This window comes from Perna viridis, chromosome 8 (genome assembly GCF_037379345.1).
Source record: "Perna viridis isolate PV_CMFRI_1.1 ecotype Kerala chromosome 8, ASM3737934v1, whole genome shotgun sequence".
In the NCBI taxonomy this organism is placed as follows: domain Eukaryota; kingdom Metazoa; phylum Mollusca; class Bivalvia; order Mytilida; family Mytilidae; genus Perna; species Perna viridis.
The window spans coordinates 11,139,761-11,192,983 of NC_142452.1; the positions used below are offsets into that span (position 1 = coordinate 11,139,761).

General features: G+C 32.2%; 1 protein-coding gene across 25 annotated transcripts; it reads right to left on the reverse strand.

Moving 5' to 3' along the window:
- Positions 1 to 256: 256 nt before the first annotated feature.
- On the reverse strand, positions 257 to 50,831 carry LOC148609314 (nck-associated protein 1-like). 25 transcript variants are annotated; one of them, XM_088541468.1, is made up of 38 exons: positions 50,617 to 50,827; positions 42,694 to 42,804; positions 41,545 to 41,631; positions 41,016 to 41,072; positions 40,616 to 40,758; positions 39,976 to 40,066; positions 38,788 to 38,925; positions 33,815 to 33,863; positions 32,813 to 32,966; positions 32,427 to 32,489; positions 32,046 to 32,142; positions 29,706 to 29,830; positions 28,485 to 28,525; positions 26,777 to 26,868; positions 26,166 to 26,247; positions 25,747 to 25,805; positions 25,100 to 25,245; positions 24,526 to 24,658; positions 23,805 to 23,924; positions 23,024 to 23,163; positions 21,980 to 22,111; positions 21,190 to 21,305; positions 20,793 to 20,898; positions 20,202 to 20,442; positions 19,597 to 19,690; positions 17,690 to 17,707; positions 15,315 to 15,335; positions 13,642 to 13,662; positions 11,888 to 11,970; positions 10,271 to 10,351; positions 9,463 to 9,483; positions 8,720 to 8,740; positions 6,073 to 6,157; positions 5,249 to 5,269; positions 2,299 to 2,409; positions 1,838 to 1,950; positions 1,407 to 1,496; positions 257 to 1,064 (listed from the first exon to the last, which is right to left on the reverse strand). In XM_088541468.1, the coding sequence occupies exons 1-38, from the start codon at positions 50,719 to 50,721 to the stop codon at positions 951 to 953; spliced, it is 3,522 nt and encodes a 1,173-aa protein (XP_088397594.1). In that variant the 5' UTR covers positions 50,722 to 50,827; the 3' UTR covers positions 257 to 950. The 25 variants fall into 25 exon arrangements, with proteins under 25 accessions (XP_088397594.1, XP_088397595.1, XP_088397596.1 ...); XM_088541469.1 differs by lacking the exon at positions 13,642 to 13,662 and adding an exon at positions 14,680 to 14,691; XM_088541470.1 differs by lacking the exon at positions 17,690 to 17,707.
- Positions 50,832 to 53,223: the final 2,392 nt, after the last annotated feature.

The window sequence follows — 53,223 nt, forward strand, 5'->3', positions numbered from 1 at the left end:
TCTCCATTTCTTTAAGATCTGGAATTTCTTCTGTTGGAAGCGTTCAAAATTATAAAAACTTTCTTTTTTCTATAACATGTACATGGTATTACTAAACTCATTGCAGTGTATAATAGAATTTGAAATACATAGTTTTTATCCCATAAACAATCACTTCTATGATTTTGAAAGGGTGTTATGGGTCAAACTTGTAAATTTACATCACCATATGACAAAACTTACAACCAGCATTTACAGAGCCATTTATAAGTCAAAGTCTAATTCTACATATCACTATATTTCATTTTCAAGTATAAAATATTCACAATAATGTACTGTATAGTTTACAATAAAAAATGATCTATTTAATTAAATACATGTTTTGTTCCAATAATGAACACATTGCACTCTCGTGTTTGTCACACTGAACATAAATATAATACAAGGGACATATATGCAAGCAATAAATTACTGAACTTAATAAATTTTACATATAGATAAAGCTCTTTTTTTAATTACACAGAGATTCAAACAATAAAAAATCTTTGATTACTTTACTGACTGCTAGTAATACTTAAAAATATGAACTACAGTTATATCTAAAATAGATTAATAAACACTGATTTAATTTGTGAAGAAAACTTGCATATCACGTAGAAAATATTTTCATGCAAGATCCAAAAGGAGTAAATACAATCTTTTTTTGGAACAAAGAGAATAATGTAAGATATCAAATGGTCAGTATCTATGGAAGTCTATTTATAACATGTATCATAGAAGATAATAATAAAATTTTATTTCTTCATGTAAAGAACTCTGAGTAAGTACAGAATAACGGCTGTTGTTTAGACAGGATAATAAAACCAATCTGATTCTCCAATTAATCAAGTGTCTGATAGCTGGTACTATGCCTTAAGGAGCAGGAAACTTGAGGGAAACACTAATGTAGCACTTAATGTAACACTTAATGTTCACGTTTCAGCAGCTGATGCTTTGTACACAGAGTGGTAAGCATTGCGGAGGAGAGCATAGGGGAAACAAGACTCCAATAGATCCATAGTCAGAAAAGGTGACTCTGTCACAATCTGATAAAAAATACAAAATATAAGGTATAAATGTTACATGGAAAACTTCAAGGGTTTTGACTTCAATTAGGAATATATATTTTTGTATTGTATGAAAATTTTATGACCACTTGACAATAATGAAGAAAAAATGTATCACCAGGAAAAAACATAGCCATATATTCAGAAAATGTTACGTTAATTAATATTTGACTTGAAAAGCTGAAACCCAAATATATAGTAAGTATAATTCATAAATTGTAAATCTAACAAATACATCAGTTTGAACTACTGACAAAACCAAAGTAAATGCTTTATATGATAAATTGATGACAATATTTGAGTAAGCTTCCCTGTATGTACCTTATCTAGGAGAATATAAACTGATTCCCTGTGTTTAACGGCTTCTTTGTCATTCTCCTGACCAAGTCGTAACAAACTAGATGATGCAAGCTGTAATATACATAGACTCTTAATACTTTCTTTCTATTCTTGTTTAGATCACAGAAAAAAATAGTTTTTAAATGTACAAATTTGGGAATTTTTAAGTAAAATAGCAACTGTATGTTGAACATTCTGACTGGCTGAAATAATGGCCAAATCATGCATAATACATGTAAATTACCTTCTGAAAAATAGTATGAGTATTTTTTTTCATTTAAAAAGTAAATCCTGAGTATGAATCACAACAATAGTTTTGAAGTAACTAGTTTCTATACCAAATATTAAAATAAATCTTGTTATTACCTTTCTACAACATGTTTAAATAGTATTTTATTAAAAAAAAAACTTACAGCTAAGAATTCTTGCAATCTGTCATGAACATCTCCTGGTCCATGTATATGGAACATGGCACCAGCTAACTGGTTTACAGCAAGAGCCAAGCAGTGACAGTTGTTCACATTTCCTGAAAGAAAAAAAAACATACAAATATCTTACCCAGACCATGTCTTTATATAAAATGTAATATTAAAAGTATATATTAGGTGTATTAATTGACAAATTTACTTCATAATTTGTTCCTACCCTTATCAACTATATTTGGCTCCATGGTCGTGGTTTTTCAAAATTAGAAAATGCAAGATATATTGTTTTTTTTGACAGAAGCTAGCATCTAAATGCACAAAAAACAAAGTGAACTACACAAATATATTTTAAGTGAATGGTATAGTATTTCAATACTATTGTGATCTACTGATATTGTTTTGATTACAAATATGTTCCATGTCCCCACTACTTTTAAATAGAAATTCACCTTCAAGAGAAGCTTTTAACACTGAAGCATCTTGTCTGGCAAGTTTGGGAATCGCCACGGCAACAAACACCATCAATAAACAAGCAATCTCATATTCACTTTCCTTCCGCTCTATAATATAACAAATAATAAGATTAAAACACGTCTATATGTCTAATTAGAACTTAGAACTATAATATACATGTAAATATAAAGGTAAATATTACAATACTATAAACCTAGAGCTATTCACAACAGTTTTATTTTCACTGTTTTTGTGATAATACTTGTCAGGCAAAAATAAAGCTGTCATAAATATTTTGTCCAAGAAAACAACATACAATTTCATAAACAATTGTAAATTTTTAATTGATGATGTGTAAGTAGATTGATAATAAAAAATGTAATAAAAAACATTGTTTGGTTTAGTTAACGGTTGTAATGCTGTAAATTCTGATTTATTGTGACCTTTAAATATAACCAAAAATTCAACTTTTTGAAACATATATGTATGTTTTTTCTCCTAATAACAATTCCCTTTAAACAGTCAGTAATATCAATAAAAATACACAATAACTCCTGAATTTACAGACTCTGATTTGTTGTGTGTAAAGAACAGATATTCATCCTACCAAAACTTTAGTGATAAATCTGCTGATGAAATATCAGGCTGTATAATATGAAATTGAGATAAAAAACATTTTTAAGTACATTAAATTGGAATCTACCAACTCTAGTTTATATTTTAATGACCAATTAAAGTCATACTCATGTAACAAAAACTACAGTGAAATCTGTCTAAAACATACCCCGAATAAACAAAAACTACAGTGAAATCTAAAACATACCCTGAATAAACAAAAACTCATTTTAATCAATCACTTTATAAAGTCCCTTCAAAATATATTAAATATAATTTGAACCTGGATAAACCAAATATCTGTCTTAGTCTGACATATCCTACAATACATTGGGGGTTTTATTGAGACAGATTAAACTGTTTTAAGCAAATAGTGCAGGAAAAACAAGTGCAGTAATCTATTTGTCAATAGTATCTATTATGACTATACAATCTAGAGAGTCATCCTATAACTCCATACTAGAATCATAGAGTCAGTATTTTACTTCACTGAGAAACTCCACTAGCAAGGCAAAACAAAGCTAAATGCATACAAACAGTATTTCATAAGATTTCAACAGGGTGAACACTATACCTTATGTTGTCAGAGAACAAGTAATACTATATGTATCAGTAACAGCAAAGAGAAATTGATCAAAGATTTTCACATTCCACTGTTTTACTTAATTCTGAAGTAGATTTGTCCTGAGAAAGATTTCATACTGGCTAATCAGTGTCAAATGAAGGTCATGGTGTTTGACTACTGAGACTGTTGCTATGGAATCATAGTGTCAAATAAAGGTCATGATGTTTGACTATTGAGACTGTTGCTATGGAATCATAGTGTCAAACGAAGGTCATGATGTTTGACTATTGAGACTGTTGCTATGGAATCATCACTGCCTATTTTCATTACATTGATTCCTTGATCTTAAGGAGAATTTCTATAAGAACAATAGGCAAGCCAACTAATTTCAGGGTAGTTTGCAATTCATAAAACTGAACTAGTTTATACACAAAAAAAATACACACAAAAAAAACTGAGGAAATCTCACTAAAGAATACCCCTGCTCCCGATACAGTAACCATATGATCAAATTATGAACAGCTGTTAAACAGTAAATTGGTATTGCTTCAGTCTGAAATATGGCATATCAATTTATAGCTCCCATCAAAATATAAAAGTAGCTGTAATGAAGAATTGTTTAGAAAACTGTTACAAAAAAGTTTTGGACTGACAAGAATGGACAGACATAACATACACTATATACCCACTGCAAAATGGGAAATATAAAAACCATAAATAGCCCCAGAGTTGATGAAATTTAAACAATCCTTACACCTGATAGTTAAATTTCTAAAATCTTAATTTTTACAAAGCTAAACAAGTCAAAAAAGTCTAAAAACAGTATTTATTTCAGGATATTTTTTAAATCAAGGACTACAGAATAATGGACTTCAAAGGCATAACAGTATCAAACAAGGTTACATAAAAAACCTGACCTGGCCAATTATAACACACCAATTTGAAGGCTTAACAAATCAAACTACAATGCAAATGAATCAAGTATCAAGAGTTTATGGACAGAACTAGATTATCTAGAGGTACTACCGTTTGATTATTATCACAGGAAGGGGGGCACTAGGATCAAATTAGAAATAAAAAAAGCAGCATTGAAACTTTCAAGAAATAAAAGCCAAGACAGGCCATAAGAACAAAATAAAAAGGCCACCCCAATATTTATTGTTCATATTAAAAAAAAATGTTCAGTGCTTTGCTCTGAAAAAAAGTAAAAAATGGCAGGACCTAAATTTTTTCAAAATAAAAAGGCAAAATAGGAAATTTGATCCTAGCCTCCTCCCCCCCCCCCCCCAAATAAAAATTAAATGGTTGTTCCCTGAGAAAAAGTAAAATTATACATGTACTTGTACATGTACATGTTAATTTGGAAATTATTGCAATGAGCTTATTGCTGTCTAAATTGTAATGAGGTTGTAATAATAAAACTTGCATTAAAAAGTTTCCAGAAGCAGATTTTTCTACATATCATAAAAGAAATTGTTAAAATGCATTTTGGTGAAAAAAATAATGAATTCATGCAATAAATTCTCAATGTACAAAACATGTATTTGAATACCATCATGCAAAAAAAACATTTTTTTTCAATCATAATATCAGCCATTAAGTTTCTACATGTGGTAGAAATTAAATGAACTTCCAATTTGAAAACAACAAAAAATGTATACTGTAGTCAAGCTTCCATATCTAATATTGCAAATCTAGTGGGGTAAAAAAAAGAAAAAAATGGCATCCATATGCAGTGATGAAAGCTCAGGCTGGAACACACATACCCAGGTAAAGGAATTCGGTTTCTGAAATTCCCAACACTATTTGGTTTAATAATATAAGAAAAATGTTGTGAACTCTGGAATGGCTATAAAAAAACTGAAGATGTGGTACAATGGCAGAAACAACTCATATCATAAATATTCATCATAACAATGAAGTAGTCTTCATCATTCTGTTTGACACTGTTTACCAACATAGGAACATCTGAAATATTTGGTCTTTCTCTTAAGTTAAAGAAAAACCTCATATACAATTAGCAAAAGAATTAGCCTGGAATTTATCAATTTCAATAATAAAATTAAAGTTGAAATGGTTGAATTTTTTACTATTACTTTTTTTTTAGCTCTTCTCTTTGTACCAAAATTCTTGGAGTAGTTACTGTTCTTTATTTCTGGTGATTTCTAACTAAAATTTTAGCATTACCTAATCAGTACAATTCCAGCAAATATTTCAAGAAAATGTTCTTTCTGTATCTGAGGTTATATTTTAGTGTAGCAGATATGTTTGCATAGAAATGGAATTATGTACACAAAAATAAACCCTTAAAAATTGACATAACAAAATAAACAAGAAACCAGTAGTTGGAAGAATACAAAATATTAACAAGTATGGAAAACAGGTATAAATGTAAACAAAGCTGACATCAAAATGATAAAAAATAATTTGACAAGAAAACGTGGAATTCTGTCTATGGCAAAAGAATATCAGCAAATTCTTTTAATTTGAACCAAATGTTATAAACTGTACAACCTAATCAAACTTTAACAAGCAAGGGATAACTTTTTCTGAAAACAACACATTTTTTTCATCTCTTTTGGACACTCACCACTCTTCTGTTGACGGAGAGCATTGATAAGTGTGGGATCTACATCACATGTCAAACCAGCAGCAGACGACATCTCATTTACCACCTGAAGAATATGTCACAGTTCTATGTTATCAGTTGCATTCATATATTTAGCTGTCTGATGATAATATGAGATATACTAGTGTAGAATATCACCAATGGAGTCACACATTATAATATATAACAACCCTTCAATTACTTGCATATGAAAAGTAATGAAACTATTTTTTATAAAAGCAACTAATTAGAAAACAACAGTTTCATACACTGCAATGGAAAATACTTATTTAATCATTGGTATGGTGTAGGACAGCATCTTCTCTCATTAAAATACACATTCCTAGCATTTCTTTCATGGAAAATGTAGTCTTTATTTAGAAATATTCACAATACATTTTATACCTGTACTGAATTGGTTTCAACCTGTTTCTCCAATTGGTTACTGGGGTAATTTCATTTCAATTTGTATTAGCTTGCATACAAATGAAATAGTACAACATTATTCAACATTCAATATAGGAAATATGTTAATAAGTTTATACAATATTAAAACATTAAACTGTTAAGTCTTACATGAAAGCTGGGTTATGGCAAACAGTGTTTCAGCACAAAGCAACATAAGCACTCAGGTTAAAGGTCATCACGTTTTAACAATTTTTTATAAATAATGAATGTGTGGATCCTAAACGTTATAGTAAATAACATGATAAATGTAGGTCAGTTATGGATATGGTTTAATATGTAATGTACCTTCAGCATGTGCATGCTGTTGAGGGGCAGGGGATAGTGGCAACATAACCTCTACCTGTCCCCCTCCCTCATTTCTTGGCAAGTCAAGTAGATGCAGTTTCAATCTATGTATGAGTTATACAATTGAAATAAATCAAACTTTTATGTGTTCCAATTTCATTTCTAATAAAGTTAAAAGGCATGGGTCCCCTATTTTAGAGAGTATATGCATACTTTAAGTGTCTAAATTTGGAAGTTTGTAAAGTTTAGTGTTTAAATCTGAACCTAAAACAGGTTTCAAATTCTTTTACTTGCATAAAACTTTGTAGAAACATGATATCTCAGCTCACTTATTGCACCACTTACACCAGAGAGTACTAGTATTTACAGATTAAGAAAAAACCGACGCATAAAATATAAATTTTATTGAACCCTTAGCCCTAGTATTTACTTTATTAATTCATAAGAGTTCTAATCAAACATAAAGTCCCAAAATCCAGTGATACAGATCAGCAATATTAAAGTAACAACAGTGGATATACTACTTTCTAAAAAGATAAAGTATATATACACATACTAAAAATCAACTCAAGATCAGAAAGAGTTTAGAGAGTAGGTCTGAAATGTCTTTTTTTTTTTTTTTAATGAAATTTGCTGTTAAGTCGATAATTTTGTCAAAAATCAAAGAAGTGAAGAATGGAATCTCGATCTGAAACCGTTCAATAAAACTTAATAAAACTTTTGGGAAAGGGGCATAAAAAATACAAACATTTTTAAACATTTAAGAACCAATTACAAAGTAAAAGAAGAAAAGGTTCTACAAGTAATTCCCAAAAGATTACAATAAGAAGCTAATTGTAAATGGGTATATGTATCCCTTAGTCATTAAAATATAAACAAATACAAGCATGAAGAAATGCAAACTAAAGATAAAAATATTATATATCAATTAATCTAATTTGTACTCAGGATTTAATGATTGTCAGAATGTTCAGTCGATCTTTACACAAAATCTTGTACTGGCATACCATGTATAAAATTATTGAATTTCAATTCTATCATGGCTTAGTTTCTTACTTTTTCTTGATTCTAACAAAAAGAATCTAACACACAAACTATTTTTTATTGAGGCCGGCCTGGGATTTTTCTGGGGAAAAAATTAAGTTATTCCAAATCTGAGCAAACAAAATTTTAACTCTGGCTGATGTTGAAAAAAAAATTCTAGCACAAAATAAAACCCCAAGGCCCCCTCCTCAAAAAGAAAATGGTCAGTGCCTTATTTAAATCCCACAAATCCAAATGTAGAATTACTGATTTCTCATCAACTCTTGTCTCAACCTGATGCCTAACCTGACCTTACTTATTTTGTCTTTCTTTTAATCAATGAGTATGTAATTCTTGCATAACATGACAAAATATTAAAAAAAATACCAAGAGAAAACAATAGACTATAAACAAAGTTATAGGGGTACAAAGAAATGCAAACACAGGTACAACTATTAAATTAAGTTCCCTGGATCTCAGGCTACTAAGTGTTTAAGATCTGGTACCAATCATTCTTTTGAAAAATGGAATCTTGGAATCCACAATTCAATAAAATGATTTACATGATACAGAAACCAATCTTGCTTATTTATGATCAGAAACATTGACATATATTTAAGTGATGAAGTACATTGTACTCAGATTCAAAGTTTTTATTGTAATCCTAATACACATCTTAGATATGCCATTTTAGCCAAGTCTTAATTAGAAAATCAAAATAAATGAGAAACAAATTAATAACAAAAAAGTATACGGCTATGTTTATCATAGAGAATGAGGAACATCTGAGAACCAAGGAAATAATTTATATAGCCCATATAGTACTCTGGCTAACACAGACACACAGACAAACCTGCTGTTTCATTGATGTTTGCTGAATAAAGGACAATCAATAAATCATTCAGTATTAACTGATATTTTCATACATATTTTTCTCAGCCTCTTCAAAATTAAGACTGTATCTAAAGATGATATCCATGTTGTTAAAATTGTTCATCTAACACCTATCTACTGGTAATACAATTATAAAGGGTTAAGTATGGAATTTGGTTAAACATGTCTGAAAACTCAAAACCCATGACAAAATTTCTATAAAGACTAAGAAAATCTGCTTGCTATGAATGATTAGTCCACAACTATCACATGTTTCCATGTAAAGTCAAAATTCATGATTGCAAATACATGCTGGACTGCATCGGGGGAATGTATGGGCAAGGACCTGAGTTGTAATTAAGACAAAGTAAGTGTTAGTGGGAAACAATATATGTAGATAAGGTGAAAATCTTTGGCAATATAAGCATGGATCAATATAATCAGCTGCTTCAACACAACATAAGCAACTATTTACATATTTGTAAATTTATGCCAATGACTGTGGCATATACTGCATGTTAATTAGATAATCATGCAAATTAGAATTAAGAAGTATGCATCTAAATCTGGCACCAGCATCATTTTTAACATTAACAGTATTAATCAGTATTTCATATAGATAAATTTGTTAACTTGTAAAAAATGTCTTTTATAACAGGTTTTTTGCTTGAATAGAGATTGTGACAAGCTTTCGGGAAAAAAAAATATCCCTATGATTCCTACCTGGTGTATAGCAGTTTTAACCTAAAGCATCAAATACTATGAATATTTAATACTACATGAACAGGATTCAATTTTACACATCAATTCAAGGAAAATGAAATTTAAAAATAGAAAGAACAACTATTAAGAACTGTTTTGTTTGAAATACATTTCTCCAACCAATGGGCAAATCACCATTTCTCCAACCAATGGGCAAATCACCATAACAGTTTCAAATGAGTGGATTAGGTGAAGTTTCACCATGTACATGATCATATCTGTTTATAGCTGATTTGTATCTTTTTAGCTTATTAGCAACTGATTATGCCAACTTAGAAACAAAATGTACTTAAATTCTTGTAATCATATTGTTTCATATCTATGACTCTCAAACCCTTTCCAATAATATGACAAGATTCATGTCACTTCATTTTCCAAATCATGTTAGATTACAAACAAACATTACTTGCTAGTAAAAATGCTGCTCCAGGCCATTTGTGCAATATCCTCTTACAGTAATAAAGATAGAATGATGACGTACATGGCTTTTTATTCATGCTGTTGTTCCTAATAACCTGCTTACAAGGCCTGTGTACTGGTACCAGTATACTGGTATGATGGAAACAAAGACAGAATACTGGTACAACAAGTAAACAGACAAAGACCATAACTCAATGAACATTTCACTTATGTTCTTTTACTTTCTATTACAAAGGTTAGATTTCTCTGTTTCATATTAAATATAGTATTGTGTTATTTGAAACACTTAGTATATGATTGTGTTCACACGAAGTGTAATTTAAGGAAATTAACCACAGATAAATCCTACCTTCATGTCTTTACTACTCGGTACAAAATGCTGTAAATCTTTTACTGATGCCATCAAAAATGGTATTCTGTCTTCTAAAACCTAAAGTTAAATAATTTAATTTCTAATGTAACATGTTTCCTGATTGGATGAAAAATTTTGTCCATCATCTTGTAAACCAAATTTTGTAATGTGACTGTGACGTCATCAACCTTTTTTGCTGACTTACTCATTATATTTTGATACTATAATTAAATTACAAGGAATGACTGTTATATTTTTTCAGTCTTTTTAAAGTAACCACAATGTCCATGGTGCACACTTGAAAATAACCTGCTGTGAATGTTATTTACTGTGCACCACATGATTCAGATTATTTCCTAATTGACCGAAAAATATAACAGTGATTCCTTAAATAATAAAGAAAATATATTGAAAAAAGTGAAGTAACAATTTGATGGTGTGTCCATATGATAACTAACCATATAGTCATACTATATAACAAACAATGAGAGAGCAATACTTGTTGCCCAATCCTATTGATTTTTTCAAAAATTGTATATTTCATATTGTACTTCAAAATGTGTACATTTTTCAGTGAGATATGTTTAAAAAACTAATGTACACATAGTATTGTCTCACTCTCAATAGTAAGCTCTCATTGGTACCTACAGAAAGTTGTAAAAAAAAATCTAAATATTGGCAAAAAAATACCAAACCATGATTAATGGGACAGTTCAATATGTGTCAAAATCAATATACATGGCCAGAAAATAAAAACAGGAAAGAAAGACTCTAAGACGAGTCAATATGGAAGCTTTAGGTGCACAAATGGAAATTATAGTTGGTCACACAACCACAACAGGTCAAACTTGTTTTCGATACATCATGCATATACAAATCAAACTTCACATCTCTACCATACCTGCCAGCTTTCCTGGCATATCATCATTATAAAATGAACTAGAAATACTGTGAGCAAGCTCACAAAGAGAATATCCCATGTTTTAATCTGTTTTAAATGGCCTAAAATGTGAAACACTTGTAGGATTATTTTCTTTTGGGGTTATTCATTAGCAATTATATTCCTTCATGCACATCTATATAGGGTTCCCAACATTCCTACAAAATTTCATCAAAATCCGTTGAGAGGCTTTGGAGGAGTTGCCTTTACAAGAAATCTTGACAGATAGACACAGAAGTAAGGACGCAAGGACAGACGGAGGGACAGGGTGATTATTATCTACCCCCCCCTCCCCCCCCCAATTTGTTTGTGGACGTTTAAAAATTCACAGACTTGTAATCTGAGGACCCATGATACTTAATTGTCTACAAACTTCAAGGAACTTATTCCCAAAACATTTTTTTCAAAGACATCAAAACAGGAAATACATAAAAAATGTCTATTAGTAAAGCAGGATTACAAAAGACTAGCATGGATCCTGAGCTACAACGGCAAAGGCTGTCTAAGATTTAAGATACCAATGGCATGAAATGAGCAAAAAATCTAATATTTAAACAAAACAAAATTTTCATAATTTTGTTTCTACAGGTGTAAATCATGTAATGTTAACAAGGGCAGACATAGAAACCATTCCTAAATGAATCTCTAATATGAGTCCTACCAGGTCCACTTACATCTAACAGAGCTTCCTGAGCAAGTTGTCTGAATGACAAGAGAACTCCGATGATGGTCATCCTCAGTAGTACACTGTCCACATCTAAAATGATGTTATAAAATTAATTAATTAGCAATCAATTTGCCTTTATCAACAAGAAATTGAAATAAAATAAAATTAAAGAAATTCAAAAGTAGAAAATGTCAGAAAATTTCTCAGCCATTGATGTAGATTTATCTGTTATTCATAAAGTAACTGTAATAGAAAAAGACAGGTAATAGTAATATAAACTCAAGTTTTACAATACAAAATATGGTTTGGCACTCTGTAATCAGGAATGTATTATGGTCTACATAATAACCCATTTTGATAGACAAAAAAAACTGTCATTTCAAGCTACTAGCAATCTAGACTTGAAAAGTGCATGGGCCAAAATAGCCATAAAATATTAACGGTAGGCATAAACAATGGGGAAAGTAGGGTAGCAGGAAACACATATATAACCTTTGACCTTAGTCTATATTTAAAATTCTTCGTACTTGGCATTTAAAGGCAACATTGTGACATTGAGCATAACAAAACAAACATCACAAATCAAGTATCACTTTGAATACTAAGTCTAATAATTTATTGAAATTACATCACTTCAAGTTTTGTAATAAAATAAACCTCCTAATCATTGATAATTCTACAGAAACAATTTTTGTTGCTGTTAATGCCATTGACATAGTTTATGAGTATTATACTGATATCATTTGTTTTAATACAGCTCCCATTAAACAGACAACAGAATAAGCTTGTTGCCATGACACATATTACATTCTACTACATTTATCTGATCAACATAATATTATTATTGGTAAGTCCTTAATTGTGTTAAACTAGATCAGGAAAATAACGAGATAATCCAAAATACATCAAACTATTATTATAGGATACATCAGTTTATAAAACATCTTTTTTTCCACATACAAAAGTAAATTCTGGTTAATGATGTCAGCATTATAATTGTTATGATTATTTCTCCACAAGGATCAGGCATATATAAGTCATGATATAAGTACAGACCATCTGAATAACAAACATTTATTTACTTCTTGTATTACATGCTGTAATATACCTATTAATCTTTTTCCTGAGGCGGAATATAATTGTAATATAACTGTGTACAAAATTTTAAACATAACTTTAAATTCAATTCATAATGCATGATTGGTGCATGGCTGGCAAAAGGTTGTAATATAATGAAAGGCAAAGCCTGTGTAAAAAATTGAAAACACAATGAACTGTCATTAAATAAAGAAAAAAGTCACTAATTAAATTTCAAGTCTGCACTAAAGGAAAAAAATAGCCAATAAGTTGGCACATATTTGTCATCACATATTAATTTAATTTAAGTATAATCCATTAAGGGGTTAATAAAAAAAAGGTGTTAATTGTCTTTCTAACAGATGACATCAACTGCTACAGTCTCAACAAACGACTCCAGTATTTGAAAATGAAAAGAAAACTGTCACCAAAATTCAATACAGGACATTTGGATAAAAAGGGTTGTAAAATAAATGCACTATTGCCCAACTGATGCTGGAAGGTAAGCATTGGAGGAAATAAAATGTATAACACGGTCCATTCTAAAACCATTGGTAGAAAATTGTTAACAATGACAACATAGACAGTTACAAATTTTTGATACACCAGTAATCCCACAGGATGACATACAGAAAATGTGACATTTATACATTATCTAAATACAATAAAGATAAGTTGACTTACTCTGAACAAGGCTGTGAAATTCTATTGGTGACACAGGCACAATGGAAAAAAGCAACACAACATGACTACATGCCAAATCAACAAACAAATTATGCATATGCATAGGCTAATTTGCATATTTAAATAAGAAACTAAATGTTTTTCTATTAGTTCATTAAGAAAATTTCAAATATTTCAGGCAAATGTAAAAGAAAGGAACACAAAAGAGGATTAATGAAAATAATCATTAATACTAAACAAACCAAATTACTAAAACATAATAAAATCTTTAAACCAATTCTTAAAATAAAATTGAAATCTAAACCAAGAGAACAAAATTAAAATCTAAACCAAAAGTTTTACCAAAACATGCAACAAAGGGCTCCATTACTGACATGCACAATCCAGGATACATCATGCCTTGTATACCTTAATGAAAGGGAGAGGTCGAATGGTGTAAAGACTGGTCAATGTATTGGAGATGAAATATAATACAGGATAGATCAAGAGAGTCCTGTTTTATTGAGAGGGAGGTAGATCAGTACTGGAACTTGAAAGTAACTTGTAGGTATATCAGCAAAGCCATAAGAGAAAAAACTTTCTTTCAGAAGATTAATGACAAAGGTTACAATAAGTGTTCTGTTAAGCAATAACAAACTTTGATCACTATCATACCAGTACTTTCACTTTTTAGAACTACCATAATTAATACTTAGATGTAGGAAAAATTATGCATGATTTCTAATTTAAAAACACATGGTAAGTTAAGCTCTGGTAAGTACAACTGAAGAATTGGACAGCTGTTCCTTGAGTAAAAATTTCCATATCCAGTTACAAAAGAACCCTTGAATGAAAAGCCTAGTACACTATATAGAATCATCAATATAAAGATTTTGATATTGAAATATCTATCACATCTAAAAGATCATAATTTATACTTGTTTTATCTATAATATTTCCATGTAGTGAGTTAGAAAAGTTTTTTTAAACATTAAATGTTAAATACATGTTTATTCGACTCTGGTAAAGCTTAATACATTTTCCTATGTTTAAACTTACGAGAGTAAGGACCTGATTGTAGAGTAATTAATCAGTTGTAATTATAACATTGTTAAATTTCGAAACATCAATTACCATAAAAAAAAAAAACAAAAAAAAAAACAAAAAAAACTCTAAGCAACCAAAATAAGTAAGTAGAAAAAAAAAATTTTGAAACTAATTTTTGATGAAAAAAAGCTCAAAGCAACTAAAATGTGAAAGTAGAGAAAAAATAACCAAATAATTTAGAGACAACAATTACTGAGAAAAACAGCTCAAAGCAACTAAAAAGTGAAAGTAGAAAAAAAACAACCAAACAGGAAATTAAAATCAATGAGATTTCTATCGTGTGGACTTAACTTACTCAAAATCTTATTGATACAAAAATATAATTAACATGCAAAATATGTAAATATTAAAACCAAAACATATGTAAAAAGCAATAGTATTTATACTGCCACACAAAATTTAATTAAAAACATGCAAGATTTTCTTCTACTCTGTTTCATAACAGATTTAATAGCAAACAACATTACATTATCAGCAAATGACAGTTCTTTTCAGTTTTGCAGATGACAGATTCATTTTAGCAGATGTAAGCACATATTATTCTATATCATTCTATGCACATGCCAAGTGCTGTGTTGTCTACTCACCTGATGAAGTGTTTTTAGGATCTAAAATTCAACCAACCATTCTTGTCAGTGAAATATACTTCATATGAAAATTGCCCCTCAAAAATCCTTTTAGTATATGTATATACTAGATATAATTAGTGCAATAAACTCTAGACCTTCTATTTCAACAAAATCCTGTAATTACAATTTCATCTTATATAATGCTTCATGATATTACATACTGTAATTTTGTTCTATCAGTTCAAAGGTCAACAAATGCTATGTCAATCTGTCCTCTTAATAAATAATTTTTATGTTTACCATAACTTAACATTACTGATGAGCAGATTTACCCATAATGCAACATTATAGAAGTAAACAACTTAAAATAAATCATATCAACACAGACCAGTACAATTACATACATACATATAAATGAGGAAGTATTACCGTTTGCAGGATATTAAATTTCACCAATTTTTTTTTAAACAAGATATCATTACTACTGCTTTTTTTCCTGAATGATGTAGTATCTACATATTTACAAAGTACAAAATCTTAACTGTCTGTTGTCTTGCTATGAAAACCTAGTAAAAGAAATACTTTCTCAGTATCATATTGTATTTCAACAAAAAGTATGAAATTCTTGAACTAATTTTCACCCCTTTCCCAATCAACCCTTGACCAAGCTTTGTTCATTAAGAATCTGCTCTCACAGTAAATATATGTATTTTTGACATTTCTACTTTTCCAAGAAATTCCCTAAGGTGTATTAATATGGCTGTTAATAGAATTTCACATACCAGTACAAATACAAAGCATTTAAAATTTAAAAAAAGAGATATTTATAGTTTTTGTTTCCACGATTTTCTGGAAAAGATCTAGTTTGAAATATTAAGTATCTCAACAGCTGTACAAGAGTCAAAAACATTACCTTGATAAAATGTATTCCAAAGTTTAAATTGTGATATGATTAGGTTCCATATCCTGTAACCTTGATCATAAATTTAATTTTTACTAGGTGTAACAAACGTATAATTTTACAATTTACTGATAAAAAAACAATCTACTTATTTACGTCAGTTCAACCTAAATATATTCTTAATTTTATTGCTAAATGAAACACCATGTACTGCTTTCACAACACAGTTGCTCCTTTACCCATTGCAATGAAAAAATCTTAATATATATTTGAAGCCAGCTGGAGACACTCTATGCTAAAGCCAATAATGTATTCAACCATTTGACTACATCATTTAAGGTCCAAGCACATGATAAACCATATCTTCCATAAACACGTTTTTTTAGTTAAGATGACCTATGTAAGACAAGGTCACATACTCTCATCATCCAATCAAAACAAGTGTTTCGGTGGTGTCAAAGGTGATTTGCAATTTTTCGACATAACATTAAATTGACAGTTGTGACAAATGATGATGTTATTCTCCGTCACCATAAGTTAATTAAGACTATAAAATGCAGCATTTCATGGAAGAAATGGGTGCTTCCACTCATCCCTATGGAAACTCTGAGATTTTTTGACAAATGTAGAGAAATTCTTGTCTTTTTACTCATTTCACTGTGCTTTATTTGTGCAAAAGACATAATTTCTTGACCATTGTAAGAAATACCAGCTTTTCCATAGGAACTTGTGTAAAACAATATCACACCCTTCTTTTTCTGGGTTTCAGGACAGAAAGATTAAGGGACAGTGGTATATCAAAAGTATGTCAGTAATAATGGATGAATAAAAATGAAAATAATAATTCAGAAACATGGCTCTACTCCCAATTCTGGAAACTAAAAGCACTATTAGGCCCTGATTACCTGGTTTGCCAAAGCTGCCTGTGGCAATACTTTGAATTACATGTATATAGACCATGCATGAGAACAACAAATATGGTTAAAAGAAGGTTATATATCATAAGGGAAGTGAAACATCAAAATCTTTGAAAGAAAAAAAACCAGATAGCACAGATGTTTTAGATTGTGTTTAAATGGTGAAAATGGAATAAGTTATGGGATAAACGCTAAAACTGAAATATGCCTAAAAAATTAGCATGTTTGGTGTACTTTCCACTTTATATTTAAAATACCTCTGAAAAATATTTCTATACAGTATAGCATAGAAGCTCGAATATCTTTTTTATATCAATTTTATGTCATTAAATAAATTATAAACAGGCAAAATAGTTTTTTAACTCAAAACTTACGGGTAATTTAGAAAAAAAATGTTTTAAAGCTCACAGAGAGAATCAAGAAAAAGATTATTTTATTTAGACAGACAATATTATTGACTTAAAGTTGAGAAACGTGGCTCCCTAGCAATGTAAGACTGATCGTGCAGAGATTATATCACACGACCATTAAAACCGTGACAAGCACAGAAAATAGTAACAACAATTATAGCTTACTTGATGTCTGTTTTGGTCCTAGGAATTGATGGACAAATTATTATAATTACATTTACTACACACATTATTAAAATACACTAATCTCATTGGATAGCTGGCTTTTTGGGTGATGTTCCATGAGTCGATGAAAACCACCTTCCAGCTATATATATAGGCAACTCCCACATTTAAGTTGACCAGTTATATAGATAACTGTATATTGCCTATTTCCTATATGTATCTCAAAAAATTAAATAGAAATAAGAAAACATTTCAAATATAATTATACACATTGAATGTTTCATGGACATGTAAAAGTACTGACCAACCAAGCTTCACCTTAAATGTGCTCCAGTCAACACTTTTACTGTCTCATGAAACATAAAACATTCAATTCTTAAACATAGTTATGTTTGTATTAAAATAATTACATAGTCATGTTTGTGTTCAGATGATCACATAGTCATATCTGTATTTAAATGATAACTTAAGGAGTTAGTGTTTGGATGATTACCAGGACCAATATATGCACATTTATAAACAACCTATAGTATTTAGGTTAATCCAGTAGACAATTATCATACCACCTGAGAATCATTAAAACTGGTACAATGCAAGTATTTTGCAATGATTAACAATTATAGAATAAAAAAAGAGGTGTATTATTTTGCTTTGCATGGATCAACTTGATACAACCACACAGGAGTTTGGATTACTACAGACACTACATTACAACTCGATACAGCTGTAAATTGGATGTGATTAAAAGTTTTTACAAGCATAATTTTCAAAATAGAATAAAGTTGGTCACAGAACTTCATAATTTCTTTTAATATGAAATAAGACGTGAAAAAAGAAATAATTGCTAAGTTTGAGAAAATGCTAGTTTACCTCTTCTTGGCCCCTAATTCCTGATTGGTAAGGGCCATAACTCAAATAAATACCTTCTGTCTGGGGTCTGAAACTATTGTAATATAATTTCGTAGTAATTCATACACTTTTCTCAAGTTCTTGCCCTGAAGCCAAACAATTGTCCCCTTTCAACCCCTGATTTGTAAACAGTTATGGCCATAACCACAAAAATAAAAACCAACATCCTTTTTTGTGGTGTGGAATCTTGGATCATCAAATTTATATTCAAGTTCTTGCACAAAAACAAATGGACACTGACAATGTAATACCATTATTTAACTGCCAATATTTTGCAGTGGCACAAAAATGATTTACTAAGTGCTACACAGAAGCTACTAAATGTGCTGAAATAAACAATGAAAGTATCAGAAAAAGTTCTAGAAATGTTCTACAACTTTGGATAGAGCTCTATCAAATTGCAAAAAATACATCAAAACTTGTTCAGTGATTTCATTTTCAATTAAAGTTTGCAAACATTGATACAATAAGTTTAGAAAACAATTTCCTGTCATAATGTCTAATTATATACATGGTCCATTATAAACATCTAATTATCAATTATTGCTGTAGCTATAGACACTAATCTAAATACTTGTACATACTACTATGAATGATTCAGTGTTGGTAATATTGAAATATATAGATTCACAATTCATGTAAATGAATACATATTTCTAAGAAATTACACACTGGATCTCATGAAATAAACTTCTAAAGAATATATTATCATTACGACCAATTTTAACATCCAAACCTATCCTATAAGGAATTTTAAAAATAACCTATCAAGAAATCATCTAACAATACATTGGAGGCTTCCACAATGCTTACAGCTGTTTTTAGACATTAAAGGAAGTTAACCATTGGAGAACAAAAGTTTTTAAATATGGTGAAAAAAAACTATATTATTTCACAACTGTCATAGTAAGATAATAACTTCACATAAATTGCACTTTTTACACAGCTGTTAATGCACTGCTTCATCATTGTGTCTTTTGTTAATGGTTTAGACTTACGTGTTAACTGTCTGTATAAATCTCTCATGACTTCAGGTTTATCATAGTTTGTTCTAAGTTTCTGTAATACCTCCTTATTGCTGACTACAAGTTTCTGTTACAAAGGAAAAATAATTGAATTACCTCAACTTATACATGTGATCACATCTAGCCTGGGTTTCATACAAAAATCTCAAGTTGAGAATTTCCTTAAATCATGTGTTTTTCCTCAAACCTGCAATTTCAGGTGATCTGATTGGTTCAAATTTGAGTTGAGAAAGGATTTGAGGAACATTCAATTTAAGATGTTTTATGAATTTGGACCCTGGTCCTTAACATCTTTGCTGGCTATCAGACAGAGACACCAGTTGGAAAGTAAACACTCTCAAAAACCCTGGACCAAAGAAGGATCCAACACATTCAAAAGGTCAGAGTAAGGAAGAAACAAAGTCTTTGTAATACATCCTAGGTAGTGATAATTTTTTTGTCCCAATGTGGAAGAGATTTTGTTCAATTAATTTATTGTTATTTAAATGTCATCATCATGCTTAAGTATACAATGTAGCATTCTACATTACTAAGTAGGCACCTTCTAAAAGTACCCATATTTCATTTTCCAATTGTACCTTCAGTTCATCAACCTGACTAGCCACATGACTCATCAGCCTTTCTCCCATATATCTCATTCCAAATGGACCAATCAATTCTGCTAAGGCTCTTAATTCTGTTAAATCTGCATATTCTTCAGCAGCAAAAAACTGGTTCCCCTCTCCTGGCAAACTGACAAATGCCTTGTGATTTGGTGAGAAGACAACTGGGCTGGTACCAGCATTAACTGTTACTTTCCTTAATAATACTTCTAAATACCTGTGAAGTCAGATACATGTCACTTAAGTCAGTAAAATGAAAAAAAAAAGTTAACAGTCAAACAAAATTTAACCCAACAACTGTCAGTGACACTCACTATTTAAATTCCTGAGAAGATGTAAATGCTTGTTTGATGTGCATGTTAGATAGTAAGATATTTTGTCAATTAAGTTAGAAATTGACAAATAGCATTTAAGTTACATGAATATTTCAATATGATACTGTGATCAAAATGTGATGTCCTACGCATGAATTTGATAGCTCTGTCAAGCATTCTAATAATTAACATCTTCCTTTGTCGACCATCTTCACTAACACACAATAATTACTGTTTATGGGATTGGACCTACCAGTTTGTATAATTAGCTGTAATGGTTTTTTCCCCAGTAAAGCTGTCTATATGCTGTGTCTGTTGAGGCAGTACACTGTTAAACACTCTAGCTATGTCTATATTGACTGTAAATAATTAAACCATTTCATTTCATTTCATCCAAATCTATATCAGTTATTAGCATTAAATTATCCATTTCATAAGTATTTTTCTAGTATCTAATTCCACAGTATATAATTTATGTCAAATTATCACAAAATTAGAAAACATTCATAATTTCATGGTAAATCTATTTCCTTTTACTTTCATTACTGTTTTTACGAAGTCATTGTCAGATATTTAAAAGAAATTATTGTCAGAACTCATTTCCAATAAATGATAAATTATTGTCCTAGTATCAGATTAATTAAACCTACCATAGTTTTCCAGACTTTGCAGAACATTCATTACAGCTCTGACACTGTTCAGTAACTCTGATGGTTTAGCTATCTCTGATGTTTCAGGGTTATACATCATCATACCAACCAATGCTCTTTAATAAGATAAATATATCAATGAAAACTAAAGAACAGGTACAAACAAGCGAAACTTGAAAGTTGGCTATCTCATGGACTATTTCGAACATAAAAAGTTAAATTATTGATATGCCTTTTTGTATTAAGACTGAGAATCAATAAATATCTTCTTCAAAGAGCCTTCAGTATACATTATATCTTATTTGTACTTATATCTAGGAAACAGAACAATGTCTTTTCTCAGTTTCAAAAATGTACAATTTTCCACTTTAACAAAGTGAATGAAACACTAGTTCCATGTTGACATAAAGTACAGCTCCTCCTCAAACTAGGCAGAAGCTTATGATTAGTGACTTATGCATTTCATAATCCCAAATATTTTTTCTTTGGAAATCCTTCAAGCCTCATAGAAGCAGTATTTGAAAATAAAAGTGCAGATGAAAGTTGTCCACTTGAGATATTAACACTTAAAATTGGGTGCATTCTACTAATAAAAAGTATGGGAAATTTTCCAGTCAGAATTTTTACAATATAACCAGTCAAAAAAATATCATGATATATAGCAGATCCAAGGAAATGAACATAGGAAGGGTTGTTTTTATCGCCTAACAAATGTCATTTATTATCTTGAGATACTATTAATCACTCCCTGTCGGGTTTTAGGCAGAACCATACTTAATTACCTACTTACTTGTTAAACCTAGTTTCTAGATGCTGTAGGAAGAATTCCCTGGGAACAAACCCATGTTCCCAGACCTGTATGACATTACAGTAATTAATGGCATAACATAACTCTGTCAGGGCCATGTGTAACTTATCCATCCTGAAATCAAGTAAGAACTTTAAAGTATTTCATACATGTAATGACAACATCTTGAAGGGTCAAAATATTATAAATATTACTTTGTTAAAGCTTTTCTGCTCTGACATGTTACATGTTTAAAGATAAGCAAACTAACCATTTCAAAAGATACCAAGATTTGGCTTATACTGTCATGCTAAGCATACCCCTACTACAATCAACATGGAAAAAATAATGCAGTGAAGAGAAAAAAATTCTGTTACCTAGAAAGGAAAAGCATAATTCAAGTCAGCAAAGTTATGTCATATGATAAATATATTTATTATGTAGATAGCAGTGTTTAATTGAATGTTCCCACTGTACTAAATATTGATAATTCACACTGTGAAAAAAATTCGTTAATTTCACTCTCGCACTCTCTCCCACCAAAACATCACAACTTTGATATCAATCCACCAACCATAGAATTTAAAATTCATGTTGAAAACATCAATGAATTATGAAGAAATCCATATAATATATAGAATAATCAATTGGTTATCGTGAATAACCAAAATATGATCACTCGTGCCACGAACGCTTGACAATTTCAGTGGAACAAGTTCCAAACACTAAATCTATGCGTTCTTTGGCACTCATAACAATATTTGGGTTATTCACTTTTTCCATTTAATTATCCTATTAGACTTTTGGGTCGAGATAAACTGAAAAACTTGAAGTAATAACTTTTTTACTGCAAACCTAATAATTTTTTAAAGGAGCAGTAAACAGGAAGATAATGTGCGGGAAAAAATGAATACATTACAACTACAAGCCATAAACCAAATATCAATGCATTTGATCCTGTCAAACCTTCACAGTAACAGACAGACTGACAAGGTGATTGCAATATAGCTCTACTCTTAGAGTCTGCGCACAACACAGGATTTATACCTTGTAAAGTTTTCTCTATTCTTCCTTGCACTTTCCTCTCCAGGTTTCTGAGGTTCAGCCACAGGCTTTTTCTTCTTGTCCTGAGGTCTTTTCTTCTGAGCTGTCTGGATGATTACATCAGCACTATGTTTAGGTAACAACTGAAAAGTATATTAAGCATTGAATTCTATTCAGCATTAATCATATTTATTGATATCATCATAGTAATAAGCAAAGGGAAATATTTCTTGCCTTGGATAAAACAACACATACTGGAGTATGTTCGACAGAAATGATGTATACAGGACAAAGAACACTTTCAAATTTTCATGTGTAAAAGTAATAAAAAATATACTTTCAATCACTTATCATCTCAAGAAGAAATACTTATAATGTAGCAGTCTTTGTAAAAAAATCAGACAGAAGGTGATTCATGCATGTCAAAAACCCTATGAATTCAGTTTTATTTTTTGGTCAAAAACAATTTCTGATCTTATAATCAGTCTTAGTATTTCATTTGGTTGTTGCACTTCTGAGAAAAAAATTATATAGATTGTACATGAAATTGATACTTTGCAAGAGTTATCGTTCTTGATTTGGTTTCATTTGGTTGATGAATGGGAGATGAATGTATGATTAAAGTGTAGATCTAAATGCAGATACAATTATCGATGAGAATGTATAGCGTATGTAGATTGAAAAAGCATTGTTTTTTGGTGGGTTTTTCTACACCATGAACCACTTTACCGACACTTAGGAGAGTTTGACCTTTTAATTATGAGAAATCTGGTTTACCACTCACTTTATCACTGAGCATACATTGCTCTTCACAGATAGCAGTGATGACCTGGTTGACCTCGTCTGACATCTCCTTCAGGAACCAGTGGGTATACTGTACACTTGTTGTACCTATAGAGTGCCTCTGGAAAACATGTCAAATAAAACCGTTGATGTTTACTGTTTTAACTTATACTACAAAATTATCCATTTCCTTGGGTTTTCTTTCACAAATTTCTTTATTTGCATAAGAAGAAATTTTTGTTCATATACTTTTCAAGTAAGAAAACAGAACAGGTCAAAACAAATTACAGCACATTGCATCTCTTCATTTTCTAAAAGTTTCTCCAGTGTTATTCACTTATTAAGTCAGAAATTTCCATTTAATGATGATTCTTGGCTTTCACATAAACTTTAATATTTTGTGAGTATGATAATGTTAACTTGGAAATATTATTTCAGGAGTTTTATTTCCCTAAGTAAAATAATAAAACTGTTGCAAATACTAATTTTAATAAGAGATGATGAATCACTACAAACTGGAACATGTTAGAAAGTAAACTGTAAAACAGCAAAAGAAAAAGATGATACAGAATTTTCCTGGTTAAAAGCACTTTATAATACCTTTAAGAACTAAAGTATTATAAAACAAAGTAAAAACCTATAAAAAAATTACATCATTTTTTTCAGAGTGTTATTGAATCCTGAGGTGGTTAAATAACTACCTTATAATAGAATCTACTAACCTCTTCTGGACAAAGTTCATGTGTAGCATTCATGAAGTGTGCACAGATCATAGGGAAGACTATACTGTATCTATGTTGAGCTGGAAACTCCATACACTGCTTAAACTGGTGCTCATAGATCTGTGTGTAAAAACTGGAAGAAAAAAAATATCAAAATGACAGAACATTTTATTGAAATAGAAATTTCAAAACTAAAATGATTTCTTATTTGTTTTAATTCAAAATTCAGTAGATGTTTGGGTCATGTTAAAGTTCAGTATCCTGTTAGCTAAATTAGAAGTTATAATATATAGGATAATGAAATCAGTTTATACTTACAAAAAGAAATGGTATATTAGATGTTATTTTTCTGCACGATGTCCATTATTATTTTTATAAAATATGTGAGAGAATTTTCTAAGTAATCTTATCATCAAACATTCAATATCATTCACTGTAACCATAAATATAACATTCAGTATCAGTTTTACACAGTGTACTTCCAGATCATTATCACCCTTCCACTCCCAATAACTAATTGTATATCTTTCGATCTTGACCATTTTATTTTTAGCAGATTTTACAATGAACCCACCAGTAAATTGACAGATCTGAAGTTTCTACCATCATCTGATCTAAATAATCCACCATCTTTGTATGGAAACAGATAGTATTCATGTGTTTGGCTAGATCTATGTGGTCTTTCAGGATCAAAGCAGCTTTGCCTACACTGGTATAAGCCTACAAAAGTATGATAAACCTTAGCTTACTGAGCTATTTGATGGGTAATGGTAATTAATTAGAGTCAATATGAATCCACTATCTTTTTCTTTTTAGCTTTAGACTGCATACAAAATTAATTTCTTTGAAAGCACTAGAAAATGTATTGAGTTTATAGACATATCCAATCAAAACAAATATTTAAATTTCATTGAAAAAAAATCAAATTATTTGTCATACAGACATTTTAAAATCACCGTACTAGCTCAATAAAAGTGTAGAAAAAATGTCCCAGTTAAGTAGTAGAGCTCAATATCCAAGGATGTTGTGTCACCATTGTTTTTTTGACATCAAACTTAAATTTACTTCGAACAAAATCTTCTATTTTTTGTTATTCGGCTATATTTATATTTGAACCCCATAAAGAACAATACTACTAAATTAAGTTGTATGGTTGTCACAAAACACTACATAAACTCCATGGAGAACAAAACTCTTAAAGTAAAAAAAATATCATATTACCTGTAGCCTGAACCAGTCCAACCTCACTCCTCTGAAGTCAAATAAAGAATTCTCTTCAACTAAAATAGACGATAGAGTTGATAATACTAAAATAATATATTGATTGCATGATAATGTGCAGTACCATGCCATGTGATCATTAATAATGGGATCCTTTGATGAAGAAGGTGGACTGACCTGATATCAATACTTTATTCATTACTATGATGATTACACAAACCATAAAGTAATATCTGAGCCTTAAAACTGCATATTTAATTTTTTGTTGTTTTTATTTTTTTATTTTTTTTTGTTACAATTTTTATTCTGTTTTCATCAGTTTTTTTTTTAATTCACAACTGAAATTTGTTTACCATCAATAAAATCCAGATTATACACAAATTAGAACTTCAACACAGATAAATCATATTTTACCATACCTTGTTTGACAGTTAAAGATGCTATGGTATTATACAATGAAGACAGTATTATAGACTCGTCCTCAGGACACACTGCTAAATTCTAGAAATATAGAAAACAATATTTCAATGAATTAATCTGGCATCAAAATGATGAAAGTTGATTTTAGAAGATTAAGGAGTACAGATTAAGGAAATAACCTACACAGTAACTGGTGACAACAACCGTAACACTAATATTGTATTAAAGTTATAAACAGAAGCAGTGATCAAGATCATTACCTTCCAAAAATATGTATATAAGAAATGGTTACCTTGACCTTGATAAGAATCAATATATAAAATCCATTTAAGTAAATTATGCTATGCTTCAGAATACATTTTTTTTTGTGAATAAAAATCTAATTTTGGTGAATGAACTGACTTACAACCTATTAAACTTAATTTTCAATTGGTCATGTGCTTAAGTGTAAAAGTTTTTACATGTTTTGTAAAAGTTTTATTCAAATTCCATCATGTCAAACTAAAGTCATGAGGTGAAAATGATAAATCTACATAGGGAGAAATAAATGGAAAGATGTACCAAAATATTTCACTAAAATTAAATATATGAAAAAAGATTTTTCACACACCTGTATAAGTTGATTCAGCATAACAGAGTCATACCCAGACAAATATTGCACATAGTATCTCTGTAAAACCTGGTTGTATTTCTTCACTAGACCTACAAGTATGTATACTTATGTACTATGTATATTTATAGTACTGTTACTAATAACGGACTAAAATCTATGAAAACAAGTTAACATATATAATCTGACATTGAGTTTTAAAGTGGGTCTTGACATTATATTTATTTTTAAACATAACAGATTGATTAATAAGCCTTGCCATACTGATAAGTTTGAAAGAGTAATCAAGGGAACCAATATTATAGCGGTAATCAAAAGAATGTAATCCAGGGACAAAGACCAGACATGGAAAACAGACATACACACAAAGAACATAAAGTAACTAAAAGCATACATACAAAGTAACAAAAGTAAATGAGCAACTCAGACTCCACTAAAAACTGGGAGCATGGACCAGGTGCACCGGTAGGGTAAGCGTCCTCTGCTTTTCTAGAAACACCTGCCGAGTTGCTCATAAAAAGTCAAGTCCGGAGTAGACAAACGATGAAAGGAAAACTATGACCCGTTGAATAAATCAGTTTTCATGGTGTTGATGGATACACCATAATGATCCACGAGTTCATGATGATGACCATAAAACTTCTGTAGTGATGACCTCAATCTTGTAGCAACATAACCCTGTTCCAGAAGACTATTTGTTAGAGTTCTAGTGCGATACAAAAAGTCTGCGTAGTTTCGGCAAGCTCTGGCACAACGTATGAGTTGTGATATGAACACTCCATACACAGAAGGGATGTCTAGAAAAATGTCTAGATTTTGATTATTTGCAAATGAGTTACATCTTTGTACTAATGCTGATTACTCTGCATTTGTATATAAAGATGGGTAATCACAGGAAGGGGTGGTTGGGTGATCACAGGAAGGGGGTGGGTGATCACAGGAAGGGGTGAATGGGTGATCACAGGAAGGGGGTGAATGGGTGATCACAGGAAGGGGGTGGATGGGTGATCACAGGAAGGGGGTGAATGGGTGATCACAGGAAGGGGGTGGATGGGTGATCACAGGAAGGGGTGGATGGGTGATCACAGGAAAGGGTGGATGGGTGACCACAGGAAGGGGGTGGATGGGTGATCACAGGAAGGGGGTGGATGGGTGATCACAGGAAGGGGTGGATGGGTGATCACAGGAAGGGGGTGGGTGATCACAGGAAGGGGGTGGATGGGTGATCACAGGAAGGGGTGGATGGGTGATCACAGGAAGGGGGTGGATGGGTGATCACAGGAAGGGGTGAATGGGTGATCACAGGAAGGGGTGACTGGGTGATCACAGGAAGGGGGTGGATGGGTGATCACAGGAAGGGGTGGATGGGTGACCACAGGAAGGGGGTGGGTGATCACAGGAAGGGGGTGAGTGATCACAGGAAGGGGATGGGTGATCACAGGAAGGGGGTGGATGGGTGATCACAGGAAGGGGTGAATGGGTGATCACAGGAAGGGGGTGGGTGATCACAGGAAGGGGGTGAGTGATCACAGGAAGGGGATGGGTGATCACAGGAAGGGGGTGGATGGGTTGAGCAATCAATACAATCATAAAGCAACAGTAAGATTTTCAGTATTTTATTTACATGAATAATTTACTTAAAATCAATTTTCAAAGTTAAAGAAAAAGCACAAAACAAAAGATTATGTATGACTTTGGACAAACTTACCTCTTAATTCCTCCATATAAAACAGTAACTCAGGTAATTGTCTGCAAAATAGGGAGAATTTCATTTAAAATGTAAAGATTTGTGATACATGTTAAACAGGAAAATACTACAATGGACAAATATTTCCAGAAATACAACCGTAATTCTTGTATCCAGATTTCTCTGTATTAATAGACATTATGTAGTAAAAGATTATAACATGCTCAAGTGATTCTCTATAGAGGACTATGTTTAGGTTTGAAATCAGCTTTTTTGATGAAACAAACATTAAAAGATAACCTCAAAAATATCTCTTATAATTGACAATAGGAACTGTGTAAATCTTAAGTGATATGTTTCAATCACATGTCAAGCCATCAACATGTCAATCAAGAGAAACTAAAAAATTCATTGAAAAAAGGCTGTTATCTTTAAGATAATTTGATTTACCAGTTAATATCTAAAAGATAATCTAAAAATGCTATAAGTTTAAAAAATGCATTATACTGAACTAGAAAATTTGGCAGATTACTGAACAAATAACAAATAGTCCTTTTGAAAATATATTCTATAAAACAACATTTTCAGAATATGAGAAGAGCAAAGACGAACCTCAATTTTTCTGGTAGGTTTCAATAAAATTTTAGGCATGTAATGACATTAACATGAAAACACCAGAGAAAAGTTTTTAAATAAACCAATGTCCTTCAGAATGTCTCACCTGTTTGACCCATTAACATACTTGTCAACAAAGTCCTCTCACCTGTCTAACCCATTGACATACCTGTCAACAAAGTCCTGTCACCTGTCTGACCCATTGACATACCTGTCAACAAAGTCCTGTCACCTGTCTAAACCATTGACATACCTGTCAACAAAGTCCTGTCACCTGTCTGACCCACTGACATACCTGTCAACAGTCCTATCACCTGTCTGACCCATAGACATACCTGCCAACAAAATCCTGTAACTTGTCTGACCCAATGACATACCTGTCAACAAATTCTGTCACCTGTCTGACCCACTGACATACCTGCCAATGAAGTCCTATTACCTGTCTGACCCATTAACATACCTGTCAACAAAGTCCTCTCACCCATCTGACCCATTGACATACCTGTCAACAAAGTCCTCTCACCCATCTGACCATTGACATACCTGTCAACAAAGTCCTACCAACTATCTAACCCATTGATATACCTGTCAACAAAGTCCTGTCACCTGTGTGACCCATTAACATACCTGTCAACAAAGTCCTCTTGTGAAAGTCTGATGTTGTGTCGCTTTCCAGGTGGGTTATCAAAGTGTCGTAACAACCAATGAATCTCATCTCTCGTAACAGATAAAGCCTGCCATACATACAGAGACTGTAAAAGAAAGGACAACTTTTCAGAAATTACATATGACAATAAATCCTGCTGTTCATGATACAGGAAAATATGACTTAATTTCATGCTATGGTATTTCCATAACTTGGAATAGACTGAATTTCTTTAACATCAAACTAGATGTAAAACAAAAGGTATGCTTAAAACTGATTTCTAAATGAAATTACTCATCTGAAATTAGGAATAAATAAGAGGTAGTACTATACTGTCCATTTTAATGAAAAAGAAATCTGTTAGCAATGGTTCACTAGTGATAACCCCTGCTTTCCATCTCACTATAAGGAAAGTTTGTGTTTTTTTGGCAAACAGGAAGTACATATCATACATGTACGAGTACCAAAACACATCTAACAATACAACATTTCTATAGGAAGCTTAAAACAATATACATTATGCATCAGTAATCTGTGCATAACAGTACCTGCTAACTAGAGGCTCTATAGAGCCTAAATTGCTCACTTTGCTCACAATAAGCAACTTTCTATTTACATAAAAGTATCCAAGTTTTTTCTTGAATAAAAATTCCTAACACTTATACCTAAGGAGCAATAATATCAATATTCATTAAATTCTGTCCAATAGTTTCTGAGCAGAATTTTTTTCAAAGTAATAACATTAAAAATAGAAAGCATTGAAAAAAGGCAACAACTCCAACATGGCTAAACAGATTAACACCAAATATGACCACAGATCAATCTCATAACGTTTGGAGATATTTGTGAAAAACTTCTGTCTGACCCTTAAGTCCTATTTTTAGCAAAGGCGACCATGTTTTTCGATGAATAAAAAATCTACAAATAAGTTCTATGCAGAACACCTTAAAAAACATGAAACATTCAGAGCAAGTTTGGTTAAAATTGGTCTGATAGTGTCAGACAAGAAAACTTTTTAAAGTAATAACATTAAAAATAGCGTTGAAAAGTTGAAAATGGCAATAACTCCAACATAGCTAGATTTACATAAAAATTTGAACACTGATACATCTCCTAATGCTTAATACTTTACCCAAATTATAATTTGGCTAAATTAATGATTTTGGAAATATATGCGAAAAACTGTCTGACCCTAAGTTCTATTTTTGGTAAAAACAGCCATGTTTTCTTGCAGATCAATAATCCTCACATCAGTTCTACACAGAACACCCTAAGGAACGTTTACAGCAAGTTTAGTTCTAACTGGTCAAGTAGTGGCAGAGAAGAAGAATTTTGAAAAATTGTTAACAACAACACATAGATAACATCAACACCAAGTGAAGATGAAACAATTTTTATATATTACCACTGTTTAAAGAAAATTTAAGTTTTGGGCAAACAGCTGTCACCAATTATTATGGGGAAAAAATGTCAGAAATGTCACAATTTTGCTTTCAACCATTTCAGATTTTCTAGAAAATGTGACACAGTCAAACAAGAACTAATAAAGACAGAGAATTCCAGATATAATTTATTTGTATGACATCATCCATAGTGTAATATTCATAATTATCTTGTCATCTTAAAAATATATAAAATGACTGAATTATAAAGAAATGATAATATTATATGGCTCTGTTTTTACAACAATAAAAATATCATATGGTGCAAAAATACTATAGGATTAAATACTGTTTTTCCAGAATTTATCAATGTGTAAATCGGATTGGACCATTTACTCAGAAAACAACTAAAAGCCCAAATGACTTTCATGTCAGGTTTGTAAGGGAATGGTCCGATTTGACACATCCATAAATTCTGGAAAAGCAATGTTTAATCCTTACAATTCCAATCCCTAACTATCTAATACATATTAATAGTTTTTTTTTTCTTGTAGGCTCTCATTTTGTGAAATGAACTGCTGAAATCCACATTGCAAATGGGGGTATTCCACCGACAACATGACATGATTGTTAATCTCAATATTCAAAGTATTTACAGGCTAGTGATAACTGTATTCTTTCAAAATTTTTGTTTAGAATATACAATGCTGAAAATGAATGGAATAAAGCAGATAATACAATTTTAAGCCTCTTAACAGCTTTACCTTGTGTGAAAAAGCGATGGTAGACATGCTGTTTATAATATGTACGTGGAATTTACACTGTTGTAAAAACCCATCACTGAGGTCATAAAAGGTGAACAAACAATCATAATGAAAGAAAAACGAATATGCTACTTAGATATGAATTATAAATAAATAATTCAGAATACAACTTTACCTTAGGTCCTAAAAGACCAGGCTGATCTGAGTAAATCAAAGTCAGTTCCTTCAAAGCTGATCTTAGGAACTTTCTCCTCTCTTTGTGTATTCCTGGTCTGCAAATAGAAACTATATATACAAGAATATAGGATAAACAAATAAATATAGAACAATTTCATTTGACAAGGTTAATGCTGAAAAATCATGTTAAACAACTTGACAAGCAGACCAGATATTTTCAATATCCAAATAGTTAAAAATTAGTGTCTGTAATTAAATTTAAAATAGTCAAGTCAAACATCAAAATCAAAGAGGTTTAAATGATGTTACGTATAAACATGTAAAAATTGAAACTGTGCTTTGGCTTATCTAACATTAAGTTTACTTCTCTTTAACTTACGATGTTTCTAATGCACTGCGTTGGTAATCTCTGACATCATCAATTTTCTTCTTCATGTTGTGGCTATGTTGAAAAAATACAAAGCATGCGATTTAAGTACAGCTCAACCCAAGTGGAAAATTTTATTATAAGCAAAAGTCTTTATACAGTATTGTTACTAATGAGTGTTCCTGTAAACCCCTGCCAAGGTTAGAAACAGTCAGTTTTTTAACAAAAATTCCTGAAATAAAGAAACTTTCTTTGCAGAAAGCTGCTGATCCTGCTTCTACAAGCCTCAAACATATGCTTTCAGATGTATGGAAAGCATATGAATTTTTTTTTTTAAATTACTTGTGAAAACATTGAAAACAAACAAACACAAGTTTTCTATTTATAAAACTTCTCACCCTTTAATGGTCTCAAAGAATGAAGCAATGTAGCTGTGTATGTGTAAAACTTCATCCCTGCACAGTTGTACAATATATCCAGATTGTAACACTTGTTTCCACAGATCCCAGGCTCTGGCTTCTTGTAAATACTGGTAACACAACATTAACCCAACTAAAACAGAAACAATACATGGGCTGTTTCATTAAAACATATGAGGAACAGGAGGAAGGCATTTTAAATCTTTGTATATGGGCGGGTGTTCAGCTTTCTTGAACTAGAGCCTTAAGAGAGCCTGAATCGCTCACCTGGTTAACCATTTGCTTATTTGAAAAACTTGAGGAATGAGACAACCTAAGTTAAAATCAACTAAATTGTCAAATGCAAGAAATGCTTTTAATAGCATTTTTATCACATGAACCAGAATTTAACTAAAGGCAACAGTTTTTTTATTATTTTCAAAAAATTGTATTCCAATCCCTATGTTCTGATTTAAGTATAGGCATTCATGGATTAAAAATCACAAAAGTCATTTTGAGCACAATACAATAAAGAACCAATATGCTTATTTTCATTAAATGATCATAAATTGTTTTAAAGAAGAAGATTTTCCAAGTCATACAAGTGGAAAAAAAATTTTAAGAATCGTTTCAGGAGCTGTAACTCCTGCATCAGTACACGATTCATTTTGAAAATTTAGGTATTGGTCGGACTCATGATGCTGAACAATATTACGCTATAATAATTTTGCTAAAGGCCACAGTTTTTGAGTTATCTGCAAATACTGCCTTCTGACCCCTATGTTCTATTTTTAGTAATGGTGGCCATGTATTTTCAGCGATTAAAAATCCCAACATTCAATCTGTGAATTTCAAGGAGTAACCTTTCATCAGCAGCATTAGAACAAAACATATCTAAAAGATCTAAATAAAAAAACAAGAAGTAATCAAAACCAAAACTATTGAAATAGGGAGCCAAACAAGGAATCAAGAGATGAAAGAAAAAACAAGAAAGTAACTTACATATAATCCATTTCTCCATTGTATCTTGAGATAAGTATTCACACTGTACCTGCAATCACATACATAGAAATAATGACAAAGAAATTTAAATAATGTCATTGAATATAACTGTACTCCTTCACCTTCCATTAAAGTAATAGATATGCCTACCCCGTTTTAATCTTTTATAACAATAGATAAATACCAGTAGTATAGGTCGAGGAAGGTTGTCAAAGCCAAGGGGTGGTGTTGGGAATGGGCTCTCAATATAATTTTAAATGCTCCCTTCGGCGTGCATCTCAAACTGCTTGTGATAACTTAAGTCCAACTCCTACCTTCACGACAGGTTTACCAATTGGTGGATCTGGTCTGGCCGTTTCAACTGACTGGAGAAGGGGCGAAGGCGAGTCACTGGCGCCTTAAAACCAGATAGCCTCGGGTAGATGGGGCTCGTAAACCTTGGAGGGTAGCCCATCTAGGAGAAGGAAAACTCTGATCTAAAACCTCAGCTGCCTTGCGGCTACACCCTTCGACAGGGAAAGGCTTCAGGACACAACCTCGAGGAAAATCCAGAACCAGGAATCTGTAACTTCTGTCCTGTACTTCCAGGATCAGAACTTTTGTTCAGAAGCTAAGGGTGAGGTAACCTCGTCAGAAAACCTAGAGTGCTGAAGACGGAGGTGTTGGGCAATACAGTGCACTCGAACAGACCACAACACCACACGCAAACAGCCAAAATGACACTTGAAACCACGAACAAACGATTTGGTGCTTGCCCTGTGAGGACCCATCAGGCAGGTGCAGTGCCGAGCTTTCTGCCCAACCAATGCTACTGGAGGTACTTTAGTTTCGTCAAACAAGGAGCGCTACTGACCATAGAAAGGTCAAACCAAAAAGAAATGAGCAACCACATATTAACATCATGCAGTGGAATGAAGAAGGGGTATCAAACAAGAGAGAAGAACTTCAACACTTTCTTTATGAAAACAATGTGAACATCTGCTGTATTGAAGAAACACATCTGCAAGAGGACAAACCTTTTAAGATCAGAGGATACCAAGTCTTCAGGAGTGATAGAAAGGAAAGAAAGAAAGGTGGTGTAATGACTCTTGTAAGAAACAACATTAATGCCTTAGAGACAAAAAAGTTTATGGAGGAAGCAGAATACATTGAAATCAAAGCAACTATTGGGAAAAGCTTGTATAACATCATTAACTTCTACTGTCCCAATGATAATAAACTGTCACTAGACACCATACAAATACCAGACAGTTCATTCCTCATAGTAGGAAATTTCAACAGCCAATCACAATTTGGGTATATAATACCATGGACAAAAGAGGGGAGACCGTAGAAGACTGGCAGGATGAAAACCACCTTATCCTTGTCAACGACATCACTGACACGCCTACTTTTTATTCTCGTCGATGGCATACCACCATCACACCAGATCTAGCTTTCTGTACTGACGATATACACCAAAAAGTCAGTAAAAAGGATGTGACCAGCTAGGAGGCAGTGATCATCAACCTGTCATGATATCCATTGCAGAAATAACAACATCTGAGTATGCTCAGCTACCAAGATGGAATTACAAGACGGCAAATTGGAGTATGTTTCATGCTAGAACAGATGAACTTACAAGGGACATAGCAATAGAGGGAAAGAATATTAACAATGTGGTAAAAGCATTCAACACTGTTGTATTAAAGGCAGCAAAGAAAAGTATACCAAGAGGTGTAAGAAAGGACTACAAGCCATACTGGTCCAGTGAGATACAGGCAACACACGAGGCACTCACAAGGGCAAGGGATGATGTTGAACAAAATTCCTGTCAGGAAAATAACATCAAACTCCAAAAGTGCAAGGCCAAACATCTAAGAACAAAGATTGAATGCCAAAGGAAAGGGTAGAGAGAGAAAACATCATCTATGGATATGGAAAAATATACAAAAAAGCTTCGGAACTTGACAAAAGCACTGAATGATGAGGGAAGCAAAGGTGAAAAGATCACGCTAGAAGTTAAAGGAGAAACAAGGAAAGCGGCAGCAAATGAATTTGCTAAAGGATATGAGAAAGAAAGCAACACTGATATACCACCATCACGGAAAAAAGAAGTAAGAACTGAATTAAGAGAAAGATCAAATGTGCCAACACATGAACTTACGCAGAGATATATCACCATGTTTGAGATGAAGGCAGCCATCAGAAAAATGAAAATGAAAAAGGCACCAGGTCCAGATAACATCACCAATGAAATGCTTCAACACCTTGGCACCTTAGCATTAACTCCTTTGCTAGAGATTCTCAACCTGAGCTGGAGACAAGGTCAAGTCCCTGAATGTTGGAAAGAAGCCATAATGATGCCAATACAGAAGAGGGGAAAGAACAAGTCGATAGCCTCAAGCTACCGCCCAATTAGCCTAACAAGCAGTTGCTACAAATTAATGGAGTGTATAATCAACAAGTGCCTACAGACATATTTGGAATCAGAGAACATTCTTGGTCATGAACAACTGGTTTTAGACAGTACAAGAGCACAGAAGATCGGGCAACACATCTATCTCAAGTAGTCGAGGATGCATTCCAATCAAAGAAAGTAACGCTAGCTGTCTTTGTAGATCTTCAGAGAGCATTGGACAAAATTTGGAAAGATGGCCTTCTTGTGTTAATTCTTAGATTTGGAGTAAGTGGAAGAATGTACAAATGGTACAATAGAAGGGCAAGAGTACTTGTAGATGGGAAACATGGCCGAAAAATACTTCTAAAACAGAGTGTACCACAGGGAAGAGTATTGTCACCAACTCTCTTCATACTCTATTTGAATGACCTAGTTCCAGAGCTACCAAATGGTGTACAATCAGCACTCTACGCAGATGATCTTGTCCCCTGGTGCTCTGAAGAGTATGCAACTACTGCAAGGTACAGGATACAAACAGCATTAGCTATGGTAGTCAAATGGGCCAATGAGTGGTGTGTTACCATCAACAGAGAGAAAACAACCTCAACCCTCTTTACACCCTCACCTAAAACCCAAACTGTCAAACTGACCATGGATGACATCTATATCACAATGGAAGATCAGCAAACATACCTTGGTGTAACCTTCAATAAAAAAAACTTACATGGAAACAGCATATAATGACAGCAGAAGCCAAAGCCAGACGAAAACTAAACATCATTAAAAACTTGCTGGTACAAACTGGGGTGCTAATGAGAAAGTTTAGAAATCTGTCTATGAAGGAAATGTATGCCCACATCTAGAATATGGCTCTAGTGCTTGGATGACAGCAGTTAAGTCTCACCATCAGACTCTAGATAAAGTCTAGAATCAGGCACTCCGCATCATCACAGGAGCCATGAAATCAACACCTATTGTTAGCATGGAGGAAATTACAAACATACTACCATTAAGTAAGAGAAGAGAATGTAAAGCTATGATACAGGCCACCAAATATCAATGCTTACCAAACCACCCAATGAATGAGAGACTGAAACAACTATCCTCAGGGAGACTCAAAAGATCCAGCTTCACTCTAGAAACAAGAGCATTGCAAAGAAAACACCAAGAACATCTACCTAAGCATGTCAAACCTATAGATTTTTAAATGAATGACAATCTATGTGCAGAGAAGGAGGACAATGTAACCATTCAGACAACAGTTCCGTTACTCAGTGACAAAGATGAACAATCAAACATCGTCAGAAAGACCGTAACAATGAGCATGCTGGAAGAAGCGTGTCCATCAGAATTGTGGGCAAGAGTTTACAGACGGTTCAGCCACACAAATGCGACAACAAAAGGACGGGCCGGTATCCACATAGAATACCCAAACAGTTCCGTTACTCAGTGACAAAGATGAACAATCAAACATCGTCAGAAAGACCGTAACAATGAGCATGCTGGAAGAGGCGTGTCCATCAGAATTGTGGGCAAGAGTTTACAGACGGTTCAGCCACACAAATGCGACAACAAAAGGACGGGCCGGTATCCACATAGAATACCCAAATGGAGAACAACAGTCAATGGCAATACCAACAGGATTACCTTGCTCCAACTACAAGGCTGAAGAAGAAGCACTCATCCATGCGGCAAATTACATCAAGGAAAACACAGAAAATATGCAAGTAGTATTCCTAACAGATGCCCTCTCCGTAATACAAGCACTGACCAACAACAAACTACCACAACTTGAAAGAGCTAATTATTCCATCAAGAGCCTTAAAACTGCCATACAGTGGATACCTTCACATTGTGAAATCAACGGAAATGAAAAAGCATATGAGCTAGCAAAGGAAGGCGCTCAACAACAGCAAGATGAAAATCCTGTCTGTTACACAGAGATGAAGACCATCATCAAGTCTCTACACAATACCTCTCAGAAGCAAGAAAGCTACCATCAACTAAAAAGATTTGAGCAAACTACAATCTTCAGGCTCAGGACAAGACACAACAGACTCAACCAACATCTGTACAGAGTTTTGAAGGTCATACCATCACCTATGTGTCCCTGTGGAGAAGCAAAGCAGAATATAGAACACTTTCTGCAGACGTGCAAGTTACACCAGGCACAGAGAAAGAAGATTTGGGATAAACCAACCCCCATTACAGAGAAACTGTATGGACCTGTGGAAGACCTACAGAAGATGGCCAGATCTGTTGAGGAGACTGGCATTCAAGTGTAATGGCGAATGACAAGGAGAAGAAGACTAGTAATATGAACAAGTCAATGTTGAAAAGTGTATAAAATAATTTTGGCAAGCTATAGAAATTATGTTTAAATCAAATTTAAGTTTGAAAAATGCTTTCAGCAAATAGGTAGGAAAAGCTTTGGTAAGAGGAGTTATTGTTCACTTGCAGTCTGTTTCAGCAATAAACCAACAGATCTAATTATACAAATGACCAACAGGGAATAACTTAATTACTTAATTAGTTATAAAAATGCACAATTAAAGTTCCCAGCACTTAGATGAAAACTGATATAATAACATACCATGTCAGTGATTGGACTGTTCATGATTTTAGCAGGTTCTGCCAGTAAACTTAACATCTGTGTAGACCTCATCATGTCAGCGGTAAGATTCCTCTTTGGGTAGATCACATGGAGGGACATAATGGCTGGAATCAGGACCTACAACAGCTCAGATAAACAATCAATTTATAAAGAATTTATGCCTTTGATCTGAAGTTTTATTGTATATAAAACATTACTCCATTTCATATTTGTAACTATTCTAGTACAATAAATGTCCAATAAAATACATTCAATGTCCAATGTGATGAAGTGCAATATTGTTAGTCTTAGCTTCTATGTTTCCTTACAATACTATTGACAACATAACATGCTAAGGATACAGCAATGGTAACTTTACAATAGAGGATTTTTAACAATGAGTCAATGAAAATCTAAATAGAAAAGTTCTTTTGGCCACAATGCCTGGGTTTGTACCAGTTTATATGTTCCTTAGTACAAATAGCATAACAGGGAAGAACTATTAACTACTAAGTACATAACCTACAGCTAATATAAAAAAACGACATTAAGACTGTGAGCAAAGCTCACTAAAGGATGCACACTCACTCCTCGCCATAAATAAACATATAGTCAAAATATAAACAGAGATCTAATAGGAAGTTGATGTTGCTTCAGTCATGATATACCTACATAAAGCTCCTGTATTAAAATATCAAGTAGTTGTGATATATAGTTACAGAGCAAAACTGTAACAAAAACATCGCAGACAGGCAAACAGACACCATGATTATTACACCTCACACAAAGCAAAGGGTAACAATTATCATGGGAAAGACATTTTTCCCCAATAAAAGAACATTTTGTGTACATACAGTTAAATTTAGCCTTGATGTCAAATTTCAAGGTCACATAAAGATCTATAAACTATTCAGTAGCTTCAGAGGAGGCTCACAGGAGTTTATTTCAGAAAATTTTAGGTTTTCAACAAAAATGAGATAAAAAGCATGTTTTTTTTTTTTTAATGAAATTTGGTTCAACAATTTGGACAAGCTGCACTGATAATTGTGTGACAGATACAACAAAATAGTACAAGTGGGGACACAAACAAATTTACAATTAGCACTACCCTCTTCCATAAGAAATTATGACATATGTAATAAAATTTTGACAGAATTTATTTTAGCACTTTAGTATGCAAATACATACCCTTGAGTGTGGTACAAACTCCTCTGACATTTTCTTCATAGGCTGGTCATAATCCATAACCATTTGACCTAGTCTTGGAAAAGATGCATCCCTGGAAAATTATAACAGGAAAATGTACCAAGTATCAATAAAGTCAAATGATAAATTTAGGTTTCTTCACATTCAAAATATCTCTATCAAGCTTAAATCATAACATTAAACCATCAACCTATTCCTGATTCATAGGAATTTTCAATTAAATGATATTTTGTTACATTTTTATTCAAATAAGCCTTAGTTGTACGGTTTGGAAAAGAAGTTGGGCATTTGAAAATCAAAATATTGGGTAAACTGGTTGTTCAGAGGTATTTGCAATGATTTTGTATGTATTTAAAAATTGGCTCAAGAATTAAAATTTACTTTAAAAACTGAACTAAGTGGTTTCAGGTATATTTTTCATCTCTACAATTTTTGAAAACTTTCTCCAAAAAAATCTGACAATACTAAATTTTAAATTACAATTTTAAATTACAATTTTTTTTACCATTTATTTTTGTAAAAAGTAAGCAATATTACTCACTGACACTTAATGCCTGAAAATATTGTATATTTTATTAGAATTTGTCGCTTCAATGATAGCTACTCAGAATACTCTACCTACCCAGTGCCATTAAGATATTCATGTGCTACATTAAACAGTGACAACACTAATCGTCTATCATCAACTTTTGACACCAAGATCATAATAGATACATAGATCACCATAAGGTCAAGGTACTGTTTGGTAAGGTCATAATTCAATGCCTGAAATATATATATGTATGTTAATGTTTAGATTCAAAACAAGAAAAAATTTGTAAACAAAGCTTGCTGATAAAATGAAAAGTTCAGTGTTGCCAAAAATATTCACAAGGCATTTTTTGAACTAGCATTTTACTGACTGACCAACTAAAAATGGTGTGATCAAAGTATTACAAAAATTGCAAACCAATAAAAGTATGTATTCTTTTTTTAAACCTTCTAAACATTACAACCACAAATGAAGTAAGTTTGGAACTCACAATGTCCAGGTGAACCTGACAGGCATCAATTGTAGTCAATAGGTCTGTCACATGGTCCTGAAATAATATCATATAATTTATCATTTATACAATTCGTAAATGTACTAGGTCTTTTTTAACCGGTAGATATAATAGTTTTGGTTGGTCGTAATAATATAAATTTACATCAACATGAAATAACAAACATTATACAGTATGTATCATTATCAGTTTACATTATGCTGTGGTTATTCTTCCTTTCACTTTAAACAGATGGCAGAGGCAGATCCAGAGATTCTAAAAAGACGGGTCCCCCTGACTGGCCTATGATAGGGCCGACTATGTCATGGCTTAGTGATTTCTCATATAATCAACTAGATTTCTCTGACCTAAGGGGACCCGGGACCCCTGCCCCCCAGATACAGCTATGGTTGGTATCTTTAGTTGGTAAGTTACTTCTCAGTGTAGTTGTTTTGTCATTCTCAATCACATAGTCATCAATGATTTATTTTTAAATACTTTTTTAATTCCATTTTGTTTGAAGTCATACCTTGAAATCCATGATATCCACAAATGTATAGTAATATAGTGATAAAGACTTGACCACTTCTGCCTTTATGTGCTGTATGGGTGCCAACTGGAATACACAAAATCGTAAGTACATCATTGACATGAATAGTAAAGAGTATTTTAAACTAATTTATGATGTGTATGTGGCAACAAGAATTGATTTGGTGTAATTAACTCGATTCTTTGTTATATTAATTTTCTACACATCAGAGCTAGCGGAAACAACAAAGATGACGTTTTGTGTAAATACTTTTAAAACCATTTATATCATGCGATTCTCATATGACATGCTTCAAAGAAACTCCATTTGATCATTGTTTCACAAAAGACTGGCCATTTATGTTGCATTGTTTTACCCCAAGCGATAGCGAGGGTTTGAATAACAACATAAATGGCCAGCCTGTGGTAAAACAATGATAAAATGGAGTTTCCGTGATTTATTAGTTAATTCTTCTTGTAATCAACATTTTCAAGTGTTGTTAAATTCAGGGTGGTTTGTGTTACTGTAACATGTAATACATGTATGTGAAAAAAATATTTCAGTGTAACATTGCTGATCATTACAACATGCATGTATAATCATTGATTTGAGTACATGTATGAATTAATGAGAAGTACACGGCAATAAATTGTGAAAAACTTTTTTAAAAGAAGCAACTTGCTAAATGACCTAGCAGAGAGTGTTCCTAGTGTATTTGGACCTGTTCATGATACTAATGACAAATTGTATTTTTGGCTGTAATTTATGAACATGAAGTACAAAATAAAGAATTTTGTGATTTTTAATATACAGTAAGTATTATGAAGAGACCCACAATCCATAGAATGTTATAGTAAAAAATACAGACAATCAGTAAAGATATTCTTAATATCACATTGAATAAGAACGTAGCAGTGCAGGCACAGGACTATATTGGTAGAAATACATGTACTATTGTTAAAAATTCGGTGCCTAGATTAGTGTGGCAAGGTTTTTTTTAATATTCGAATGTCATTTGTATATACTTGTGTAAATGTTCAAAGTTCACCAATTTAAATACAAACACATGGATAGACAATTGTGAATAAGTTTGAAACAGAAAAAAATCCTCTTGATTTACATAACTATTGAATTCAACCAATTACTCACTGTAGAAGATTTGGAGTCAATGTTCTGGAATTTCTTTGATAAATATTTGAATGTAGCATCTAAACTTTTGTCTGATAAAAAAGATGGTTTGTTTTCTGGATTACCAAGCATCTAAAAGTAGAAAATTATTAAAGTGTAAATGATCTGACTTGTCAAAACCATGTTTCAGTCCAGACATCAAGACAGCATACACAAATATCAGTATATAAACTAACAACATGAAACTTCCTATGATAGTAATCTAATCTACACATATTTAAATCTAAACCTATGACAGTTTGCACTATATATCATTTTACTAACTAGTTCTACTCAAATATAGCTAACAATAAGTACTTATCAAATTAGATATCGTAGTTGTAAGTAAGTGTAAATTATATAACATTTCTATTTATACATCAAGTACATGTCTTACTACTAAAAACAAATCATAAAAGTAAAAAAATGCAACAAAATGTAAATGTAAGTTCTTATAAATTTACAAAGGGAGACAATGCACTTGTATTATTATCATTCATAAATTGATGGAACATGCAAATGCTCACTCTTTAAAATCACACTTGGGAAAGATTTGTTTAGAGCTGGTCACACTGGGGTTGTTTCTTCAGAATTGATACTCTCATGGGGAGATATATTTAGTACTGGTCACATGAGGAATGATGTGTTCAGAGCTAGTCTCATGGGGGATGGAGATTTGAAAAGATAGCATGTGTTCTTACAATGTGGAAGGGGCATGTGTACAGTACTATCTCCATAGCATATTGCATCCACTTTTTCTCGAACATGTGCATTTTTTATTCATTTCGAGATTGGGCTAATATAAACTTGATCTTTATGCATCCCACTAAATATGCCTTAGATTTAAAAACAAAACAAAAAAAACAAGAAAAAACAAAAAATACAAACAGGTTATACATTTTTTCTTCTTTTTTTTTAAATACAATAAATTAATTAAAAAATATAAAGCTTTACAACACATGTATGTTGGTTATAATGTCTAATCTACTAGAACTACATGTATTATAAAATCTGACAACAAGTCACATGCTAACAACGTCATTTACTTACAGACATCTGTAAGGTCATGAGATGAAAAACAAATTACTGTTAGTAAAATCAACAACATAATCAGTAAGCAATGAAGCATGACCAAAGGCTTGTGCCATGCATGCTCAGAATTCAATGAATATCAGCTCATGTACACAGATGCCAACGATATCAGACCAGCTCAAGGCCGTTTTATATAACCAGTGCAGTTTGTCACTTTAGCCATTAGTTCTATGAAGGATTCTAAGTAAACAGTTTTGCTAGGAGCTGAGAAATTTTTTCATACAGACTGTTTTAACTTAAAATTCAATAAGTGAAATAAGGACTTGCTACAATAAAATAAAGTCCTCAGGATTTCATTTTCATCATAATCATAATATTGGTATTTTAGAGATTTCTTTGACCTTTAAATGCAAAGTCCAAATTTGTACTTACACAATATATTTATAGTACACGTACATATGGACTCAGAATAGTAATGTTCATGTACACATTTGTTTTTTTACAGTGCTTTTAACCAGAGAAATATTTTTTTCATCTCAAATTTGAAATGAAACTGCAACAAAATCTCTGAAATTACATCAATGGACCTTGGAATATTTTAAGAGAACTTCTTTAACAACAATAATGGTGCAGACCCATATAAAAAGTTAAATGTAATGAACCCCTGAACAGTGACCATACAGAATGACAGAAAGATCACTTAAAATAATGGTCGTTTCTGCTTCCCTGCCCCTAGCTCCTGACCTTGGGAAGGTAGAAAGGGATAATATTTTTTTTCCTTAAGTTTACATGATTCTGTAAAAAAACATGATAAAAGAAGTGAAAACTGTTGATTGGAATTTTTTTAATTCTGTCTGAGAATGGCAATTAAAATTATTTGAGTTGGGCCAATTTACATAAGTAGTAGTGTAAGGGAAAACAATAATAATAATTAATAACAATTATAATTTTGGCCTTAGGAACATTCTGTTATATCGAAGGATAATGTAGCTTGGGATAATACCATTATGTAAAAGTAATGAAATTCAATTACATGTACATGTACCCTGCAATCTACTTAAAAACCGATCTCTCAGCTCCTGGTTTTCGGCCGCAAAAACCAGGAGCTGCGATATCGGCTTTTAATTAGATTGATGTATCCTGCTACATTATGATTAAGATAACAGCAGGTGTAAACTTGTGACATAATCACTGAATTTACCTAACAAAGGCAAGACACCACAAAAGCACATAATTTCTAACAAGATAACAAAACTATTTGGACAGCATTCCAATGCATTCAAGTCAAAATACTCCAAAATGCTTCACCCAATCAAACATTTTTCTTACATCTTTATGTTTTTGAAATGCCTGGACAAAATAAAATATGCCTTCCTTACTTTTTATGATCAATGTAAATGTTTTACCTAAATACCTAATACCTAAATACCTACCTATGAACTTAAAACTCAAATTTAGCAAAAAGATATGTGAACCATGGACCTGATAATTACACTTCTCTTTTTTACTTACCAGACAAAAAATAACTAATACATTTCATGCCCCAACTATTTTTTTTTATTCAAGCTTCACTAATATGTTAATTGTATTTTAGAATTTAAACAAGAGGCTCCCAGGAGCATGAATTGCTCACCTTGTTAAAGTTTGTCTTTCAAGGCAATAAATTTAACAAGGAGTTGTCCAACAATTTGGACTCAAGAAGACTTTGGTAGGACTGTCATAAGGATCATTTCAGTGATAGAAAGTCTCTATCTGCTATAGTTTTAAAGATATTGGCTGAAAACTGTAAAAAAAAACTGTCATCTTTCAAGGGCAATAAGTCTTAAAGGAGTCACCTGACAACTCTGATCCCTGATGACTTTTGAAGGCCTTATAATAAGGGTCATTTCACCTATAGAAATAATTTTGCTAAACCTAACAATTATGGAGATACTTGTGAAAAATTACTGTCTGACTATTTTTAGTAACAGCAGTCATGTTTTTGACGGATCAGAAATCCCCACTACAGTTCTATGCATGATACCCCAAGGAACATTCATACCAAGTTTGGTTCAAATTGGTCGATTAGTGTCAGAGAAAATGTTTTGAAAGGAATAACATTCAAAATAGCAAAAAAATTTCGAAAAAGGGCATTAACTCCAATATGGCTTAGGTCTCACCAACCACTTCTAACGTTTCCATTACTTTACATGTTAAATATGTAAGTTTCACCAGGACAAATGACATCTTAAAGTTGCATACCATTGCAAAGCTGGGAAAATAAGGCTTTCAAAATCATTATGCTAATGGTACGATGATAGTAGAAATTCTTCACAAAATTTACTTGAATAAATAATACTGAAAATCCACATTTTTACCTTTTCTGCTGACAGCATGGAGGCAAATTACTCACACATGTAAACAATATTCATACACTTTTGTAGTCAATTACATATATGATTTTAAAGTACACATTCCCAGCTTTATTTTGACTACTTTTAATCACAATACACACAAATAATGCACTTACAATGCATATGTCTAGGTTCAGTGTGTTTTTGGTACTGGCGGTGGCCATTTGACCCGGAAGTGGTTAGTGAGACCTTCACATATCAAAATGAAAATTTGACCACAGATAGATCTCATCATGCTGAACACTTTTACCTCATGTCAGAATTTGGCTAAACCTAACAGTTTTGGAGATATATGCGAAAAACTACTGTCTGATCCCTATGTTCTATTTTTAAAAACAGCGGCCATGTTTTTCGACGGATCTAAAATCCCAACCTCAGTTCTATGCACGATACCCCAAGGAACATTCATACCAAGTTTGGTTCGAATTTGTCAGGTGGTGTCAGAGAAGATGATTTTTTAAAGAAATAGCATTCAAAATAGCAAAAAAACATCGAAAAGGGCAACAACTCCAACTTGGCTTAACATATCAAAATGAAATTTGACCACAGATAGATCACATCATGCTGAACACTTTTACCTCTGTCAGAATTTGGCTAAACCTAACAGTTTTGGAGAAATATGTGAAAAACTACTGTCTGACCCCTATGTTCTATTTTTAGTAACGACGGCCATGTTTTTTGATGGATCAAAAATCCTGAAATCAGCTCTATGCAGGATACCCCAAGGAACATTCATACCAAGTTTGGTTCCAATTGGTCAAGTGGTGTCAGAGATGGAGTTTTGAAAAATTGTTAACGACGATAATGGACCCCAAGTGATGGCAATAGCTCACATGGCCTTCGGCCAGGTGATCTAAAAAAAGGACTAAAAAATAATTTGTAAAACTAACCCTCACTAAGGGAATTAGTCATACATGTATCAGCATGGCTAAGATGTAAGGTAACAGTTGGATAACAGAAGGGAAACTCACTGACCCCCTTAATAGAAGTAAATCTTATGAAATATTTTTGTTTTTTCTTCTAAAATCCATTTAATCCAGAATAATACTTTGCTTTACAGTATTGCATGTTGATTACCCAACAGTTTACTCCCCATGATTTTTTGTGTTTTTGATTACCCAACAGTTTACTCCCCATGATTTTTTTGTGTTTTTGATTACCCAACAGTTTACTCCCCATGATTTTTGTGTTTTTGATTACCCAACAGTTTACTCCCCATGATTTTTTAATAGCACAGTGATTACTGGCAAAGCACAGCTCATTTTGCCTTCCTCCAAAATTATAGCACATTGCCCATTGTGCATTCTAACTAAAATTAATAAATTTCAGCACAGTGCTAAAAAAATCATATCACTGCACAATACAGCGCTAAAATGGCCTGAGGAAAACACTGCCCACTAAACCAGTGTCTCATCCAAATTAATTACCAGTAGAGACAACAATTCCAATTTCTACTGCAACTTCTAAGTTACATGTACAGACATTTTGAGACAATATACATGTAATTACACATAAAAAACACCCTTTTCGCCATTTTTTCCTGATATTACTACTGGTGGAAAAAGAACGGATATAGTGAAAAACAACAAATGAACCAGGGTACAACTGAAATCCAAAACAGGAAGGGGCAATTTTAAAACTTCCTGTTTGTGTAACATACCTTTCACATAAAAAAAATGTCCTATATGACAGTGTTCTAGGATTTTAAAAAAAATTAGGTTTCCACTGTTATGAAATTTAACTTGCCAACAATTAAAGTCTGCTTCCTGTACTTAACAAACCTTTCAGAAATTCAAGTTTTCTACCTACAAAAGGGAAAGAGAAACATAATACAATGTACATTGTTGTACAGTATATAACTTCAACACACTAAAACTGCAACTGCCTTGGGTGACAGGAATAAGGAATCATTACACATTGTCATAATTAGACAATTTATGTTGTATTATTACAGTGCAAATGTCAGTATCTTCCTTTGTTGTTTTTTTTTCCATGATATGACATTGTCTGCATTCTGTTGTTTTAGTTGCATGGAATGAGCTCCTTTGATTTTTTTGTTTCAGACACATATCATTTACAAGTATGTCAGAGAAATTATAATTTGGTATGATTCTTCTTTACCTTCCAATGTACATGTAAGTTAAGCATTTATTGTGTGCTAATTTGAATATAAGAGTTTAGCCAAGATGTAATTTAATATATTTATTTATTATAATCCTCTGCCATTATCCCTTAAACAAACTTTGTAACGAATTTTACTGGTAACTAAGATTGAAGATATTTGTGTTTATATCTTGATTGATTTAAGCAAATTTATTACCGACACTATGATTTATGAGATTTATTTTGTTATCTACAGTTATAAGTTGTTAGCACATCATCCTCCACTGCGACTCCTTAGAAGTAAAAACTAGGATAAAATTGCTCCATTCTCTACTTTTCAATATTTTTTTTCTGTCCATAACTGAGAAACGTTATTAAACTGCTAGAAACATCCAATCCTACAGTTGATGTTTAACTAATTGACATTTACATTGTATATAATTGAGTAATAAAGAATTTTATGCATATATAATGATGACAGTTTGATTTGTGTGGTCCAAACAATATGTATTTAGGTTAGACGTACTGTCAACCAAAATTATAATTTTTCCACTCTGACTCTTCATAGTGGAGTCACTCATGTCCTCCACTGTGACTCCTTAGAAGTAAAAACTAGGATAAATTTGTTCCATTTCTCTACTTTTCAACATTTTTTTTCAATTCAAAACTGAGAAATGTTATTAAACTGCTAGAAACATCCAATATACCTTGGTATAAAGACAGGAGTAGTAAACATGGCAAACTACAAACAATTTTTTAAATGGTGACTCCACTGTGGAGAGTGAAGAAATTAAAATTTGCTTTGACAGTAGTGTACATATATGGACAACTAATTAACACTAAAAGTTGGATTTTCAATAAAAAAAAATAGGAAGATAACTTTTGAAGTCTCTAATCAGGTAATGCATGCTAACATTTTTCATCCTAGTGGGGTTGTTGTCTCCTTGACATATTAGTGATTTCCATTCTCATTATATACATAGTTAGAAAAAGTATGTTCATGTACTTCTACCTACATGTACATGGATTAATGGCTGAAGTTTAAAATCTTGAGTCTTCTAAAGCCACCTTGGTTGTATATATTTTCTTGCTAATCATGCTAATAACAATACATGTATTAATTATGCTACATTTTGTATATAATGTACAGCACATGTACATTTGGTACATGTAATGTCAATTCATTTCCTGCATACTGCGCCCCATCAACTCATTAATATTTATTCATGCATACAGTTATTGTTCAAGCAATGACTAGCACATTGGTATTACACTTTTAACTTCTAATATTCTGTTTCCTCAGGTACCATTGTATGTGCATGTATAAATGGAGATGATTTTGGTTACAACGTAGATACTACTTTCCTAGACAATGCAATATTTTTAGTTTTTCCAAACCTCGCCTTACTTGTCTTTAATTTTTGCAAATTTACTTAAAAATTATTGATTGATTTTTATTAAATTCAATGTTAAATGTATATCTGTACAGGTGAATTTCTAATCATAATGTACAAAATGAATAACTTTCTTTGGGAGCGTAAATGGCTGTATTATCAACTGGGTCCTGCATACTTAAGGCAGAAAAAGCATCGATATCCGGTTTGACATGTAAAATCAGGTGCTCAAAAACAGTATGATGGCAGATTCATTTTCGTGTACTAGGTAAATGTGATTGAGGACCACATCAGTCTAGGAAACATAAACTATCTTTGATGATTAAATACAAATCAAATCTGAGTTTTTTTCTAAGATAGGGATGGTCAAAACATGGCACTCGAATGTTTACGAAGATTATGTAATTGACACTGGACAATTCGACCCAGACATTTTGGACCATAACAACCAATCTACAATTCCTTATTAAATATGCTATTGATATTTTATGATTACACACAACGGGAATTAACATGTACAACAATAAAATACATGTTTAGTACAGTAATTGGACAAAGTGGGTGGTATTCATTCAACCTTCTTGATGCCTGTTACTCAATGCAGCACTGTTCTCTCATACAACATGTATAATTGCTGCTCATCATGTCATAGAACAGAACCATGCAGATTCTAAAAACATTTTTTTCCAAATTCATCTGGACTCCCCAGACCAGTTTTCGATCATAAATACTTTGTTCTGTATTTTTTCCTAAATAAAAGTGTAATTATCTTTATATGAGTTTATAATTTATTAACAGTGTCAGTGTTAGAACTTAGAAAGTAAAAAAGGTAATTGCATATATTTATGCATTCATTGACCCCACGTCAAGTTGATAAATTTACGATTTGTGTACTCAAATTAATAATCTAACTTTTTCGTATAATAATACATTGAACTAACTGTTTGAGACTTCGTCTTTACAAAATCACACCCTAAACCAACCTTTTTGATGTTGTAAATACGAGTCAACATTCCTCTACCACGATCATTCATAATTGTGAGCTTTTCAGCCAGTTTTTGCTGGCTTGGCATCATTCCCCGAGACATTATTAGGTCTTATTGCTTCCCAATTTTGAAATATATTCTAGTGGTTCAGCATCAAATTCACCTCCATTGTCAACTTCCTGATACTTAACTTCCGGGGTGTTTAAAAAGTGTAAAACGCAAAAAAAAAATAGAAACGAAATTAAACTTAAGAGCAGACGAAACGAAATAACTTTAGAAAAAACGCGACCGGTACGATTTTTTAAGACATTGGCAGAAATGATTGTAATGGACATAGCACAACATCCTATTTTAAGCTATCTAAAGATAAACTAACTTTTACACACACGTAGTTGCTCATAAAATGTAATCCAGGGAGAAAAAATAGACATGGAAAACAGAAAAATGAAAGATGAAGATGTTGAAGTTATGAAGATGCGATGTATAAAATCTGTTTGATGTCAAGATCTAATGAACTGGAAATAGAACTAGATAATGCGCAAAAATAAAATGTTATCATCTTAAACCTTATCTTAATGGACAAGGGATTTGTCTTTAAGTTTTCCGTCCTCTAAAATGGTTGCATGCCACAGCTAATGAAGCCACTCTATCCAGGTTTTACATCAGAGTTTCCTCTCCTAGATGAGTCACTTGCCAAAGTTAACGACCCTCACCTAATCTTCCATTTTTGATCTCCGTTACACTAGACGCATTTCACTACCCTGAAACTCAAAGCACCTTATCAACTATCACCAGCTTCTTGAGGATGTGTTTTTCGTATATCATATAAGTAGAAAAACCGAAACTTTCAATGTTTGAAAAGGTGCTTTTGTAAAAAGTAATATATTGATGATAATGTATTGTCAATGACGTTTTTTTTTTTTTTTTTGTGGTTAATATTCTGTAATTTTCTTCATTTTGTTAAAGTAAGATTTTTTTCGACTGACTTCAATGAAAATATAATGAACATTCAAACTGTTTTTTTTTTTTTAAATTGATCTTACTTGAGTTCCTTCCAGTGGAAAATACTTCTGTTCATTTATACGTAAGAATGTTCAGATCTGGGAGTCTTTGATACATAAAATAACATAATTAAAAAGTATTGAGTTGTACATGCCGGAACATTTGAACAAATGAGTTATAAAAATTCTATATATTCTATTAGTTTAAACATATGTATATAAACACAAGCGAATACAATATACACATTTACATACAACTCATGGTAATTAGAAAGAAGCCAGATAGCTTATACAAAGTTCCATGTCCTTAAGAGTAAACTTGCAAAAATATTCTGATAAATAAGATGCGTGTGGAGTGATTTTCTTAACTTACTAGTAAATAAGACAAACGAATAGAAAAACAAAAATGGAATTACAAAATCAGTGAAGAGATGCTGTACATGGAAGTTTATAAAAGTTTATAAACCTTTTATTTTTGATAAGAAACTCCTGAACTTTAAGGAAAAACTTCTACATTTTGTTCAGCATTTAGAAAATTTGAGCCATACAACAACACATTTACAGAAATAGGTACATCAAGTGCCATAGAAAATATGATTTCACTTCGTAATAAAGTATATTTGGGACAACAGCGCAAAAATGGGAAGTTGATTCGACATGACCACAGGTGTAATTAGGGGAATTAACAAGGTTACGACTGAACAGAAGTTCGTTGAGTGAAGCACTGTTCATGCACAGTCTGGCATGTAATATTTGCCCTAGTCGTGTACCAATAAAGTAAAGATTCGGGCATTTTATCAAATGTTCCTGAATCTTATTTCTGAAAATGTTAGTGGAGCTAGAACTCCTGATATTCTGAGGAAGTTTCTTCCACAGTTTAACTGTTGCTGGCAGAAAGTATTCAGAGTGGAAGTTAGTTCTCGTGCAAATTTCTAAAATATTTTGTGATTGTCTAGTATAATGTCCAAGCAAGGAATCGACCTAGTTTGGAATTAACGATTGCAAATACTCTGGAGTTTCCTTGTTGATAATCTTATATAATAATATGAGTCTATGTTTTCCATTCTGTCCGAAAGTTTTTCCTATCCCGTTTCCTCATAAAATTTATTGAAAGAAGTTAATTTGGTCCATCCCGTCACAATTCGTATAGCTTCTATCTGAACATTTACTGGCTTGTTAACTAAGGACATTTTCGAATGGTCCCAAATAACATCACCATATTCTAAAATTGGCCGAATAAAAGAAAAATACATTTTCTCTAAGGTGATTCTATCTAGAATGAAAAGCATCTTTAGTAAAATATTAATCCTACTATAAGCCTTTTTTACTATGTAATCAATGTAGTCATCCCAAGAACCATTATTTGAAAAAAAAAAAATGATACCAAGATGTTTATGGCATTCAACTTCCTAAAGGTCCTGGCCATTCATCATCAAAGGTGGGTGTAATGGCTTTACTAACTTATGTGAGACAATCATTGATTCAGTTTCTTGTGGATTAATTTTTACTAGGCACTGACAAGACCAACGGTGTATATTTTCTAGATCACAGTTCAAGATCCCTGCAGCATGTTCAGTAGTATCTACAAGAACGTATATACTAG

What these genes read in the sequence shown, in the direction of transcription:
- LOC148609314 (XM_088541468.1), bottom strand. Translation starts at nt 50,721, where the DNA reads ATGTCTCGGGGAATGATGCCAAGCCAGCAAAAACTGGCTGAAAAGCTC. An exon ending in AAACATCAATGAAACAGCAG is followed by an intron (nt 6,158 to 8,719) that starts GTTTGTCTGTGT and finishes CATATTCTTCAG; the next exon opens with GTGGTAAATGAGATGTCGTC. An exon ending in AACCGAATTCCTTTACCTGG is followed by an intron (nt 2,410 to 5,248) that starts GTATGTGTGTTC and finishes GTTATATTATAG; the next exon opens with AGCGGAAGGAAAGTGAATAT.